At 37.6% G+C, this 72089-nt stretch overlaps 1 protein-coding gene and 4 long non-coding RNA genes across 18 annotated transcripts in view; 2 read left to right on the top strand and 3 right to left on the bottom strand.

Moving 5' to 3' along the window:
- The window catches only part of LOC110940055, a 16481-nt gene extending 14829 nt beyond the window's left edge, over nt 1-1652 (top strand). The window contains exon 8 of one of the 2 annotated variants that reach the window (XR_004894190.1): nt 1585-1652. This is a non-coding gene — a long non-coding RNA (uncharacterized LOC110940055). The remainder of the gene's footprint in view (nt 1-1584) is intronic. The other variant, XR_004894202.1, reaches the window with a different exon arrangement.
- A 16259-nt stretch (nt 1653-17911) lies between these two features.
- Nucleotides 17912-19685, bottom strand: LOC110940057. 2 transcript variants are annotated; one of them, XR_002592782.2, is made up of 3 exons: nt 19374-19684; nt 18826-18892; nt 17912-18287 (listed from the first exon to the last, which is right to left on the bottom strand). It is a non-coding gene; the product is annotated as an uncharacterized LOC110940057 (long non-coding RNA). The 2 variants fall into 2 exon arrangements; XR_004894182.1 differs by having other exon boundaries at nt 18826-19685.
- A 387-nt stretch (nt 19686-20072) lies between these two features.
- LOC110940054 lies at nt 20073-25315 on the top strand. Of its 8 annotated transcripts, XR_004894179.1 has the most exons (13): nt 20075-20445; nt 20977-21072; nt 21451-21488; nt 21619-21965; nt 22047-22168; nt 22563-22625; nt 22751-22840; nt 22938-23059; nt 23171-23313; nt 23822-23874; nt 24406-24497; nt 24684-24868; nt 24950-25315. It is a non-coding gene; the product is annotated as an uncharacterized LOC110940054 (long non-coding RNA). The 8 variants fall into 8 exon arrangements; XR_002592762.2 differs by having other exon boundaries at nt 20073-20445; nt 20977-21488; XR_002592761.2 differs by having other exon boundaries at nt 20075-21072.
- An 8019-nt stretch (nt 25316-33334) lies between these two features.
- Nucleotides 33335-34777, bottom strand: LOC110942729. Its single transcript, XM_022184495.1, has one exon. The coding sequence runs from the start codon at nt 34775-34777 to the stop codon at nt 33335-33337; it is 1443 nt and encodes a 480-aa protein (XP_022040187.1).
- Nucleotides 34778-50530: 15753 nt separating this feature from the next.
- On the bottom strand, nt 50531-54481 carry LOC110940053. Of its 5 annotated transcripts, none has more exons than XR_004894178.1 (4): nt 54033-54481; nt 53414-53490; nt 52100-53184; nt 50531-51483 (listed from the first exon to the last, which is right to left on the bottom strand). It is a non-coding gene; the product is annotated as an uncharacterized LOC110940053 (long non-coding RNA). The 5 variants fall into 5 exon arrangements; XR_002592755.2 differs by having other exon boundaries at nt 50531-52206; nt 52309-53184; nt 54033-54480; XR_002592756.2 differs by having other exon boundaries at nt 50531-52602; nt 52998-53184; nt 54033-54475.
- Between the last annotated feature and the right edge of the window lie 17608 nt (nt 54482-72089).

Below are 72089 nucleotides of genomic sequence, written 5' to 3'. Positions count from 1 at the left end.
ACTTACTAAATGTGCTAGTAAGTTACTACACAATTTTGGTAAGTATTCAAGTTCATGAAATGGGGAAAATTAGTGATTGTTGTTGATGATTATTGTTGATAATTGTTGTTGATGATTGTTGACGATTTAAAAGAAAATAAACACATGTTTTGAAAACATGGGAAACCTCCATTTTTAGGGGAAACTCTGTCAAAATTTTTATAAATCTTGACACTTAGAAAAATATAAGTTTTTGAGAAACTTATTCCCTAAAAATGTATTTAAGAGTATTACCAAGGTTTCCCTAATTTTTGGTGATAAGAAATGAGGATTTCTTCAAGCATAAAAAGGGATATAAGTACGCATTTTTGAAAGAAAAATATATATATATATTATTTATCACCAACTTTTGTGCTAAGTGTATACCATATGTGTTATACATGCTAGCGTATTAAGACGTAAAAAAAATACACTAAATACTCATGAGGAGTATAAACATGAAGATACACATACAATATACTAGACACATAATTCGGGTGCAAAGTACAAAACACAAAAGACTTATATTTATTTGTGAGAAAATAATATAAGTAAGACATTTAGTTAAAAATATAAAATATTTTTAACACAAGAAAATATACACAAAAGTGAGTGACTGAACTTGTGCGACGCAAGTCTAGTGACTAACGATAAGAAAACGCGTATAGGTTACGACGTTAATTAAGCAAATCCGGTGAAGTTTACGACGCAAGGAACGCAAAGTTGTGAGTTCATGCTCCCCCTTTTCTTTAACTGTTTTTGTTTTACACTTCGGGGGTGAAATACATGTCACAAATTGAATATTGTTTGCATATGTTATGATGGGTACAAAAACATTCAAGTGAAACATTCCAGACCATGTCTCGAATAGGGTACCATAAGCACCATTAATCAACGTATACATTCAGACCGCGGAACAAAAGGTTAGATCTAATGGGTTTCAGGCAACCCCACTCTTGGCCTACTTCTACCAATGAGTGCTTCTGTGTCTCAGTCAAGTCGACAAAAATGCCTAGGTTTGGTGGCTTCCTATGTCGTGACATATGTTAGTGGCCTTGCAAACCACTAGCAAAACTCACACATTCAAACAGTCATAGTACCCAGTTATACATACGTTTTACGAGTTACATTCAAACATTCATTCATTCTACCAGTTTTATACTATGTTTTCATTCAAGGATATTAAACATTCAAAAACAATCACTGCATGAATTCACACCAACATTATGTTGATGTTTTTCCAAAACTCACATGTATTTCAGGTAACTAAAGGTGGATGTGCGCGTGGTCCTACGCATGCTCGTGGATGTCGCTTTGTTTATCGTTAAATAAAGTTATAACTTTTAAGACAATATGCTATCATGTGTTGTAAACACTTGACTTATGTTTTCGGTAATGTAATGTTTAAAGTTTATTTTCGAGCATATAGTATGTTTACCTTTCGTATGCAATGAGAACCTTTCATGATCACACCTCGTGCTTCCGCCGCAGAAAGGGGTGTGACATTTAAGGTACTCCGTGCTATCATTTGTTTTTCTTTGCAACTGATTTTGCTGTTTATCATAGGAGAAGTGTTTCTAATCTTCTTAGAAGTGGATTTTGCGAGAGTTTGGACCAATTAATTCAACTAGGTTTACCCCTGCGCGCGTTGCGGCGCGCTAAGGCAACTCCGATGAAGGTTTGCATGTTTCCAAACTGGTGGGACTTGAATAAAAATAAATAAATTTAGTTAAGAACATTCAAAATCCCAAGGATGTTCGTGTCCACTATTTTAATACAGACCAAGCATAACCAAATAATCAATCCAAGTGCAACCAACACTTTAATAAAAAATATACAAATGTATGTTGTAAAAACATACAGTGCTCATAAAATTGGACATGTCCATACAATCTCATCATTCAGAAGAAAAGTAGTATCTCTCTCAACAACTCTTGAATATTAGAAAAACCAAATTAAGACCAACTTCGATGTTGATTATAAATGTGATTAACAATCGTCATCCAGAGGAGGCTGGTTTGCAGCCATTGCAAGCTCGGTTTCATGTTTTCAAAAAACACAATGATGCGTCATAAACCAAATAACCAACAACGCATAACTGATACAGTCCGAAAGCAAAACTTACTGCTAAGCAACCATGCCAATTTGAACTCTGGTGGAGCAATCGAAGTAAATTGGACAAAGTGTAAATTTGCATCCCTAATAATCAACAAAAACTAACATCAAAATCTCATATATTAACAAATAACTGAAAGCTTAGTCTAGAATGCGATTAGTAGTTACCCAGCAAGTTTCCTGGCAAGGTAGAGAAAAGGCTTCTTGAAGTTGTAGTTTTGGTGAAAAGTAAACAACACCATCCACTACCACCTCTGCCGCCATGCCCGCACTGCCGCAAGACCCATCTGAGTAGTTTCCCAAACCAAAACCATTTTGACAACCTAAATTTGAAACGGTTATCATGCCTTGCTATTCCACAGTAACATTCCTTGCCCTGTGTATCTGAATAACGCTCCACTTAATTAAGCCACCACAATATTAGTACCAAGTTTATCAAGTTAGTGTCAAGAGTAAAGAGTTTCTCACTTGTAATGAAAAACCAAACAATTAAACAATTATTCGGTTAAACGATTCCTGATTAAGCAAATTAGAACCTATGAAGCGAGACCAAACATTTCAGTTTAGGTTCGGTTAGGGCTCAAAACTAAAAAGAACCGCCTCTGTCCAATCATGTAACACCTCGAAATTTTGTGTCCAATAATGTGTTGACACGTGTCATGAGTTTACACGTGGTATGAAATACTAAGTAAAGGACAAAAGTTGACAAACCTTGAAAGTATGTAAATTCGAGGGTTAAAAATGTCAACGAGGGGTAAATATACTGTATAGTAACCCTAAATGATGCTCGTACCTTCAAACGAATGAATCATGGATCGTACGGAGCAAAATGCGGGAGAAAGTGAGAGATTACAAGCTACAGGGGTCAATTGTGTCAACATGTTTAATTTATACCTCTGAGTGACCCTTTGACGAACCCGAGGCTTTGTAACAGTAAAATACGCTCACTAGAATATACGATATAAATTTCGCGAAGTTCCGTATTAAAACGAGAAAGTTATGATCAAATTCATATGAGAGGGGTTAAAAGCGTCAACAATAAAAGTTAAGGCTTTTCGGATAGTAATTAAACTAACCGGGGACTTAACAATGCGGGTAAAAGTCACGAGGCCCTTAATTGTAAATAATCGAGGGCCAAATCGCAAAGTTACCCCTTCGAAACCGAAAGGTCAGGTTAATGATTACAAAAGATTTGAAAATCTTGGAAATCAGACCTCAGGCGGGCTGCGTGAGTGAAACCATCAAGCTGATGCGGGCCGCGCGCCTTATGTTGATTCGTTTACTAACATGAAGATTCAGGCGGCCCGCGTCCATGTTGCCTGAATTCTAATGCGGGCCGCGTACGACATACAGATGCAGAAAGTTTGGACAGATTCAATGTTTGAGCTTGTAAACGATCATTGATGCATTAATTGAAGCATGGGCGCCCTCTACATGTCCCCTAGCACCCAGGGACACCTGCTAATCATCCATGAGCAATCCTAGAGTGAGTTGTAATGATCTTGTGCACCATAATTCACTATAAAAGGCAAGGCATTGCACCGATGTGAAACACACCTCAAATCTGCCTTCTAGTTCATCTCTGGAGCTCTAAAGCATTCCTTTAACATCTCTAGTCGTGCACCAAGCTTCTGTAAGTTGCCTAACCCTTTGTGGTTTCGTTTTTCCATAGTTTTAGCTTAAAAGTCAATCTGTCGTAATTAATAATTGACTTTGCGATAAATCACAAATGGTCCAGTGGTTTGTCGAATCAAAGATAGTTATATGTTGGTAATCATGTGGGCTTTAAACCCCTAAAAGGGCACCTTCTGATTCCCACTCTAACTAGTCCGAATGTCGAGTCAAACGTGCATAGAAAAAGTCAACAGAAATGCTATTTTGCGATTTCATGCATAATCAGTAATGTAGATGGTGTGTAACCTATTTTAACACTCATAAAACATGATAATAAGTATATTAACTAGTCTAAGCTTGTTTGAACCGACCATTTACTGTTTTGACCCGGTTCGGAGCCGAAAGTCGCAAAACGTTAACTTTTGCTTTGACTTCAGTTCTGACCCGTTAAAGTATGATTTAGATATGCCTTAGGACTCTCTTAGGACCAGGTTACATGATGGTATAACCCTCTGTGACTGGTTCGTTGTTTGTCCGAGTCTTTTACACTTTTCCGTTAAATGCTTAAAAGTTGACCGTAACGCCCTTTTTGATATAAAACGAGAATTTCGGACACGTGAAAGGACCATAACCTTGGTTACTGATTTCTAAGCATGTCCCTAAAATTTCACGTCAATCCGAGGTCCAGAATAGGAGTTATGCTAAATAGCGCAAATTACGGAAACTTTAGTAATTAAATAGCGCAATTAGCATAACACCTATCTAAACCCAGATTTCGACACCAAACCTTTTACACACTAATGTAAAATAATATTTTGTAGTTTTTAAAGATTTTTAATTATTTTTAACTTGCTCATAACCTGCGGTTATGGCAACGGTTCGTTAAATACCGAATATACCCTTTTCGGCCATAACTTGAGTTCTACAAGGTCTTTTGACCCGATTCAGTTGCTACTGATTTTAAATAATAAATAAAGTATTTTGGACTTTATAAATTGTTCGGGAAACACAGATTTCCTGTAGAACTCAGAAACCTCTTTATAAATCTTTAAAACGACCGAAATACCCCTACGGGGCATAAAATGAACTTAAACTCGTTACGGGCATTATGGAAGGTATCCTACTGATACCACAACCTCTTTAAAGCATATTGACTTAGGAAACCAGTGTAGGACTCTTACGGTTACCCGTTGCGCCTTTTTGCGCGCACGGTTCGGCTTATGTAACTAGTTTACATAAACTAGCCGAAACGGGTCAAACCATATTGTTTTGACCCCAAAATCCAGAGTGTGGTTATTATACCCATATAAAACAAGTCTTCAAACTTTTTGGGTCCAAATCACATTCCATTCCCGGTTTTCGCCTTTCACGCGATTAAACCGTAATTATCCTTTGAAACTGACCGGTCTAAGCTACGGCTAAATTAAAGACCCGTTAGGATTCTAATAGGTTATGTTAAACCTTCGTTCCAGAATAGGAGACCAGTAAAAGCTATTTGCAATTTATTCGATTAAGGATTTATACTTGCAAAGGTAAATACTTTTAACTTATTTTCCGTTATACGGGCTTGGGTTACGGTATATAGCATACCGCTTGATCGGGCATCAAATTCTCCACCGTTGAGTGGGTAATTGAATAAATTTGATTGGCTCGTTTAAACAGTCTTGTTACTTAAAAGCCTTTGGGGGGTTAATGACAATGTCCCGGATATCCCTGGCAGCATATTACGAAATGGCCACGACCTAAGCGCGGAATGTAGGCGTACACTCGTCAGTGCATAAATAGTTGATGTGGTGTGTCTATTAATCTTTAACCCGGACAAGATCCGGGCTACTGAACGCATAAGGAACATGTAATCCGGTTCACAAGATTATAAATTTAAGTAATTCTCCCAAGTTATAAAAGAGTTTGTGCCTTGTGCATTCAAATCAATTTTAATAAACATTTTACAAAAGTGTCGGTTGAATGTATTTACCAAGTTAAACTGACGTATTTTCCCAAAAACACTAAATGCAGGTACTATGCGCAATTGGCTGGATATTTCTCCTTAGCATCATAAAGAGTCTCGCAAGCTTAAGATGCCTACGTCTGTTGAACAATACTTATATTTTTATTTGATCCCCTGTGGATACTTTTCGACTATTCGTAATACATTGATATTACAAACAATGGTTGAAATATAATTATCTTTATGCTTCTGCTGTGCATTCATATATTGTGTGGTTTGACTATATTGTTGCCAACTACGTCACGATAATCCCCCACCAGGCCCACCGGTGAGGCACGTGGAAATCAGGGTGTGACAGGTTGGTATCAGAGCCAAAATTGAGTGAATTAAACACTATCCTTATGTGTTTAATCTCAATGACACAATTGCACATACTTGAGTCTAGACAAGAACATAGGACAAATTCGAATTGTTATTCCAGTTTATCTTTTTATTGTTTATTATGATTTAAAGTTTTGAAAGCAGGAAAAAATGCCACCAGCAATTAGAAGAGGAAGAGGAGGAAGAGGCAAAGGGCCAATCACTCACAATGATCACGAGGCTGGTCCTTCGAACATGCGAGCTCCTTCCAGTACAAGAAGTGAGGAACCACAGAGGCGAAGGAGAAACCTCTTTGAACTTGCAAGACATTCTACCTCGCACAGTTCAACACCTTCATACCGTCATTCTTTTGGACCACACTCAGAAAATGACCCCAATAACCCTCAACCTTCGTTTATACCTCTCCAGCGATCTGCTTCGCACCGTTCTTATGGCGATCCTTCTCCTTTCTTCGTAGGACAGTTTAACCCAGCGGACTATGTCCAAGAGCCAATAGGGTATAACCCTTTAGGACCAGAGGATCACTTTTCTGAAGATAATGCAGTGGATATGGACGAGGATACAGATCCCGTCGAGCCTGCAAGGGGTACTCCCAACCATTCAATCGAGATCTCTGATGGGTCATCCTTTCATGGAACACCCTATCAAGGTCCCGACAGTTATCAGGCGAGGTTTGACCAATGTAATTGGTACTTCACACCATCTCATCACTTCTCGCCTCATGACCAACAGCAGCAACAGAATCCTTCTGAGGATTCGCGGTTCGTGGCAGTTACGCCACCGCCACCGCCACCAGATCCGCCAAGGCGTAGAAGATCAGGCGCGCGGATGTCCACCCGAGGAGGGGAATTCCATTTCAGCACCTCTCGCCACTCAAGTGCGAGTCACTTTCCGTCAGTGCTTGAAGAACCATAATTAGGGGAACCTTCGGGTCACCCTGCAGAGGTGAATTCTACACCAGTTGCACCACCTCCGCCACCTTTCGGATATGACAATCCGATACCAGCGTACGGCGGTTCCACCGCGTACAACCCGTTTGAGCAGCCGACTCACACGCACTACAACTATAACTATGATGCCGATCCATACGTGGTAGCGGCAAATTATAATGCCCTCCATGGAACCTCTTGGAGACCAGATTACTCAGCTCATGGGTATCCAATACCTCCCAGAGCTCCGGTTCAGCAACCGTCACAGCAGCCACGTTTTTCTCCACCGGAGCAAGAAGAAATCCTACACCGTTTAAACCGTGTGGAACGAGACTTCAAACAAGAACGTAAGAGTAATCGTGGATTCCTCAAGGGCCTAGCAAACCTACTCAAAGGAAGGAAGAAACGAGATCATTAGTCTCTTTATGTATTACAGTATTTACTATTACAAGCAAAATCCCTGCGAGGACATTTGTTTAGAGTATTTTAGTCCCTGCGTGGACATTTATCGTGTTTAGTCCCTGCGTGGACAATTACTTTCAGTTCCTGCGTGGACTTATCTTTTAGTCCCTGCGCGGACATCTATCTATGTATTTGGTCCCTACGTGGGCTTGTTGTCTGTAAACCGCTGCGTAGGTATTTACTTATTTAAAAGTCCCGTTTAGGGCAGCGTGTAATCATTACTATAAGTAATGGAATGTTATGTTATGAATTTCATTTTGTTATTATATATGAAATAAATCAAAAATCATTCCTTTTAAATTAAATCTGCCTAAATAAAGAATCTTAAGAGTGAAACCTAGCCAGGTGTCATTATAAGACCCGGCCAAGATGGTAAGACCTGATTAAAAGATTCAGATCCCCTGTTAACCTCTGTAAACATGTTAACGTTCTTGGCAGATGTGATTCGGTAAAATCGCACGCGTCATTCTTATATAAGAATCCTTCTAAGGATTACAAAGCCCAAATTAATGATCTGTAAATCATGGGTTAAATCATCAAGGAAGATGATCATTTATTAAACATCCATTAGCGATGTAGTGCCTACGGGCCAAACTTATTAAACATCCATTAGCGATGTGGTGCCTACGGGCCAGACTTATTAAACATCCATTAGAAATGTAGTGCCTACGGGCCATAATTATTGTCATATAAGACAAAAGGCAGTTGTAGTCTATGACTCCCTGTCAGAAGAGGAAAAAGGACTACGGTTCAAACCTTAATGCCTGGATTCTCTGTAATCCCGGCTTATATTATAAAAACGTCCTTGTGACTAGGCTTTTGCGCCACTAGCAATATTGTTTGCAATTAGGATAAGTTATATTCAAATCCTAAATTAAAGTGAGTAACAAATTAACCAGATATGGTCTCTGTTACCATGGTTAATGAATTGCCATAAAAGACAATTCCATAATAAACTCCTAAATAAAACTTTATCATTATCTTCTGTAGCAGATTCAAGTTACAATGGCTGATCCCAATGAGGTGAATAGTCATTCGAAAGAAGATGAATATGATAACGCCCAGGTTCATTTGACGGGCGCTGAATTAAAAGCTCTAGTCGATGGCGCTGTTAAGACAGCCTTAGATCGACAATACGAAGAGTACACCAAGTCCCGGAGCAGAACCATATCTAAACCACACTCAAAGCCGAAGACCCACTCAAAATCTCACAGCAAACCACCGTCTAAGCCTAAAAAGGACGATGATAATCACTCATCCAATGAAAACAGTGTCCGTCCAGAAAAAGTGTTTACTGATGCATCTCGCGCCAGGGGTTGCACCTACAAGTATTTCGTATCTTGCAAACCCCGAGATTTCACTGGGGAGAAGGGCGCGGTAGATTGTATGACTTAGTTAGACGAGATGGCCACCATGGTGGACATCAGTGGTTGTGCAGAGAAAGATGTGGTAAAGTTTGTTTCACAATCATTCAAGGGCGAGGCCCTGGCTTGGTGGAGATCTCTGGTTCAGGCCTCGGGGAAGGCTGTTTTGTACAGCATGACGTGGGAGGAATTCATTTCTCTCATCAAGGAAAATTACTGCCCTCAACATGAGGTTGAAAAAATAGAGTCTGATTTTCTATCGTTGGTTATGACAAACCTTGACTGTCAAGCTTACCTCACGAGCTTCAACATAATGTCCTGGTTGGTTCCGTATCTGGTAACCCCGGAGCCAAAGAGAATAGCTCGTTTTATCGGTGGTTTAGCCCCCGAAATAAAGGCAAGCATAAAGGCCTCTCGGCCAGCTACCTTTAGATCTGTAGCTGACATTTCTTTGTCCCTCACTCTGGATGCGGTCAGACAAAGATCGCTGAGGAACAAAGAAGCTGAGAAGAGAAAACGCGAAGAGGATACTTCACGAAGATCGAGCAAGAAGCACCGTGGAAACGGTGACAACAAGAAAGGGTCTGAGTCAACGAGAGATGGGCAACAATCTGGTGAGAAGCCCAAGTGGAAGAATTGCAAGAGACATCACTTTGGAAAGTGTAGACTCGAATCAAACTCGCAGACTCAGTCAAAGTCATTTGCTTGCGGGATATGCAAGTCCAAGGACCACAAGACCTTGGATTGCAAAAAGATAAAGGATGCAACTTGCTACAGTTGTAACGAGAAGGGGCACATTAGAACCAACTACCCTAAAAACGCCAAGAAGCCTGAAGAGGCCAAGAAGACTAATGCAAGAGTCTTCAGGATGGATGCGAAAGAAGCAGTGCTAGACGATAACGTGATCACAGGTACTTTCCTTGTAAATGATGTCTTTGCAAGAGTACTTTTTGATTTAGGCGCTGATAAGTCTTTCGTAGATCATAAATTTTGCAAATTGCTGAATATGTCTGTCAAAACCTTAAATGTGAGTTATGTGGTAGAGCTAGCAGATGGCACCATAGAAACCATCTCCACTGTGTTAGATGGATGTGTGATATCCATTAAGAACCACTCTTTTCCTCTATCTCTACTTCCCTTTAAATTGGCCGGTTTTGACATCGTATTGGGTATGGACTGGTTATCTCACAACCAGGCCAAATCGTCTGCAACAGAAAGCAAGTGGTGATAAAGACTCCGTCTGGTGAATCGCTTACCATTCGGGGAGATACCCAGTATGGATTGCCTGAGCAAGTGAGTATGCTCAAGGCTTCAAAATGTTTAAAGAAGGGTTGTGTCATCTACATGGCACAAGTCATTATTGAAGAGCCAAAACCAAAGATGGAAGACATTCCCGTCATTTCGGAATATCCAGAAGTTTTCCCGGAAGATCTACCTGGTTTGCCACCAAGTAGGCAAGTGGAATTCAGGATTGATATCATCCCTGGAGCAGCACCTGTTGCTAGAGCACCTTACAGGTTAGCACTAACCGAAATGAAGGAGTTGAGGACCCAACTGGATGAACTGCTAGCTAAAGGTTTCATCAAACCTAGTTCGTCTCCTTGGGGAGCACCTGTCCTGTTTGTCAAGAAGAAGGACGGATCGATGCATCTGTGCATCGATTATCGCGAGCTTAATAAAGTCACGATAAAGAATAGGTATCCTTTGCCGAGGATCGACGATTTGTTCGATCAGTTACAAGGGGCTAGTTATTTTTCGAAGATTGACTTGAGGTCAGGCTACCATCAACTGAGAGTCAGAGATGAAGACGTACATAAAACCGCATTTAGGACTCGTTATGGTCATTATGAGTTCCTAGTGATGCCTTTTGGGCTAACTAATGCGGCAGCTGCGTTCATGGATCTCATGAATCGCGTTTGCAAGCCACACTTAGACAAATTCGTCATCGTTTTCATCGACGATATTCTTATCTACTCGAAGAACCGAGCTGACCATGAGAAACACCTTCGCTGTATTCTCAAACTCCTGCATCATGAGAAACTCTATGCCAAATTCTCTAAGTGCGAATTCTGGCTTCGAGAAGTCCAATTCCTTGGACATGTTGTCAGCAAGCGTGGTATCCAAGTGGATCCCACTAAAGTAGAAGCTGTCATGAATTGGCAAGAACCAAAGACGCCTACAAAGATTCGTAGTTTCCTGGGGTTAACAGGATATTATAGGCGTTTCATTGAAAATTTTTCAAGGATTGCTGCGCCCTTAACTTCCTCGACCAACAAGAAAGTAAAGTTCATTTGGGGCACCAAGCAGCAAGAGTCCTTTGATATTCTGAAGCAAAAGTTGAGCAACGCTCCTGTACTGACATTGCCTGAAGGTACCGAAGAGTTCGTAGTTTACTGCGATGCATCACACACTGGCATGGGGTGTGTGCTTATGCAGAAAGGCAAGGTTATTGCCTATGCTCCGAGACAGTTAAAGGTGCATGAAAAGAATTACACCACCCATGACTTGGAGTTGGGTGCCGTTGTGTTCGCACTAAAACTGTGGAGGCATTATCTGTATGGTATCAAGTTTGTGATCTATTCTGATCATAAGAGCCTTCAACATCTGTTTAATCAGAAGGAGTTAAACATGAGGCAACGCCGTTGGATGGAGACTTTAAATGATTATGATTGTGAAATCAGATATCATCCCGGCAAGGCGAATGTAGTCGCTGATGCGCTGAGTCGAAAAGAAAGGGTGAAACCCATCCGAATCAATGCCAAGAGCATTAAAGTGAAGAATAAATTGATTGAAAGGTTGTTAGCTGCACAGAGGGAAGCTGTGTTGGAAGCTAACTATCCTAAAGAAAAGCTAGGAGTAACTGAGGAGCAGTTAACTCTTAGCAAGGACGGAATTTTACGATTAAATGGACGAATATGGGTTCCAATTTACGGAGGACTACGAGATGTTATCCTCAAGGAAGCCCATAGTTCCAAATATTCTATTCACCCTGGAGCTGATAAGATGTATCAGGATCTAAAGGCAAATTATTGGTGGATAGGCTTGAAAAAGTCTGTAGCCGCTTATGTAGCCAAATGCTTGACTTGTGCGCAAGTCAAAGCTGAGCATCAAAAGTCGTCAGGTTTGCTACAACAGCCTGAACTTCCCGAATGGAAGTGGGGATGTGTAACTATGGATTTTATTACCAAGTTACCCAAGATGAGGAAAGGAAATGATACAATATGGGTTATAGTTGATAGACTGAACAAGTCAGCACATTTCTTACCCATCAAGGAGACTTATAGCTCCGACATGTTAGCCCAGTTATACGTTGATAAGATTGTAGCCTTACATGGCATACCTGTGTCTATTATCTCTGACCGAGATACTAGATACACGTCTCATTTTTGGAAAAGCTTCCAGCAATCTTTGGGCACACGTTTGAATTTTAGTACGGCTTACCATCCTCAGACAGACGGTCAGAGTGAGCATACTATTCAGACGTTGGAGGACATGCTACGTGCATGTGCGATCAATTTGGGTGGTAGTTGGGATAAGAACCTACCACTAATCGAATTCTCCTACAACAATAGCTACCATACAAGCATTAAGGCTGCGCCCTTTGAGGTATTATACGGTAGAAAGTGTAGATCGCCCGTGTGTTGGGCGGAAGTTGGAGATGTCCAATTATCAGGAATAGAGATAGTCTTCGAGACGACGGACAAGATTGTCCAGATTCGAGACCGTCTCAAAGCTGCCCGAGATAGGCAGAAAAGTTACGCAGATCCAAAGCGTAAAGATTTTCACTTCGAGGTAGGTGAAAAAGTGTTGCTTAAAGTATCACCCTGGAAGGGGGTGATGCGTTTTGGTAAGAAAGGCAAACTAAGCCCGAGATACATAGGACCTTTCGAGGTTATCGAACGTGTCGGGTCAGTTGCCTATAAGTTAAACTTACCGGAGGAGCTCAATGGAATTCACAATGTGTTCCACATCTACAATCTAAAGAAGTGCTTCGCTGATGAATCACTGGTAATACCCCATACAGATGTGCACAAAGATGAGAGCTTAAAATTTGTGGAAAAACCTTTGTCGATTGAAGATCGACAGGTAAAGAAGCTTCGAAGGAAGCATGTACCTATTGTTAAGGTCAAATGGGATGCCCGTAGAGGTCCCGAATTCACGTGGGAGGTTGAAGCCACGATGAAAGAAAAATACCCTTATTTGTTTCAGTAAATCTCGGGTCGAGATTTATTTTAAGGGGGTGAGGATGTAACACCTCGAAATTTTGTGTCCAATAATGTGTTGACACGTGGTATGAGTTTACACGTGGTATGAAATACTAAATAAAGGACTAAAGTTGACAAACCTTGAAAGTATGTAAATTCGAGGGTTAAAAATGTCAACGAGGGGTAAATATATTGTATAGTAACCCTAAATGATACTCGTACCTTCAAACGAATGAATCATGGATCGTACGGAGCGAAATGCGGGAGAAAGTGAGAGATTACAAGCTACAGGGGTCAATTGTGTCAACATGTTTAATTTATACCTCTGAGTGACCCTTTGACAAACCCGAGGCTTTGTAACAGTAAAATACGCTCACTAGAATATACGATATAAATTTCGCGAAGTTCCGTATTAAAACGAGAAAGTTATGATCAAATTCGTAGGAGAGGGGTTAAAAGCGTCAACAATAAAAGTTAAGGCTTTTCGGATAGTAATTAAACTAACCGGGGACTTAACAATGCGGGTAAAAGTCACGAGGCCCTTAATTGTAAATAGTCGAGGGCCAAATCGCAAAGTTACCCCTTCGAAACCGAAAGGTCAGGTTAATGATTACAAAAGATTTGAAAATCTTGGAAATCAGACCTCAGGCGGGCCGCGTGAGTGAAACCATCAAGCTGATGCGGGCCGCGCGCCTTATGTTGATTCGTTTACTGACATGAAGATTCAGGCGGCCCGCGTCCATGTTGCCTGAATTCTAATGCGGGCCGCGTACGACATACAGATGCAGAAAGTTTGGACAGATTCAATGTTTGAGCTTGTAAACGATCATTGATGCATTAATTGAAGCATGGGCGCCCTCTACATGTCCCCTAGCACCCAGGGACACCTGTTAATCATCCATGAGCAATCATAGAGTGAGTTGTAATGATCTTGTGCACCATAATTCACTATAAAAGGCAAGGCATTGCACCAATGTGAAACACACCTCAAACCTGCCTTCTAGTTCATCTCTGGAGCTCTAAATCATTCCTCTAACATCTCTAGTCGTGCACCAAGCTTCTGTAAGTTGCCTAACCCTTTGTGGTTTCGTTTTTCCATAGTTTTAGCTTAAAAGTCAATCCGTCGTAATTAACGATTGACTTTGCGATAAATCACAAATGGTCCAGTGGTTTGTCGAATCAAAGATAGTTATATGTTGGTAATCATGTGGGCTTTAAACCCATAAAAGGGCACCCTCTGATTCCCACTCTAACTAGTCCGAATGTCGAGTCAAACGTGCATAGAAAAAGTCAACAGAAATGCTATTTTGCGATTTCATGCATAATCAGTAATGTAGATGGTTTGTAACCTGTTTTAACACTCATAAAACATGATAATAAGTATATTAACTAGTCTAAGCTTGTTTGATCCGACCATTTACTGTTTTGACCCGGTTCGGAGCGAAAGTCGCAAAACGTTGACTTTTGCTTTGACTTCAGTTCTGACCCGTTAAAGTATGATTTAGATATGCCTTAGGACTCTCTTAGGACCAGGTTACATGATGGTATAACCCTCTGTGACCGGTTCGTTGTTTGTCCGAGTCTTTTACACTTTTCCGTTAAATGCTTAAAAGTTGACCGTAACGCCCTTTTTGATTTAAAACGAGAATTTCGGACACGTGAAAGGACCATAACCTTGGTTACTGATTTCTAAGCATGTCCCTAAAATTTCACGTCAATCCGAGGTCCAGAATAGGAGTTATGCTAAATAGCGCAAATTACGGAAACTTTAGTAATTAAATAGCGCAATTAGCATAACGCCTATCTAAACCCAGATTTCGACACCAAACCTTTTACACACTAATGTAAAATAATATTTTGGAATTTTTAAAGATTTTTAATTATTTTTAACCTGCTCATAATCTGCGGTTATGGCAACGGTTCGGTAAATACCGAATATACCCTTTTCGGCCATAACTTGAGTTCTACAAGGTCTTTTGACCCGATTCCAGTTGCTACTGATTTTAAATAATAAATAAAGTATTTTGGACTTTATAAACTGTTCGGGAAACACAGATTTCCTGTAGAACTCAGAAACCTCTTTATAAATCTTTAAAACGACCGAAATACCCCTACGGGGCATAAAATGAACTTAAACTCGTTACGGGCATTATGGAAGGTATCCTACTGATACCACAACCTCTTTAAAGCATATTGACTTAGGAAACCAGTGTAGGACTCTTACGGTTACCCGTTGCGCCTTTTTGCGCGCACGGTTCGGCTTATGTAACTAGTTTACATAAACTAGCCGAAACGGGTCAAACCATATTGTTTTGACCCCAAAATCCAGAGTGTGGTTATTATACCCATATAAAACAAGTCTTCAAACTTGTTGGGTCCAAATCACATTCCATTCCCGGTTTTCGCCTTTCACGCGATTAAACCGTAATTATCCTTTGAAACTGACCGGTCTAAGCTACGGCTAAATTAAAGACCCATTAGGATTCTAATAGGTTATGTTAAACCTTCGTTCCAGAATAGGAGACCAGTAAAAGCTATTTACAATTTATTCGATTAAGGATTTATACTTGCAAAGGTAAATACTTTTAACTTATTTTCCGTTATACGGGCTTGGGTTACGGTATATAGCATACCGCTTGATCGGGCATCAAATTCTCCACCGTTGAGTGGGTAATTGAATGAATTTGATTGGCTCGTTTAAACAGTCTTGTTACTTAAAAGCCTTTGGGGGTTAATGACCATGTCCCGGATATCCCTGGCAGCATTTTACGAAATGGCCACGACCTAAGCGCGGAGTGTAGGCGTATACTCGTCAGTGCATAAATAGTTGATGTGGTGTGTCTATTAATCTTTAACCCGGACAAGATCCGGGCTACTGAACGCATAAGGAACATGTAATCCGGTTCACAAGATTATAAATTTAAGTAATTCTCCTAAGTTATAAAAGAGTTTGTGCCTTGTGCATTCAAATCAATTTTAATTAACATTTTACAAAAGTGTCGGTTGAATGTATTTACCAGTGTAAACTGACGTACTTTCCCAAAAAGACTAAATGCAGGTATTATGCGTAATTGGATGGATATTTCTCCTTAGCATCATAAAGAGTCTCGCAAGCTTAAGATGCCTACGTCTGTTGAACAATACTTATATTTTTATTTGATCCCCTGTGGATACTTTTCGACTATTCGTAATACATTGATATTACAAACAATGGTTGAAATATAATTATCTTTATGCTTCCGCTGTGCATTCATATATTGTGTGGTTTGACTATATTGTTGCCAACTACATCACGATAATCCCCCACCGGGCCCACCGGTGAGGCACGTGGAAATCGGGGTGTGACAAATCATGGCATATGTATTTCAAATTTGTTTATAACAGGAAAGGAGGGAAGAAGTATGAACAAAGCAATTGCTCGTAATAAAGTGCAGTTTGGTTTCTAAAATGAGCAATAAGGTGTTAGTTAGTTTCTAGCTTATGCATGATTTCAAGTTGGTTGTTAAAATTAGAAAAAGAATGCAAAGTTCGCATATATTTCATGTAGTTTGTCCTTTTTCTTAATAAAAAGTTATCGTAACACAGTACAACTTACACAAACATAACTATATTACCTTGAGGTAGAGGGGGCAATCTTGACCCAAAGCCTTCCAATTGGGTCAATTTGGGTTGCTTTTAAAATTATATGGGTTGGTTTGGTAAGATATTTAAACTATATGGGTCACAATGGGTCACTTGAAATTCCATCTTGTAATTTTCGGGTCAAAGCGGGTCGACAACATTAAATAAATGGGTTGATGTGGGTTAGTGTCTTAAAGAAACGGGGCAGGTTTCAGATCGGAATGGATTTCGAGCCGGCACAAGTATCCGCACGAGACGGGTTACGACACGAAACGGGTTTTGGATCGGAACGGGTTCGGTTCAAAATGAGTTTCGGACGGAGACGGGTTTCGGCATGACGCAGGTTTTGGAGCGGAACATGGTCGGTTCGGGTCGGGTTTCGGGCCGACATGGGTTTCTACACTGGATGGGTTTCGGATCGCAACGGGTTTTGGGCCGACATGAGTTTCCGCACGAGACGAGTTTCGGGACGCGAACTGTTTCGACCCGTACCCATTTTGACCCATGACCCAACCCGACCCAACCCATTTTAAAACTAAGGATACAAGTGTTTTGTGGTTTCTGATAATGTTATTCAAATATAAAGAATATGCCTTTATGTTAAAAACGTTGGGACATATGTGGTGCATTTTAAAATCATTATTTTGTTGAAACTCCTGGGAATTACATAATGAACTTGTATATGTTGTCTAAAAGATAAGTAATCAATCAGGAGTAGTATAACGGAGAAACATAGGTAGTTGCATAATTGGGTTTTTCTATCACATACAGAGCAACATGGTTAATGACTTTTTAAAGAAATTCTAACTATCGTTTTAAAAAACATTTGTGATTTCTCAGGCTTTTATGCTACAACGAATTGTGATATCAGTATATGAGTTAGAACTTTGTTTTCAATTGCAGCAGCTGGAACGTAAGAAGTACCGTTCCTGACGCGAACCGTTTCGACCAGTACCGTTTCGACCCGTACCGTTTCGAATCGAACCATTTCGTACCGTACTGTTTTGACGCGTACTGTTTCGACGCGTACCGTTTCGACCCGAACCCGTTCCGACCCGAACCCGTTTTGACCCAAACCAAATCAACCCCTTTTTTAATTGAACCGTTTTAACCCGAACCCATTTTGACCCATGACCCGACCCGACCCGACCCGTTTGCCAGGTCTACCTTGAGGATAGCCAGTCTAGATAAGTGTCGTGACTTACTGGAAGCCGACTGTAACCATAATTTAGTCACATGATTTGTACGCTGATATAAACAAAAACATACATTTTTTATGCAATATATAAAACAAACTTACATTAACTCGTCGTCAAGCACATCTACACTTGCATCAATATCTAGACCCCTTTTAGAAGCAACACAGGTAGTTGTCATTCGAACAACATTTGTGTCTTGTTTCATTGTCCATTTATCAACTCTTTCTTTCTGGGCCGATTACCTAATCATGTGGATCTGAATTTTCTCATAGGATCCATAACTCTAATATTAGTTGCAAACAATAGATTTCATATTAAAATTGGAATAACTAATCGTAAATATAACACACTTGTTTAGTTATTGAAGCATAAAAGGCATATGATAAATAGGCCTTATGACGGTGGTGATGGTAGCGGCAGTCGACCGACACCTGCATTCATATTAAAGTTGTGATTCAGTATTGGCACTTATCTTAATAACATTAAGCAACAAATATGAAGGAAAGAAAACCCAAATCAATCTCTTAAAGAGAAGCACTAACAGCAACATCATCAAAAGTAAACTTCCATTATGAAAAACTCTGATTTGGATAGATCATTGTGGCTGCAAATCATCAGATTGCAGCACCAAAATAACAAAGGTAGACAATTTTTCTTAAATCATCATTGCCTATTAAATTTTCTTGGTACAACGAAGATAGACAATTTTCTTGCCTATTAAAAACATTCAACTTGACCCATTTAGATTAAAGAAAAAAGTACATCTTTTGACTCGTTACCCAGCCTATCCCTTTTCCCAACTCTGACCAAATATTTATAGGTGTTCACATTTCTATAATTTTTTTTCAAAACGATTCATTACAATAGATGGTAACTTCTTTTCTTTTCTTTTGGATTTTCACAAGAAACCAATAAAGTAGTTAAAAACGTTGATCACGCCAGCAAAAAGATGCAAAGTTAGGAAACAACCTGAATCTCTCTGGATCATTAAAGAGCTCCCACACAAACTGACAGTAAGCGTTTGGTGAATATATGCCTACAAAACACATATACATATAACATATATTAATTTCATCCACCGTCTCACGTACCACAGTAGGATCTGGCTGAACATTTCTAACAGCTAAGTTTATTCAACATGAAGAAAACCAAATACTAAGCTCCAAACAACATTTAACAACTCATGAGGCTCAGAGAATGCAAAAGGACCAAACCACCATGGCTGCAATAGGGGTTGCAGGCGATAACCTGCCATCCTCCACAGCTGCCACGCCATGGCGACATACTGACTTGATTTCAGGACTCATCTAGCCTCGTGTGTACCAGTGACAAATTTAGGGCTTATTATTGTAAACCCTAAGTGACGACACATGCATGCCCTATAACGAATGATTTAGGGCTTAGTATCAAAAATCCTAAAAGCCCTTCCTTATGGCCAACGCCGCACAAAATCCAGCGATTTAAGGTTTAGCAACGTAAACCTCAACGACGCTACAACTTCGCCATCATTGGAGTACCTTCCATAATCCATTGACAGCAGGTTTACCATCGTACACCCAAACGGTCTTCCGTCATCACCATCATCAGACCATTTTCAGCACAAGATCAAGAGAGAAATCCATCACCAAACAACGATAAAAGTGAAATATTGACAGTGATGAGATCGCCAGATAATAAAACCTACAAAACAGGTGTCAAACTCTTCCACAACGTGGCGGGCCGGAGGACACTAAGAGCGTGAAGTAGAAAGGCAGGTAGGTGAATCACCTACCTGCCACTATTCATTCACTTGCTCTACTATCATATATTAATCATATGTTGAAAGACAAGGTAGTGGTCCCATTGATTGGGATCTATACATTAATTTGCCCACATCATCACCAGAGGGTGGACAATGCTCTATATTGCTTTGTATATGAGCTTATGGTTAGTTGAATGTCTAATGTACAACAATTCGTTCATTCCAAGATTTTATTTAGAGATTTATAAATTATACAATTGACATGGATTCATAATTTACTTTAGTTAACCCGTGTAACACACGGGTACTTAAACTAGTATATAATAAATGAGAAGTTTTGGTCTGATGTGGCATCACTTAGAGCCTCCAAAATTCATTTTTGGAGGGAAAATAAGTTGGGTTTTATATCATTCGTGGATCCCGGTTTTAATGCATTCCGACCCGTTTTATGACCCGGGTATATAAGTCACCTAAAAAACCTAAATTCTTATCGCCTCATTCTTTTCCTTCACTGCTTCACATAGAAACCCTAGCCTCCGTGTTCCTTGCTTGAAGCTTCTACATCTCATTTTCTCCGAAAACATTCGCTTGTGCTTGAATCGACTGTTCCATCGTATGAGGAAGATGGTGATGGTGGTGGACTGTTTCATCTTCTACTTCACGCTTCCTACTCGTCTTCCTAAACCCTAGCATTCCTCCCATTCGTCTCTCAACTAGATCACCATTTTTTTCTTCGATGGATTCACGATTGTTTGGTTTTAGGATTTCATTTATCATTACAAACTCGATCCAAGATCTGACTCTACTCCAATCATCCTCAGTACCATCGACAACCTAACTAGAAAAAGGTTAACATGTGAAAGTTCGAGTCTTTCCTACTTCAAGTTCACCTTGCTGTTACACACTGGCACGTAGATATCACCTGTTTGAGATTATTTATTAATTTTTGTCGTGTTTTTGTTTAGTAATTTTGTGAAATTCGTCGACATTGTTATTGTGTTGTTTTTTTACTTGATTGTTTTTGTTATATGGATTTTGTGCGATTGTTGATTTTAGTTTGTGAAGTTTGTTGAAAATGGGAATCTAGGGCTTTTTTAGTAAGATTTTAAGGCCTTTTTTGTACAGAGTGGTAAATTTGAATCTGAATTGACATTTCGATAGGTGGAGTTTGTTTTAGTTTTTCAGATCTTGCAATTAGTAGGGAGAAAGATGACCACATAAGGTTATTAAATTTAATTACTTTTGGTCTTATTTTTCAAGTTTTTTAACATCAGAAGACGACTCTGACTCTGCTTCAAGGTCATGGAGTACTAGAATGTGTTTTGTCACGATTTTAGGGTTTGTGGGAGACATGGGAGTTGATTTTGCTATTTTTGCAGAGAAAGTAAACCGTTTTTTGTAGAGGAAGTCAACTTTCTCTCCTCTTCACATCTTCAAGCACTGATGCAATTCTACTGAGTTCTATATCCAAGATGGTGATATAAGAATACAATCTCATTATGTAAAAAAGGAAGGAATTATGGATTTTAATAATCCTAACTATTAGTTGTTGGCCGACAACGGTCCCAACTAAAAAATAACCAGTGGTGGTCCCACCTTTTCATATATTGTAAGCCAATGGACTTTTACTAAACCGAAAAGGATAAGGGGGCAAAAAGAAATTAAGGTTTTGTTAGTAAAAAGTCCATTAGTTTACAACACGTGAAAAGGTAGGACTACCACTGGTTAATTTTTAAGTTGGGCCATTGCTGGCCAATGGCTAATACTTTGAATTATTAAAATCCGTTATTCCAAAAAAGAATGTAAATGTGGCGTGTTTTTTAGTTTTTACTAATAGCCTTGACACGTGGCAGGTTTTTGTATGAAAGATGCAACAGACCGACTAATTAAGGTATAAGAAATGTAGACGAATCAAGTTATAAGAAATGTGGTTGATATGGGATAATTCCCATTCCTTGATATCTGTTTGGTTGGAAATGCCTTTGCTAAAAAAGTTTTTCTTTATCTACATCGATACTTAGATGATAGTGGAGGAGGTGGAGGAAAACGGGGATGGTGGTTTTATGACACCGTAGGAAGGAAGGTTGAGAGATTCCAGATTCGCTACGTATCAACACCGTTATCACTAAACTACTGCACCAACGCATAAACCAGTTTTTAAAACATTGCATAAATCCGGTTTTCAAATGGAAGATATTGTAGTGGTGGGGATCTCGGAACTGTTGCCCCATCTAAAAAAGTTGCAGGTACATTTTCACAACTTTTTCACCTTCAGAAAATGTAAAAAATTAGCCCCTAGATATCGATCCAGATTCACGCTCAACTGTTTTGGTGATCATTGGCATCCTATGGTGAACTCAAGGTGAAGGTAAGTCCACAACACATCTGCTGTTATGTGTATAGAGATTACAATTTTGGGGGAGGTTAATAATCTTTGTTTTGTGGTCAGGTTGGGAACAACAATCACATGTTTTGCTAGGCATGTGTCGGACGCTATTATTATTTGAGTAGAAAGATTTTTAAGCGCTACTCACCACATTTCGGTCCAAAGGATTGCAAAAAAAATATACGGTTGGATAGTTTTATTTCATTTAATGAGTTGCATTTCATTTGTAGATTTCTTTTAATTTAAGCTCATGATTTTTGTAAAGTTTTAAGCTTTTAGTAAAATTTGAATGATTTCTCACATTTTTCATGTGAGTATTTCAAGATTCAAGATTTTTGTAAAGTTTTAATCTTTATGTGTAATTTGATGGGTTTCTTGAAATTCTTCATGTGGGTATTTCAAGTTTTTTTGTAAATTACTAACCTTTTTTGTGAAATTTGATGGACTTCTTGACATTTTTCATGTGGGTATTTCAAGATTCAAGTATTCTTGAATTCAATATTCAAGATTTTTGTAAAGTGTTAAGCTTTTTGTGTTATCTGATGGATTTCCTTACATTTTACATGTGGGTTTTGTCAGATTGTTTCTATGCTATTGGAAGACCGATCTGTGAATCCGGATTCTTTGAATCGTCATAAATAGGTGTGATTGTGTCTTGATTGAAGTTAATGTCTTGCTTCTGTTCATCGTCTTGTGCAAGTTGTTGCCTTTTAAAATCTGTACTTTCCCCCTTTTGATGGTTTGACTAATTGGGCTTACTTTGACAGTTGGGTCAAATTTGGTAGACTCCATTGATGCCGGCTGCAATGCATGGGAAGATTGATTGTGTTAAAAAGCTCATTGAAGCTAATGCTAATGTATGTTAAGTTCATTCATTTTTCACTTTTACCCTTGCATAGTTTCTTGATTATGTGGAATTACTATTAAATGTTAATATTATGTGCAATTTATTAGATTTTGATGTTTGATTCACCAAATGGAAGAACATGCTTGCACTATGCTGCTTATTATGGTCATTCTGATTGTCTCGAAACCTTTCTTTTCGCGGCCCGGACCTCTCATGTTGCCGCTTCTTGGTGTGTTTCTTTGATCTGTGAACTTTATTTTAATTTCAAGGACTTATGAATTATGATACTTTTTGTTTATGATCAATACTTAAATATTGTTAATTGAATTGTTGGTTTCAGGGGATTCTCGATATTTGTGAATATTAGAGATGGTTAAGGGGCAACACCTTTGCATTTGACTGCCCGTCAAAAAGACGACCGCAATGTGTTCATATACTTCTAGATAGTGGAGCTCTTGTATGTGCCTCTACCGGTGGCTATGGGTATGAATTCTTGGAAAATAAACTTATTTTATAGATCATATTTAGTAGAACTTTCAATTTTGACCCTCTTTGCATAAGTGCCAAGGTATATTTGTTCATTTGTCATGTTTTAGGTATTGTACCTTTCGCTTGTAGATTTAAATTATTAAAAGACGAGTTGGTTCCTTTTGGGTCATTTTGTATGCAACAAATTAGATGTCAAAAATTATATTTATTTATTTATAATTTTTGTAAAAACTAAAAATGTTACATTTTTTTGTTCCATTGTGACGATTGTGGCATCTGCAGGTTTGTATATGAAGATTATGTTTGTAGGTAGTAAGTTACCTTTTTACAAAACATTTTATACAACAAAACAAGTCATCCAACAAATCCGTGCTGACCCAATCATAACCATTATTAGATGAACAAAATATTTTATTTAATATTTGATTGCATTGTACATTTTTTACTTAACTAGACCACATACAAATAATACTAAGGAATCTACTTTGTTTTCAAATCGCAGAAGAGAGATCGACAGCAACCCCAAAGAAAACATCCACAGACCCTATACCAAAGGTAAACTTATTCTTTGTTAGATTGATGACATAAACGAGGTTAAGTTATAACTAAAGCGTAAGGTGTGCTATTTTGTAGTACACGGTAGTCAAGATCGTCTTTGGAGTTATACGTAGAACATTAATTTACAACCATTATATTGTTTGAGCAATAATTTACTTTTCAAAGAAATGATTTTGGATTTTATTGCTTTGAAATGGGTATTTTGTTCAGGCTGACTTTAGACACTTTTTGACCAAATTTTATTTTTGTGTAGAACTGAAGTGTCTAATACGAGTACAAATGCTATATTATTTCAATTATAGTCTAATGATACAATGATTTATGAGGTTTTTTGTTTAATTACACTTGAGTCAACTTTCAACCTATTTGATATGTCTTGGTTTAATTTTAATTTCTTTGTCTCGTAAGAGAAAAAAATGATCCACATTGACCCATTTATATGTAAACTGGTCAAAGTTACTTCATCCGGTAAAGATAGCATCAGATAACATAATGACTAATATTAATCTATTTTTGTTCTTTTAATAGATAAATAGTTGCAATGGGTTTTATTGTGACTATTTCCATCCAAATAACAAAGAAACCAAACCCACAGTGTGGACAAAGACTTGGAGTGGATGGTAAGTCAAACTTCAAAATCTTCACCTTTTTTAAATCGATAAGAAAAAGTCAAAATCATGTTTGTAGAATCTTTTCACTGACTTGAAAGTCATCATGTAAGGTTACGCTATTTTACTAGAGTAACTGTTGTCTAATGCTATGGTTAGGTTATTTTGAACTTTTATCATCTCTTGTGTCCTTAATAGGTTGAAGAAAATTTTGGGAATGCTCAACATATTGAACTTGATTAGTACACAAACACAACATTTTCCAACTTTGGTCAGGACCCATTTGTTGATAGTTCGATTAGTATTCCAGAGATTGTCATTGCACAACCATCACGACTGTGATCGCCATATTATTCCGATCATATGCTACCGGCTACGCCATAGTAAGGCAGACTATTCATTTTTCTATCCAATTATCTTATATTTCTTCCCATTTATCATTTATGATACACATTACTTAACAGGTTCAATGGGTTGAAGTTGTCAACTTACCCATACATTTGTAGTGAAAATTTTTGGAAGTTGCATACTAGAGAAAATTTCAACGAAAGTAATGAATTTTGATGGATGAAGGAAAGTAATCTATATACATGTTAATACATCATTTTTTGTGTGATTTTAATTATATATTAAAAGACTATCCTCATACCTTTTGGTTGGTTCTTTTTGTAGAAGGGACTCGATTTACTCAGAAAGGTTTTGGCCACTTAAAGGATATGCATATTCAAAGGAACTCGACTATCTTTAAATTGTAATTCCATTTTGTCACTAATGTATGTAATATTACACTTTCTTTGTATTTTATTTTATCTATACACTTAATGTTTATCTAAATAACTTTCTCCAACCCAGGAAGCAATCCCGGGTGATAACCTAGTAAATAAATATATAAAAAGCCATGGGTAATGTTCATCGTAACAAATTTGTTATATATATATATATGGGAGAGTTAAAATAAGAACACTAAATTTCCATTTACACTTATCACTATTATTCGAATACAGTATTAGATATTATATTTAGACGTTTAAATTTACATATATTCATAAATAAAGAAAATTTAAAAATGTGTAAGTTTGTCATTTACACATGTGCATGTGTAAATTTGTTGTATTTACACATGTGTAAAATACTTATTAAGTGTGATTTTGTAAGGAGAGATGAATTATCTAAAAAGTAAATTCTTTCTTTTTTGGAAAATTGGAAAATAATAATCTCGTCTATCTGAATTTGGCCAATAATAATCCCAAGTCACGAATTAGCCGCTAATAATCCGACCTCGTCCAAATTTTTTGTAAAATATTCCGTAGTTAAATGGTGACGTGGCTGCCACATGTTAAATGACTCAAATGAGATTATTTATTTCCAATGATATGGATTATTTTAATCCTTTACTGTTGACCGACTATAAAAAGGGGCATTGACCCAACATAACACGCCAACGATCAAAACACCATCTCTTGAAAACCCTAAAATCCATCTCAAGAAGAAAGATGCAAACGATCAGGTATGCTAAAATTGTTGCTACATTCTTATTGTTTATGCGATTGAATCTTGATTTAGTCCTTCTCCCACTCTTCTTCTATCAACGTCTTCTCTAACACAGGTCTTACATTGTCCATCTCAAAGAAACGACAGTTGCATTCACTTGATAACACAACATCGACTTCTTGTTTCCACATAAAGAATTTGCAATCAGATCGCTATAGACATGCATTACAAACAATTGGTTAAAATTCGAAATTCAATATCGATTTTTTTTTTTTTTTTGTAAATTAACTACAGGCCATAGAAGGCATATGTAAAACTCTCCTTGCCTTGAACTTCGATTTCCAGCCACCCTACAGCTTGCAACTAATTCATGGTTACAATAAACTTTTCCATCCGTGCCAAATTTGAAAATTTTGGGGTTTTATGAACGAATTGAAGCAGACGATGATGATGAACTCATATTTTCGTTATTGGGATCGATTGAAGAAGCTTAATTTGTAGATTGAGGGTTCGCTTATGAATGTGTAGAATTAGGGTTCATGTTGGTATGTTTTGATCGTCTGGTGTTTTAAGTAGGGGTTAATGCCCCTTTTATACTCAGTCAACAAAACCAATAAAAGATTTAAAATAATCCATGTCATTTAAAAAAATCCATGTCATTTGAGTCATTTAACATGTGGCACCCATATCACCATTTTTATAACACTGTTAGCTAGATTCCACTATGGAGTATTTTACAAAAAATTTGGACGAGGTCGGATTATTAGCGGCTAATTCCTGACTTGGGATTATTATTGGCCAAATTCAGATAGGTGAAATTATTATTTTCCAATTTGCCTTCTTTTTTAATTTTGTATTTTAAGTATATTGAGGTCTGTATAAAAATTGATTTTGATTTGTTTTCTCATTCATTCTCACGGTTCTCTTAATATTTGGCGTTTTCAAGATAATAATCCCCTATATATGTGTGTGTGTATATACACATAAGATATGATCACAAGAGAACCATAGAGCTATCTGAGAATCAAAAACATAATTTCTAATAGTTTATTTATTTCTATTTTTAAAAAGGGTATTTCAGTAAAATTTCACCTCACTATTTTAGGTAGTTATATTTTTCATTATTGAATTACCTAAATTTCTCTAATATCTAATTTGTAATAATTTATTATCTTTCGGTTGAATCATTCAAACAAACAATCTTTGTCTTCAATACAAAAATAACTAGTTTAAGTACATGTGTGTTACACGAGTTAGTCAAAGTAAATTATATTATCTAACAGTCTTGAACAATGTAAATCATATAGGTCATAAATCTTTAAATCATTCTTATAACTGAAATTAAGTATTAGTGTTGAACAATGTAAATCATATAAGTCATAAATCTATAAATCATTCTTATAACTGAAATTAAGTATTATATATAAGAGTAAATTACAAGTTTTGTCCTTTATGTATATACCAAATTTCAGACAGTACCAGTTGCCTTTAAAATTGACGGATTTTGTTTTTAATGTTTCAAAATATTACACGGTTTGTCCTGTGGCCCTAACCAAATTAAATTTGCTTGTTAAATCAAGTCACATGGACACATATGAGGGCAAATTTGTCTTTTTCCTGCCCTCTCCATTTCACCTCAAATTATTATAACCAAACCCTAATTTAGATGATATCCTGCTTGCCACCACCACCACACACCCACCATCACCTTCTAATTTCATGTAAATATAATATCAAAATTACACCCGTTGAAGTAACCTTACAGCGTTGTTGGCGAGTTCAGGAAGCAGTGTTATTTGTTGAGAGGGCATTTTGTTTACGATTTCTCTTCAAATTGGATATGTGGATCTGGACATAATTGAAACATACATATAGTTACTGAAGAACGAATTTATAGAAATAGAGGAGAAGAAGAGTGAACTTGTTACCTGATCAGAGGTGACTACGACGGAGACGGTGGGATTATGTGGAGTCCGGTGATGACTTGACAACGCAATCTCTATACCTAGATGAATGTTCAGGTCGGTTCGGTTCGGTTCGGGTCGGGTTGGGTTGGGCTGGACTGACTGTGGATGTTTATGGTTTTATAGCATATGAATTAGTATATTAAGCTCTATTTATTTCACAATTTGCTATGACTGTAAGAGGCAACAATTAGGGGGCGTTTGGTTCGTGGAATGGAATGGAATGGAATTAGGAAGTTTTTCTTTGTAAAATTGATCTTGGTTGAGGGAGGGAGGAATTTGAAATCCTTCACTCTAATGAAATTTGTGACTATTTCAACATTCCTTAGAAATCCTTCACTCTAATGAAGGAATGGAATGGAATGTTGAAATAGTCACAAATTTCATTAGAGTGAAGGATTTCAAATTCCTCCCTCCCCCAACCGAGATCAATTTTACAAAGAAAAACTTCCTAATTCCAATTCCTACACATTCCATGAACCAAACGCCCCCTTAGGGTTTGAAATTTTAATATTTTGTCTTCTTTCACAGGATCATGTGTATTATAATATTGTTGAAGGTGTTTGATTTAATGGTTTCTTGAGATCCAACGGAAATTGTCAAACAGGTGAGAAAACGTAATCGTATAAAGTTGTGGACGATTTTACCTTTTATGAAATTGTTCTGTGCTTTTAGGACACTATGTGAGGGTGAATTAGGCCACTTGATCTGCATATGTGATAAGTTTGGGGTTGTGGTGGTGATAGGTTATGGTGGCAGGTGGGTGGTAAAAAGCGATGGTAGAAGGTGGTGCTTGTTAATGTTAGTGGCAGGTGGTTGGTAGAAGGTGGTGCTTGTTAGTGGTAATGACCGGTGGGTGGTAGAAGGTGGTGCTTGTTAGTGGCAATGACAGGTGGGTGGTAGAAGGTGGTGCTTGTTGGTAGCGTTGGTGGTACACGTCATCTTTAGAGAGGGAAAGATATATATATATATATATATATATATATATATATATATATATATATATATATATATATATATATATATAGGGGAAGGTTTAAATGAGAACGCTAAATATTGTGAGAACCGTGAGAACAAATTAAAAACCGCAAGAACTTGGTCAAAAACAATTCAAATTCAAAAATTTTTTCTACACTTATCATTATTATTCGAATACAATGTTAGAAATTTAATTTACACGTTTAAATTTACGTGAATTCGTAAATAAAAAAAATTTACACATGTGTAAATTTGCCATTTACACATGTGTAAATCTGTTATATTTACACATGTGTAAATCTGTTATATTTACACATGTGTAAATCTGTTATATTTACACATGTGTAAAAAAATCTAAAAAGAGTGATTCTGAAAGGAGAAATGAATTATTTGATGTTGTAAATTGTTTTTTTGATGTTGTATCTTAATTACAATGAGGTTTGTATTAAAAAATATTGGTTTTGATTGGTTTTTTCATTCGTTCTCACGGTTCTCGCAGTATTTAGCGTTCTCAAGATAATCCTCCCCTATATATATATATATGTGTGTGTGTGTGTGTGTGTGTGCGCATATAGAGAGAGAGTGAGTGAGAGAGAGGTGAGAAATGGAGTTATATATTTTTTTTTTGTTTTTTAATTTATGTATTAAAAGGGTAAAAGGACAAATTTGCCCTCATATGGGGTCCAAGTGACTTGATTTCACAGGAAAATTTAACTGGGTTAGTGCCAAAGGACAAACTTTGTAAGATTTTGAAACATTAAGGACAAAATCCGTCAATTTTAAAGGCAAATGATACCGCCTGAAATTTGGTATAAACATAAAGGACAAAACTTGTAATTTACTCTATATATAATAATGAAAAGTGTAACACTGAATGCCAAATAAAAGGCATAGCTATATACGCTTTTAAGTTTTATAAGACCGTACAATTATGACTCGTGGTTGCTCAAAAAGAAATCAAGATTTGACTTTTCAAATGCAAAACTTTGACGAACACTTTTCGAGTTTTCGCGATAAAAGTGGTTTTCATTTGAACCATCCCCTACACACACACACACACACACACACATATATAATTGCGCTAAAATAAGAACCACCTTGAGTTATAAGAACGGTGAGAACTTTTTGATCCGGGGCGAGGTGGACCAAATTTTTTTTTTCATAAACGTAGATGCGTGTATTATAAACACATTTGTAAAAAAATTCCAAAAAAAATGTCGTGTGTGTAGTTTTGAGCACCACAAGTTTGTGTTTATGGGTACCGTAAATTTTCCGGTTAGATTTACGGTACCCGTAAACACAAACTTGTGGTGTTCAAAACTACACACACGACTTTTTTTTTTGAATTTTTTTTTACAAATGTGTTTATAATACACGCAACTATGTTTATGAAAAAAAAAATTTGGTCCACCTCGCCCCGTACGGTGTAGTTCTCACGGTTCTTACAACTCGAGGTGATTCTCATTTTAGCGGTCCCCTATATATATATATATATGTATATATATATAGAGGCCGGTTAACGTACAATTCCTCTTATCCTACATTATGTACGCGATGCCCTCAGCTGTACGATCTTCAATCGATCAAACGCGAGCGAAACTATTTTAAATGATTAAATTAATCATTTTAATATATCTAAATCATACCAGGAAGGTTAAACGTCATTGCGAGGTCATAAATCTCTGTAATTGACCGATGATAGTTCAAAATCAAACCCTAAATCAAATTCAAAAACTTGAAAATCTTCTTCCCCAACCTCCCTTCGTTCCTTTTAGTGCGATATCGATAATAAGAACTACTAATTTGGGAGTTGTAAGGGTCAAACGGAAGAAGACTGACAATGATCGACCAACAATCGAAGAAGATGAACAGTAACACACACACAGATTTTTCACATGCGATATTCAATTTTACCCGTAAGTGGTTCATGACGGCATCCTTGTAATGTTGTTCAACATTATCCCATCCAATTTTATCAAACGGGATAGTCCGCCACATATACATGCCGGCCTCCCTTGAAAACATGTCTCTTGATTTACCAACAGGGGTAAACGTGACCTGTCGATCAAACGTAAGCGACACAGGCCCCCCGCTTTTACTAGACGCCGTAGTTTCTCGTTTTTAGCTTTCCCCCTAACCTTCTTTGGGGGAACCGCTGCAATTAAAACAAAAATAATTAGTAACAACATTTATAATATATAAAATATAAGGACTACAAAATAATTTAGTAAAAGACTTACCGTCTGTCTCGTGTGTGCCACGAATCCCACCAGGAGGAAGCGGTGGATCACCAGCGCCGTCACCCCCATGTCCCCAGGGGGCCACATCCGCCATCAAATAAGCGAATATCAGCAATACCGAAAACATAATCCCTATAAAGTTACAAATGTTACAGCATGTGTATCTAATAGAAATTAAGGGAAAATACAACAAGTGTAACTCAAATTCAAATAAATATTTCAAACAAGTGTTTATCAATTACAAATCAATATAAATTACAATAACTTTTCTTTTAGTCAGAGTCCACATAATCGGGATCATCCTCATCACAATCAGCCTCGACCTCATCACAATCAGTCTCGACCTCAAACACTTCATCGACGGTAGCCGTTGGGGGATCGAATTCAATTGAAGGCTCACCCGCAGTAACATGAGAAGATCCAATTTGAAAGTATTGGGTCAAGTCAATGACAAGTGGACAGTCAGATGAAGAGTTGTTGTCGACCACGTCATTATCTTCTAAGCCTTTGTCAACATTTTGAACCTTATTGACGCGGTCATCATCACTTAACGGCCGATCCCAAATTCTTCGATGATTAACATTTTCGACTACCCACCTATGTTTGTTTTTTTTGGTTTCGAGACGTTTCTTGGATGAAGAACACTTGTTTGGCTTGCGAAGCAAATATGAGTTGATCGTCTTTGTCCCATTCATGTTCAGTGCTTATACTGGTGATATTATTGTCATGGTTTACACCCCTTCGAGTATCAAACCACTTGCACTGAAATAGGACAGTGGAATAATTATTTGTATAACGCAACTCAATAATTTCTTCTAATTGGCCATAAAATTTCACACCGTTCTCTCCAACCACTTCCACCCCAGAGTTTTGTGTTGCGCATTTTGCATCACGTTCAAGTGTCTTAAACCTAACACCGTTGACTATGCAAGCAGTGTAAGTGTAAGCAGTCATTTTTGCACAAATTGAAAGAGCATACAACTCCGGGTGGAATTCTGGAGAATTTTGTGTTTTCATTGAATGGACCTAACAAATATAGAGTAATAATGTTTGTTATATGTGTATTACCTAGCAAGTGTAGAGTAGTGAGTGTTATATATGTATTATACCTTATGGAGAAACCATCCCGGAAATTTGGTTTTAAGATCATCTTGGGGATGTGTATGTTTGAATTCACTACATTGATGAAAAATATAAGAAAGGAATGAAAAATACCAATTAACAGATTATGAAAAGTTAAAGATAGAAGCACTCACTTCATGTACTCCCTAACTTCTGCACAGTTTTCGAGGACAAACCATTCCATCTTGCTTTTTTCGATGAATGATAGATATTTGTCCTTTGTTGCGCCAACAGGACGACATTTGGACTCAAACACCCATAACTTTCATTTTTCAATAACGACATCATCGTTTCTATCTAGGCGATTGAACTTAGTCTGAACATCTTTAAGGTACATTGAACAAAATGTTAGAGCTTCTTCAAACACATAACCTTCAGCTATACAACCTTCAGGCCTTGCCGGGTTTTTGACATAGTTCTTTAGTTTTTTCATGTACCTTTCAAATGGATACATCCATCTAAAAGCTACTGGACCTCCCGCAATCGCTTCATCAGGTAAATGCACAAGTAAATGAACCATAATGTCAAAAAACGCAGGTGGATAGATCATCTCTAACTTGCATAAGATGGTAACAATGTCATCCTTTCCTTTCTTCATATCATCCACCGATAGTGTTCTAGAGCAAAGTTGCTTAAAGAACATACAAAGGTCTACTATTGGTGTAGATGTATCTTTAGTCAAAAGCCCTCTAACCCCAATCGGTATCAAACGTTGCATGAGGATATGACAGTCATGAGATTTCAACCCGGTAATGTTAGCATTGTTTTCTGTCACCCTCTTACTAATATTAGATCCAAACCCATCTGGTAATTTAACATTTTTTATAAACTGACAAAAAAGTTTTCGATCATCGGACTTGAATGAGTACTTTGGATGGGGACTTAAGAACTTGCCACCCGATTGTTTCAGCCATTGTGTCGGCCGAATGTTTAGTTTTTGCAAGTCGGACCGTGCATTTGGCGTGTCTTTGCTCTTATCGTTCATTAGAAGAGTACCGAGCAAGTTGTCGCACACATTTTTCTCTATATGCATTACATCTAAGTTATGTTTCAGCTACAGAGAAGACCAATACTCAAGGTCAAAAAATATGCTTCTTTTGGACCAGTTCAACTCGAAATCAGACCGGGTTATCCTCCCACCTCCAAAATCTGGATGCTTGCCTGGTAGACGATTAATTAAACGACCGAGTTGAGCTTCTATGTCAGCTGGGCTAAACTGTCTTGGAGGGTCTCGTGTCTCGGGTCTCTCGTTAAAGTCGAGACTTGTTCTCCAAGGATGGTTGGCATCTAAGAACCGACGATGACCAACATAAGCACATTTACCAGTTACACGTATTGAAGGAGTGTCTTGGTTACAAGTTGGGCATGCCATGTAGCCTTGTCCGCTCCAACCTGATAGACTACTACGGGCTGGAAAGTCATTTATGGTCCATAACAACGCCGCCTTCATTGTGAAGTATGTGTTTGTTGCTGCGTCTTTAGTACGTACACCTGTCTGCCACAATTGCTTAAGCTCATCCACTAACGGTCTAAAGAAAACGTCCATGTCTTTCCCTGGTGATTTAGGGCCAGGAATCAACAAGGTCAACATGAATGTGGACTCTCGCATGCATAGCCAGGGAGGCAGATTATATGTGGTGAGTATAACCGGCCACGTGCTATGAGTCGAGGATCCACTACCGTTGTTAAAGGGATTAAAACAGTCAGCTACAAGCCCTAAGCGAACATTTCGTGGCTCCATCGCGAAGTTTGGGTACTTTTTATCAAAGTCTTGCCATGCAGATCCATCAACTGGATGACGCATAGTCCCATCTTCCGATCGTCCGGTACTATGCCATATCATATCTTTCGCTGTGTGCCTTGAACAATACAAACGCCGTAGTCTAGGTGTCAAAGGAAAGTATCGTAACACCTTACGAGCCACCTTCGTGCCTTTTGTCTCTTTATCGACCCATCGACTCTCATTACAAACGGGACAATTTTGCAAGGACTCGTTTTCTTTCCAAAAGAGAGCACAATCATTTGTGCACACATCTATCATCTCATATGCCAAACCAATCTTCTTAAATGTCTTCTTAGCTACATAATACGAAGGTGGAATCTTGTTGCCTTCTAGCATTGACTCTCGCAACAACGAGAGGAGTCGATCTACTGCTTCATTTTGCAAATGGTACGTATCCTTTATATTCAAAAGCTTTGCTAAAAAGTCGATAGAAGAAAACTTGGTACAACCAGGATATAATTTTGTTTCAACTTCCTTTACCAGGTCTTCAAAATCATCAACAACACCGCTACTATCTCCATTCGAGTTCTCTTGGTTAAGGTATGTATCTTCTTCCATACGCTCCCCCATAATGTCTTCAATAACGTTTACCATACCGTCTTGTGACGCAACATCGTTTACTTCTGTAATTGGAGTCGTGTCCCCGTGATAGGTCCACTTCGTGTATTCCTTCCAAAAACTGTTAATTACCAAATGGTATTTCATTTCTGCCATAGTTTTTAAGCCGGAATTTTTACATTTGGTACACGGACATCTAAATTCATCATGGTTTTTTATCACTTTTTCACACATCTCGATAAATGACTTGAGTCCTTTCTTGTAGTGAGGTGAATGGCGTGGGGAATCAATCCAACTTTTATCGATAGGCATTATGCAACTAAAAGAAAATCTAATTTAGGATTAACAAGACAAGGGTAGGCTGCTAAACCCACTTTTTGAACACTTTATCTCATATGTGAATGTGTATTACATGATTGTTTGTTTAAGAAAAATTCGGCAGCATTTCCTCTTAGCTCCCAAGTATATATGTAACGATATATATACCCGAGGAGCAAAGAGAAAATGATAACCGAATCCTTCTTAAACAAACATTCATGTAATACACATTCACATCCTAAATGAGATAAAGTATTCAAAAAGCAGTCCCAAGATAAACGGGGACAACCCAAAATTAATTTCTAAATCAATTCCGGGCGGGTATTTCTAAGCTCGTTATGTTTAAATGATTAATTCAAACACGGGCACAGTTTTTTAAGCTTGTTATGTTCTTAATGATTGTTTTAAATTTTGGGCGGAACGTTATGTTTTAGATGATGAATTCAATATCAGGCATAATTTTTAAGCTCGTAATGTTCTTCATAATGGTTTATATTTCGGGCGGGTATTTTCTTAGCTCCTTTTGTTTTAAATGATGATTTCAATTTTGGCGGGTATTTTCTATGTTCGTTATGTTTTAAATGATGATTTTAATATAAAGAGGGTATTTCCTAACTAATATATATTTGTCAAATTTAAATATAAATGTTTTAAAACCTAAACACAAATTATCAAACTTTAACATTTTTTTCAAACCTACACATAAACAAACACACATTTTGATCAAAACCATAAAATTTATACACTTACACCTACATATATAGATTCATTCATTCATACACTTACATACCCACATACATGCTTACATACACCTACATACATAAATACATAGACTTTCATATACTCATTTTCTCCAAATACACCTACATTATACATTTGAGATACAAACATTAATCCTTACATACACATTTGCATACTTTATACAAACATACATACTAACATACACAATTTTCACCAACATACTAACATACACCTACATACATACATTCATTCATACACTTACATACCCACATACATGCTTACATACACCTACATACACAAATACATAGACTTTCATATACTCATTTTTTTCAAATACACCTACATTATACATTTGACATACAAACATTCATCCTTACATACACATTTGCATACTTTATACAAACATACATACTAACATACACATTTTTCACCAACATACTAACATACACCTACATACATACATTCATTCATACACGTACATACCCACATACATGTTTACGTACACCTACATACATAAATACATACACTTTCATATACTCATTTTCCCCAAATACACCTACATTATACATTTGACATACTAACACATACCTACATTATACATTTACATACCAAAACAAAAAATTATTCAACATCTAAACTTTGAAAAAAAATACATATAAAACTAACCGTATTTTCAAGTTTCCAAGAGATGTAGACCGCGTAGACGAGGTAGTGACCGGAGAAGTGACGGTGGTGATCGGAGAAGTGATGGTGATGATCCGATTTCACTACCAAACACACAAAAACACACAAAAATATACAAAAATTAAAGCCTATCATATGTATATAACAAAATAAAGAAGAAATGTAACAAAAACAAAGCTTTACTAACCGATTTGGGCAAAATCCGCTTGTTTCCGGCTGTAGATGGAAGTTGTTTGGGCGGAAAAGTGAAGAAAGAGGGAGAAATTCGCGCTGTATAGGGACTGATGTTTTTTGACCATTAGCGGCGACGTCGTGTCGCCGGTATTGATGTTTGTCGCCGGTAAAGGTTTGACCAGAGATAAGGATTGTGTGGCTAGGGATTAAAGTTCTGACAAACACTTTTAGCGGAGACAGTCTGTCGCCGGTATTGATTTGTCTTTGTCGCCGCTAATAACTTTTAATTCCCCAACTGTTAGATCAGGATTTTGATCAACGGCTGGGGTTTGGTTTCAGCATTTGGCACACAGATCGACCAATAGTGGCGACGTTTGGCCTGTCGCCGCTAATGGTGTCGCCGCTAAAAGTATATTATTCTTGTAGTGTGTATTATGTGGAGTAATTAATTATAATCGAAGTAATCGAAGTATATTTCTCAATACGAATCGCTTTACGACTGTGAATGATAGGAAGTAACAATGCGATAAAGTCAATTAAACGCTAATCGAACGAATCTAATCAACATCGCGCTCGCAAACTCGAAATACGCATTTATGGTTACTACTATACGTGTGTGTACCTTATGTGTTACTTGTGCATGTTTACTTTATGTTATGTGTGGTAATCAATCGAATCGCAATCGAATCGCAATCGCAAACCGAATACGAAATAAGGATACTTGTATGTTGATATAGTAGTTGTGATTAAAAGTAATTTGAAAAGAGAACTCTATCGCATTCGCATCACCCGCAATCGAAATCGAAATATCAAAAATCGTCACACCGAATACTCGAATCAGGCCACTGATCGATCAGGCTACCAGCCGATCGAACAGCCAGCCGATCGAACAGCCAGCCGATCGGACTGCTGTCCGATCGGACAAGCTGTCCGATCGTGCTGCCTGACCGATCGACCAGCCTTTACCTCTTTTGGCATCCTATAAATACCCCTGTCATTGTCAAACTTTCTACTTTTGGAAACCGCTGTCCGACCAGCACGCTCACCTCACTTTTTCTCTGATTTCTCACGATTCCGGTAAGATCTCGTCCTAAACGTTAAACCCAAATCCGGCTGTTCAATCGAACTACCGTCCGATTGGATTACTCTTCGGATCATGAGATACTTGACTTCAACACTTAATCGATTTTCAACAAGTTCAATGCGTTAGGAGTGCCACCAGATCGAACTGCTGTCCGATCGAGTGCCTTCTTCTGAGAACTTACTGAGGTGCCTAACCGATTGGGTTACCGGCCGATCGAACGACCGTCCGACCGACTGACCTGAAAGGTAAAGATACTTCAATATTTTCAAATGCTACAACAAAAACTTCAAAAGTCAAACCATCACACATAAACACATCTTACCCAAAGGAAGAAACAATCCACTCGAACAGCCATCCGATCGGACTACCGTTCGACCGGACAACTGTCAGAACGGACTGTCAACCGAACGGTCAGCCATCCGATCGGACTACCGTCCGATCGACCAGCTGTCCGACCATCCAACCCTTGTTTCCGTTTTACGCGCCGCTTATCTTTATATTATCGAACTGTTCAGGCTAACCTTACTCTCAAGCGCTCCCTTCAATCCATCGACCGCTGTGAGTATACTCGATCCCTTTTTTGCTTTATGCACTTTTGGGTGTTACATACGTTACATATACGAAATCACATCGAACACACTACGCAATACTTTTAAACGCTAACCGTTACCGCATGTATACGTGGCTTAATGAATGAATACTTGTTTGTTATGTTTACAAATGGAATGTTGTCTACCTGCCTTAACGACAATAGTACTATAGTTTGGACTCAGCACCCGCTCATGCGGGGGTTGTTAAGGACAATTATTTGCATGGATTACAGGAGTGATCATGTATTACGAACTGCCTTGGGCAGTCAACCCGCAGTCACTGGTATCGATAGATCCGTGTCGATAATTAACATGCTTCGTTTTCCTCTGTGTACGTGCTGGTTATGCGTAAACTATTTCGAACTCTATATGCTACTACTAAACTTGTATGCTCACCTTTACACTATGTGTATTGACTTTTATTTTAACGTACGTGACAGGTGATTAGGACGCTTATCTGCTAGGAAAGCGAGGCTAGAATAAGCTTCTAGAGCCCAACAAATAGTTGTCTGTAGATCTTAAATCAAGAGTCTCTAGAAGCAGATAAACAATTGTTGTATTTAAAATCTGAGTTGTCGGAACAGGAACGTTTGCCTGGATTTTGTCTGTAATAATTTTTTTACTGTTTGAGATACGGTATGGGACGTATTATTTAAATTGAATAGTAATGATAATTGTTATGGAAACTTCTGGACAATCTGTTTCGCTCAGTGCCGCGCCCCGATGATTCCGCCATCGGTCGGGGCGTGACACATGTAACTGGACTCTCAGGAGACATGTGGGGGGTGGAGGGGGGTACCCCTAAACCTTTCGCGTGCGCGTGGGAGTACCAATACGTGTTTATCTCGAGCGCAACGAGTGGCAGGGCTATTCATGCAACGAAGCCTGTCTAGGCAAAATTGGTGTGTTAGGTGACACGTGGAAGGGACCTCAGTCCCGTGTGTGACACGCAGGAAGAGCCAGTTTTACCTATAAATGTAGTGGCTTGGGACAGAAGCTGTTGTACCATTTCAATCAATTTTTGACGAAACTACTCTCTCGTATCTCCGCTTTCTTACAGCATCCCTCCCCTAAACCAGCGAAGCTTTGCCCCGTTGTAAGTGTTTTAACCCCTAATCACTGATTCGATACCCTGTCTGATCAATCCAAAACCCAGTAACGGATGTCAAGGTGCTGCCTGAATAAGGCTATACTTTGCTAACAACGTTGGGGTTTTGATCTCGTGATGTATCAATAAAGTTTGAGTTGGGTTATTACACTAACACGTGTGCATTGTATATTTTATTAGAAACTCGGGAATTATACCAGGATTTATATTACCAGGAGGCTTTAAGTTAAAACCCTAAGTCTACAAAGTGAGTAATTCTTTCTTTTTACCAAATGCTTTGCAAAACCCTAAATGTTTATCATTTATACTTACAGTGATTAAGTTTTTGTATTCTGCAAATTACTACTGGTATGTGGGGTTTTGTATACATTACTTGATAATCTTCACCATTGGACAACGGGTTAGCCAATGTGTGATATGACCATAGTCACAGATCCGGTCGAGTGACAAATACTGAATGGAGTATTTGTTAGATATAAGCAATTTAATTACCCTTGGTACTGTAAAATATAACAATGTGTCTTTTTATAAAATTGAATTAACTCGCTAGTATTTTCGCTGATAAAATATTTTCAAACGCATTTCAGGTAACTTATTGTGAAGGTAATAAGAAACCCGCCACTGAAGGCTTAAATAAAGTGGCTGTGATTACCTAAATAAAAGAGGAAATTCAAGTTTTTAGAAATTAGGGTTTATCCCTATAAAAACATTTGAATGAAACATGGGTTTTATCCCATTTTTTTAATATTAAAAGTTTAGTGTTTTACAAACTCTGAAATTATTTCCTAACTATGATTCTGATGATGTTTTCTGCTGCAAATTTAATAAACACCGATACCACCTGTCATCTGACTCACGGCTCTCGCCCAAGGTGTGGTCGGGGGCTGTGACAACCACACATACGGAAAGATAAAGCCAATCAAGGAAGTATTAGTTTCTTTTCATCTCTCATGTTTATTCCTTGTTTGAACGGTTACAAATGTCTAGTGTGGGGTAAAAATGCTAAAATTACATTAAAGGTAATGTACAATTTTAAGTGTCGGGTAGAGGTACATCATGACCATAATACTTACCTTTGCACCACATAGATCACTAAGTTGGTAAATTAACAAAAAAAATTTCAACGTCTTTGAGTTTACTAAAAATAATTAATAGGTGAAAATTAGGAAAAAAAGGCAAGTAGAAAAACCTACTGTTATGCATAAATTTAAACATTAATACCCTACCTATTTACATGAGAGTAACATTGAGTCTAATCGAGCATGCTACATTTTATAATTAATCACATGCTCATCTATCTTCTATACTTTTATAAAAAGGAGAAGTGACGTACACAAACGTAATTTTACATCGTGTCTAACTTTTATTTTCCTCTACAGATTCTTACTTATTTTGATATCCGTCGATTAAAGGTACTTATTGTCACCCACTTGCCGGAAAATCCCCCCGCTGATTCGCTCTGCTTCTTGCTCCTCTCTGTCAAACAAGGTATGCACAGATTAGGGCAAAATTGTTTTAGTTCTTTATTTTTAGGTTTTGTTGATATCAATCTTTGACCCCCTTTCAGATTCACGCCTTTATTTGGAAAATTGAATTTAGGTTTTTGCTGATTTTTGTTTAATTCTGCATCGGAAATCATGATCACACACTCGAATTGAAGAGCGTGCACGTGAGAATCTATACGAGAAGGTATGTGTTTGTGTTCAATAATCAGTATCATGTGTCATATGATTGATTTCTTGAATACCCATTTGGATATGAGCTTGTTTGTGTATTGAATGCAAGGTGTTTGATGAACTGCGCCAATGGGTTTAACAGGTTTTTGTAACCTTTGAGTTTATTTTTACATTTATTTGTTGTGATTTAGTGGGTTTTTGTAACCTTTGAGTTTATTTTTACACAGAAGCTAGCACGCGCTATGCGCCCCAAAAAGCGGAAGCGGATACCTCCTTGTTAGGCCAAAACTGGTTACTTTTAGATTTTTTTTTTTTTTGCAACTTTTTTTAGAAATAGACCAATATGGTAATCTATGTTAAGGGTATTGTAGATGGTAAGTGTTGATGGCAAGTTGGTGGTATGTTCACGCCCCATATTGTCGACTCTGCGGCAACGCGCGGGTTTCCCACTAAAGATTTTAGTTACTATGATAATATAGAAAACATTTTGTATGTCTTTTAACCTGACTGACCCGTTTCCTTATTGTTGCAGCATATATCCTTGAGCCCGGATCGAAAACTCATAGCTGTAGTTGGGGATCATCTTAATGGATTGCTTGTACACTCTTCAAGTGGAAAGCCAGGAACTTGTGAATACAATATATTATTTTAACTCTTCATTTTGGTTTTCTTAATTTCCTTTTTAGATAAAGTCATCATTCTTGGCTACTCATATATTTTTTTGGCAGAGGGCTGCCACAGTGGACTACTCGTTTGCATCCACATGGCATCCAGATGGCTGAATCTTTGCTACAGGCAATCAAGACAAGACTTGTAGGCTATGGGATATAAGAAATCTTGCAACCCCGGTCTCGGTTCTTAAAGGAAAACATCATGTTTTGAGTGGTGCATTTGTTTAATTGACAAATCTATTCTTTTTTATAACTTTTATTTTCTTAAAATATGGTATTGTAGATGGTAAGTTTTGGTGGTAAGTAAAAGTTTATGAAAACTGAATGAATATTATTGATTTACAAACCCCCTTACATAGGGATGATACTAATTACTAAAACAAAAACCCACTAAATCACAACAAATAAATGTAAAAATAAACTCAAAGGTTACAAAAACCTGTTAAACCCATTGGCGCAGTTCATCAAACACCTTGCATTCAATACACAAACAAGCTCATATCCAAATGGGTATTCAAGAAATCAATCATATGACACATGATACTGATTATTGAACACAAACACATACCTTCTCGTATAGATTCTCACGTGCACGCTCTTCAATTCGAGTGTGTGATCATGATTTCCGATGCAGAATTAAACAAAAATCAGCAAAAACCTAAATTCAATTTTCCAAATAAAGGCGTGAATCTGAAAGGGGGTCAAAGATTGATATCAACAAAACCTAAAAATAAAGAATTGAAACAATTTTGCCCTAATCTGTGCATACCTTGTTTGACAGAGAGGAGCAAGAAGCAGAGCGAATCAGCGGGGGGATTTTCCGGCCGGGGCAACAGGTCTGCGATGGAATGTCCAGTTTACTCTAGATAAAGATGTAAAGTGGGTGACAATAAGTACCTTTAATCGACGGATATCAAAATAAGTAAGAATCTGTAGAGGAAAATAAAGAGGAAGATGTTTGGAATTCCTAATTGAATGTCTGAGATGGATGGGGGTTTGATCAGAGGGTGTCGATTAGGTTTCTTTGAGGGCAGAGAAGGAAAGAATCGTGAGTGGGTGAGTATGGAGTGTAGGTGTAATTTACTATTAAACCCTCCTAATGTCTTAAAAACTTGACTTCTTTATAATTTTACCCTCTCAAAACAAGCTTGTTTTAATTGTACATATAGCTTTAAAAGTTAGACACGATGTAAAATTACGTTTGTGTACGTCACTTCTCTTTTTATAATAGTATAGAAGATAGATGAGCATGTGATTAATTATAAAATGTAGTATGCTCGATTAGAATCAATGTTACTCTCATGTAAATAGGTAGGGTATTAATGTTTAAATTTATGCATAACAGTAGGTTTTTCTACTTGCCTTTTTTCCTAATTTTCACCTATTAATTATTTTTAGTAAACTCAAAGACGTTGAAATTTTTTTTGTTAATTTACCAACTTGGTGATCTATGTGGTGCAAAGGTAAGTATTATGGTCATGATGTACCTCTACCCGACACTTAAAATTGTACATTACCTTTAATGTAATTTTAGCATTTTTACCCCACACTAGACATTTGTAACCGTTCAAACAAGGAATAAACATGAGAGATGAAAAGAAACTAATACTTCCTTGATTGGCTTTATCTTTCCATATGTGTGGTTGTCACAGCCCCTGACCACACCCTGGGCGAGAGCCGTGAGTCAGATGACAGGTGATATCGGTGTTTATTAAATTTGCAGCAAAAAACATCATCAGGATCATAGTTAGGAAATAATTTCAGAGTTTATAAAACACTAAACTTTTAATATTAAAAAAATGGGATAAAACCCATGTTACATTCAAATGTTTTTATAGGGATAAACCCTAATTTCTAAAAACTTGAATTTCCTCTTTTATTTAGGTAATCACAGCCACTTTATTTAAGCCTTCAGTGCTCCATGGCGGGTTTCTTATTACCTTCACAATAAGTTACCTGAAATGCGTTTGAAAACATTTTATCAGCGAAAATACTAGCGAGTTAATTCAATTTTATAAAAAGACACACTGTTATATTTTACAGTACCAAGGGTGATTAAATTGCTTATATCTAACAAATACTTCATTCAGTATTTGTCACTCGACCGGATCTATGACTATGGTCATATCACACATTGGCTAACCCGTTGTCCATTGGTGAAGATTATCAAGTAATGTATACAAAACCCCACATACCAGTAGTAATTTGTAGAATACAAAAACTTAATCACTATAAGTATAAATGATAAACATTTAGGGTTTTGCAAAGCATTTGGTAAAAAGAAAGAATTACTCACTTTGTAGACTTAGGGTTTTAACTTAAAGCCTCCTGGTAATATAAATCCTGGTATAATTCCCGAGTTTCTAATAAAATATACAATGCACACGTGTTAGTGTAATAACCCAACTCAAACTTTATTGATACATCACGAGATCAAAACCCCAACGTTGTTAGCGAAGTATAGCCTTATTCAGGCAGCACCTTGACATCCGTTACTGGGTTTTGGATTGATCAGACAGGGTATCGAATCAGTGATTAGGGGTTAAAACACTTACAACGGGGCAAAGCTTCGCAGGTTTAGGGGAGGGATGCTGTAAGAAAACGGAGATACGAGAGAGTAGTTTCGTCAAAAATTGATCGAAATGGTACAACAGCTTCTGTCCCAAGCCACTGCATTTATAGGTAAAACTGGCTCTTCCTGCGTGTCACGCACTGGACTGAGGTCCCTTCCATGTGTCACCTGACACACCTATTTTGCCTAGACAGGCTTCGTTGCATGAATAGCCCTGCCACTCGTTGCGCTCGAGATAAACACGTCTTGGTACTCCCACGCACACGCGAAAGGTTTAGGGGTACCCCCCCACCCCCCACATGCCTCCTGAGAGTCCAGTTACATGTGTCACACCCCAACCGATGGTGGAATCATCGGGGCGCGACACTGAGCGAAACAGATTGTCCAGAAGTTTCCATAACAATTATCATTACTATTCAATTTAAATAATACGTCCCATACCGTATATCAAACAGTAAACAAATTATTACAGACAAAATCCAGACAAACGTTCGTGTTCCGACAACTCAGATTTTAAATATAACAATTGTTTATCTGCTTCTAGAGACTCTTGATATAAGATCTACAGACAACTATTTGTTGGGCTCTAGAAGCTTATTCTAGCCTCGCTTTCCTAGCAGATAAGCGTCCAGCGTCCTAATCACCTGTCACATACGTTAAAATAAAAGTCAATACACATAGTGTAAAGGTGAGCATACAAGTTTAGTAGTAGCATATAGAGTTCGAAATAGTTTACGCATAACCAGCACGTACACAGAGGAAAACGAAGCATGTTAATTATCGACACGGATCTATCGATACCAGTGACTGCGGGTTGACTGCCCAAGCAGTTCGTAATACATGATCACTCCTGTAATCCATGCAAATAATTGTCCTTAACAACCCCCGCATGAGCGGGTGCTGAGTCCAAACTATAGTACTATCGTCGTTAAGGCAGGTAGACAGCATTCCATGTGTAAACATAACAAACAAGCATTCATTAAGTCACGTATACATGTGATAACGGTTAGCGTTTAAAAGTATTGCGTAGTGTGTTCGATGTGATTTCGTATATGTAACGTATCTAACACCCAAAAGTGCATAAAGAAAAAAGGAATCGAGTATACTCACAGCGGTTGATGGATTGAAGGGAGCGCTTGAGAGTAAGGTTAGCCTGAACAGTTCGATAGTATAAAGATAAGCGGCGCGTAAAACGGAAACAAGGGTTGGATGGTCGGACAGCTGGTCGATCGGACGGTAGTCCGATCGGACGGCTGACCATTCGGTTGACAGTCCGTTCGGACAGCTGTCCGGTCGGACGGTAGTCCGATCGGATGGATGTTCGAGTGGATTGTTTCTTCCTTTGGGTAAGATGTGTTTGTGTGTGATGGTTTGACTTTTGAAGTTTTTGTTGTAGCATTTGAAAATATTGAAGTATCTTTACCTTTCAGGTCGGTCGGTCGGACGGTCGTTCGATCGGCCGGCAACCCGATCGGTTAGGCACCTCAGTAAGTTCTCAACAGAAGGCACTCGATCGGATAGCAGTTCGATCGGGTGGCACTCCTAGCGCATTGAACTTGTTGAAAATCGATTAAGTGTTGAAGTCAAGTATCTCATGATCCGAAGAGTAATCCAATCGGACGGTAGTCCGATCGAACAGTTGTTCGTTCAATACTCAAGTTTCAATGAATTGATTAAGTGTGGGACCCATGTGCTAGCCGATCGGCTGGCTGTCCGTTCGGACAGCAGTCCGATCGGTCAGTACTCTGACCTGGTCGGCCTGTTCGTCTAACACTTGGTTGTTCTGATTGTTTGTCGTTTTATCGAGGTATTTTGACAAAGAGTCAGACAACGGAAACCTCGTCTTTACTTAGTTCACCTGTTCGGACAGGAATCACCCAAATCCGGCTGGTGAATGGTTCGAGACGGTGTTTAACGTTTAACCCGAAATCGGTGAACCTCGTGGATAGAATTTGGATCTTTAGGCCACGCAACCACCGGAGTGATTAGCAAGTTGGCACAAGCTCCGTTTCTATCGTTTTGGAAGACATTGAGTGTAAAAGAGTTGAAAGAAAGTTGGAAAAACCATATTTCAATCCCTTTCACCGTGAATATGTTTAGATCTATGAAAGATCTTTGTTTGTTTATGTGGAAATCGGTTAGATCCAAGTTATTCTTGGTGGATTGAGGCTAAAACATGAAGTTCTTCAAGAACCCATGATGACATCATCTTAGAACACTTGAATCTTGATGATTTCATGGTTAAAATTAAGATTTAAAAGATAGAAAGGTGTAGGAGTGCGTGTGGATCAAGAAAGTACAAGATTTAGGACGAGATCTTACCGGAATCGTGAGAAATCTGAGAAAAAGTGAGCTGAGCGTGCTGGTCGGACAGAGGTTTCCAAAAGTAGAAAGTTTGACAATGACAGGGGTATTTATAGGATGCCAAAAGAGGTAAAGGCTGGCCGATCGGTCAGGCAGCACGATCGGATCAGCTGGCTGTTCGATCGGCTGGTAGCCTGATCGATCAGTGGTCTAATTCGAGTGTTCGGTGCGACGATTTTTGATATTTCGATTTCGATTGCGGGTGATGCGAATGCGATAGAGTTCTCTTTTCAAATTACTTTTAATCCCAACTACTATATCAACATACAAGTATCCTTATTTCGTATTCGGTTTGCGATTGCGATTCGATTGCGATTCGATTGATTACCGCACATAACATAAAGTAAATATGCACAAGTAACACATAAGGCACACACACACGTATAACAGTAACCATAAATGCGTATTTCGAGTTTGCGAGGGCGATGTTGATTAGATTCGTTCGATTAGCGTTTAATTGACTTCATCGCATTGTTACTTCCTATCATTCACAGTCGTAAAGCGATTCGTATTGAGAAACATACTTCGATTACTTCGATTATAATTAATTACTCCACATAATACAACTAACGTAAAAACATAAAATAGACTAACTACAGTCAAAGAAGTCAAAACAGTAATTGAGCAGGGAATGACAGATCACAATTAGCTATCTTTTCTTCCTTTGCCTTCAATCTTGACTTTGACTTTGACTTTCGAAAACACGGGGTGTTACAACATGATTCTTTTTTTTTCGTACTGGTTTGCGCCGAACAAGTCCGTGGTTGCGATCAAAGGTTCTTATAAGGTGTTTTGGGTGTTGTTACAGTGGTCGATACCCACAAGTGCTTAGCAAGCCCTCATTTGTGTGAAGATTCTCCATGAAAACCTGGGTAATCAATGTAAACATACTACTAATTCTAATATTAAACTACTAACATAAAACATAGTACATAAATATCTGGGCACATTTAAGTGCCAAAAATTGAGACGTATGTCCGGGTCCCTGTAGTTTTTGGGTGTACCAAGTACATCCAAAAATAGAGTGTCTAGAAAGTAAGTGTCAAAGCAAGTAGAAAGTGTACCAATAACACAACCAACAAGGAAATATAAAAAACCACAATTATCTTGAAAGAACCATAGAAATGCTACCTAGAGTGGCGCTGACGGGGAGGTGACGGTGGCCACTGCATGAGGAAATGTGGTGCCTGAGGTCACGTTTTAGGTTACGCAGTTCTTCAAGCTTTGTGTCTAGCTTGTTAATGCCAGCCCTGAAATGTGGTGCATCAGATCCTCGTTGGCGCCCTTGATATTTTATCCTAGGTGGAGGATGCTCTACTTCCTCTTCCTCTTCCTCATGGTGTGGCTGCTCATAGCCTGGCTGCTGCAGCTGCATAACGGGTTCTACCCATGATGTGGCTACTCCTTACCTTCTTTGATATTTTCTGGTCAAATCTGAAGGATCCCAAGAATACCATGGTGAGCTCCAAATATGTGACTAGAACTATGTTAAACAACCTATCCCATTGTGGAGTTATCAATCTCCTACATCAATCAGCTAGCCCATATCTTTCCATGACATTATAGTTTGGGTCCTTTGTTGTCCAAAGGTCCTTCTAAGAAGAGTGGGTAGCTTTACATATAATGAATTTCTTGATGGTGGTTCCCCTATTTCCATGATCAGCAAAACAATAAACGGTTCATAACAATTTAAAGACACGGGCGTGAATGAGAGGGCATGACCAATTACTTTAGACACGCGATGGGTCGAACAGGTGCCGGACAGAACCAATTACGTTCTACTTTTGCTAGCAAGTGGGCACGGGCGTACATGAGGGGGCATGACCGTGCACCACAAGGTCTCAACTGATGTTTTCATTGTTTCAGTTAGTTAGTCCGTTGAATCTATTTTGATGTTTTTGTTTTAGTTTAAAACTTACGTTAACATTTTGTTTTAGTTTTTTAGAAAGAACTTGTATGGTTCAGCCACAGAAAGCATAATCATACATCTAGTTTATTAAAACTAATTGTATTTTAGAAAGTTAATCAATTTTGTTGGTGTTTGCATGCTATGGTTATGGACAGCAGGTAGGCACGGGCGTGCCTTGACATTGACATGCACGATCATGCCTCTAGTGTTCATAGAAGACACTTTGATAAGTTAGACAATTTCTCAAGACAGTTGTGGTTTGTGATTTTATTGACATATGCATGGTCGTACATTAGTGTGGGTATGACCGTTTGTAATTACTATACAAGGTCAACAGTACCGGTCAAAAACTGTCAGTTTTCCTGTGAAATAAGTTGCAAAGTTTTTCAATTTTTCTTCACCCATTTTGTTTCTACTAGTAACCTAATCATTTCCATACAAGTTTTATCTTAAAATCATGGTGATTTATTGTTCAAAATAGTGGTTTTAGCAAGAAGTGGGTTGTGACCCGAAACATGGTAGATCTAACAAATCTAGCCTTTAATCATAAGCATAAAGTGTAAAAGAAAAGTCGTACATACCTTGAGATGAATATTCTCAAAGAAATTTAGAGGCAAATGGTGGACTTGAAGTGGTGGTGGTTGGGTTCCGGCCGTAGACGTACGGGAAGGAGTAGGTGGTTTGTGATTTTGACCTAGGTTAGAAAGCCTTTTGTACCCACTTTTCTGCAGCACCGAAGGGAACGGGCGTGCCTATCCTTTAAAAATCATAATATTTAATGATTTTCCATAAAACTGGTTAATATTGGTTAGTTAATTATTAATGTTCACGGTCGTGCCTTGTGAGTGGTAAAATGGTACTTATCTGACAGTATGTTGAAAAATTAATTTGACGAATTTTCGAAAAATTAGGCCACCATTTCGTTAATCCACAAGTCTAGTGGGCTTACCTTCCTTAATTCTCACATGATACGAACTACTTCAATGTGATAGATTTTTGTATCCATAAGGGGACTGGGGTGGTTTCTGATGGCACCCCCATCACTCGTTCCATATAGCACACCGCCATCACCATGTTCGACAACGCGTGAAAGAATCAATGCGTGTAAAACTTCATGCGTTGTAAAAATTTGAGTGTATGTGTATGACTTGTACGTTGTGTATTAATACTTGTACGTTGTGATGTTTTTCGCCGGAAATTTGTTGGTTTCGCCGGAAAACTCGGTGCAAGTCGAAGAAGATGGCTTCGCAGGAAGTTTGATTCCTTTTTAAATCTTATTGTTATTTACACATTCAGTCCCTGTGGTTTATAGTTATTTACAAAACTTATTTAAATCTTATTCCTTTTAATTTCAACTTTTAAAACTGGCAGGTTTGGTCCTTGTCATAAAAAACAATTGTTTCTTTTATATACTTGTAAGAATTTTTTATAAACTTCATAAAAACAAAAAAAAAATGGTTGTGAGTGATGGAATTTCATCACTAGTGATGACCACTGCCACTAAAAATGGTTGTGAGTGATGGAATAATGATTGATGACATGGCGGAACTTGATTGGATATTTGTGAATGATGGAATTATTGCAAGTGATACCACCCCCACTCCCTAATAATGTAGCATTTGATTTCTCCTTTGTCATTTTTATGATACTTTCGCGGTGGCTATGCTTGAAAGAAATCTACAAAATAACTAAGAAATGAGCACGAGTACTGAACATAAAAGTGATGGTAAATTTAAAAGGAAAATAAAGGAAAAATGAAAAGATAGAAAATATGATTGGTCAAGATAATAATTTGGGTCTTTCAATGGAATCAACCGTATCCCTTGGCAATGACTTCAAAAAGTTGATGTGCATGTATTAGGTGTATTGGTTATAGTAATATTGAGGACGCTTAAGTGTGTTAACTTTATAACTTTGAAACACGATTATCTAGTTTTAAATTTATAAAAATGATTTTTATTTAGAATAAATACATACAACGGGCAAATAACCCATTATTTATATTATAGCTTAGAAAAGAAACCAAGTGCTCAACCGTTTCTTATTATATTAAAGGAAACTGGTTTAAGATCCCGCGAGTTTCGCAGGTGGCTTAATACAAACATATAATATCTACTGGCATTGAAGCCCATGTAGATCATCATTTTTGTTCTAGGTCTTTCCAAACTTAGGCTTCACGTCTAAGGGTTGGCAGATAGATATCTTCTGGACCAAATATTAAAGCACCAAGCAAAACCTTAGAATGAAAAGGTAACATAAAAAACCCTGAAGACTAAAAAAATACAATTCACTTCAAAATGAATATACATGAGCTGTCACAGGTAGAGACTTCCAAGCTTGTAGCAATTCTTTTAGCCTTTTGGTTGTCATTGAAGCTTCTTTTGTCTTCCTTTGAACAACCTAAGTCTTTAGACTTTAGCTGCAAATAAAACATGTTAAAAAGTTGTCACACTATATATGAACTTTGAAGTTTGAATAATATACAGATTAAAGTTTGAATAATATATAGAATAAAAAGTTAAAAACATGAAGTTGAAATATTAAAGCTACATGATGTAAGTGACCCTGCTTACAGATCAAAATTAATTGGTTTTTAAGCAACTGATCCAACAGAGTGGCTCTAACACTTTGTTTCAAAACCCAAGGTCCCTAAAATCATTAAATCTTATGATGGAAAATTTACTGATTTTCTTAAAAAATAATCATGTCAAATAGCTCAAAATTCACCCAAAATATCAATAATCTGCGCGACCCATTTCAACCAGAATTTATATTGATCCTTTACATAAATTGTGTGACCCGATCACCTTGGTTACATGAGGTAAAAGCTTAAATATTGAGTTTCTTAACGCATCATCTCTTTTTTACAAAGATATTCAGCCACACGCCTATACCCGATTTCTGGAAATTTTTAGTAAAAGCTTACCTTTTTTTCTTCATCTTCTGTTCTAATTTAACCTCAACAAAAACTCTATAATTACAACAACAAATAATCAATTATGAGGATTCAATCTCCTAACATATACAAAACACTCTTATAATATTATTATTACTTGATCAATATTCCAAACAAATTCAAAATGTTTGAAACAAAGGATTAGAAGTTGCAAAACGGGCAGGTCAAAATAGGTTGTTGTGGAGGATTGATCCAGTCGGGTCAGGTTAGAGTGACTCGAAAAAAGTTCATGTGCAAAGTTATTAAACCATTTCATAAATACTTCAGTGTTAAACATAATTCTATTTTCCAAGAATTATATAATCAAGTTTCCAAAGTAGGATACTTCCGAATCAGGAGATGATGCCCGCCAAGTAGAGGCCGCATAAAGCAAGCCACCATTACGACCCATTTATAATATGAACACATACAATAAAGAAAGAACCTGCTTCACCATTTTTAAGCAAACAAATTAACTTTTTAAAAGCATATGTATTAGTGGTTCACAAACCGTGACAACTTGAGATTGTTTATTAAAATTGATTATGAACTACAAATTTGATAAAATAGGTGGATGACCATTATTGATAACCACAAGTAAGTAGATAAGCATATATGGATGTGATGATACCAATTGGAAACAGAGAGTTACCTCGCAGGCCAAGAAAAAAAGAGCTTGAAAGGATTTGATCGATTAAAATGGATTTGATCGATTCAAAGGATTGATATTTACCTTTTTTCCGATTCAGCTGGTTTGATCTATAGAACGGTTTTATTTGGGTTAGTTGTCAACATCAAACAAAAACGTGATAATTAGATCAAACATGATATGAAGAAGAAGAACAACAACAAACCATTTACCTTTATAACGTAAAATATGAAAGCAATACAAATTAACTACAGAATCAGGCATGCTCCATACGAATTGAGATGTAGAGTTTTGAAATCAGAGGTGGCAGAATTTAGGAGGGTAAGGAGGAATGTGTTATGTCCATTAAGCTTAACAAAAAATGCCACGCGTGTATAATTGCCATATGGCAGAGAATGAGACATCTAATAGAGCTTAACATAATAGGAGTGAGCTGAAATCCAGCCAAGTGTACTCACATGTTGATTTATAATTATAGAGATTAAAGTGAGCATCCAGAAATGATACTGAAAAACAAAGTGACCAAACATAAATGATATTGAAACACAAAGTGACCAAGCACTAATGCTTGCCACCACATGTTGCCACTGACAGATATCAAAGTAGTTATCTAAATAATATTAATCAAAGTGAACATCTTGTCGTTTAGGTGTGTTCATCTTGCCACCAACATATAAGAATTTGAAGTGCTTCAGATAACAATATTATTTAACTAATTAAGAAAACATAATCACTGTGTTAGGTTACCATCATAACCTGAGACCCAAAACTAAAAATATGTGTCTCATCAGTGAAAATTGATTCAATCTATAAGGGATCCCTATCGCAAACATTCATCAATTAAACACCTAAAATTCTTGACAAAAAAAAGCATACAAGACTATAGGCAAGATGAACTCACCTGTACAACGGCAAGGAGATACGTTACCATCCTTGGAAACCGAAAGTCAATTAGGAGAGAAAAGGGGTTCAATCAAATAGTTTAAAATCATCCCCAGATCATCATCTTCACATATCTACAATCCGAATCTTAAAAATTAGGGTTTAATCCGAATCTTCGATTTATCATCTTCATGAAAATGAATGGCCTATTACAAAGAGCATGGTTATTGTGATTGCAATTAAGGTTGGAGGGAAACTGATTTCAACAATATGGAAAGTCCATCAATCTCTTATCAATTACGCGAATGAAGCCCACTTTTTTAGCATAATTATAATGAACAAAACAATTCAATTCATACTTCATTGCACTTATAGTTCTAACCTGAGTAATTTATAGTCCATTTACCAAAAAAGATGTTCATATTAAGAACTTACCATCAATCACAAACAATATTATTGACCGATAAGCAAGAGGCGGTGACAGGAGTTACTTGTCAATGACACCAAATAACCTGTTAAGATAACGAATAATTTCAAGGTTAATTATAAATTAATAACACACGAAACAAAAGCCGAAGAATAAAACTGATTACCACCATGATCTACAAAAAATGTTTTGCATATATGGGTATGGAACAGAAAAAAATACACAAACAAAAACAAAAGTAAGATCTCTCTTCACTTAATTAATAAACCCTATCAATGGAAAAAAAAAACCCCCCAATTCTCAAAATCAAAAATCTCTTCAACGTTAACCTTTAACATAGTTCAATCTTTTAACAACCATAAACAAAGATCTTTAAAACCAAAAGAAAAATATAACTCTTTCTTTACAATCATGACAAAAAAAAAAAAAACATTACTTGCAAAATAAAAAAATCGCCACATGATTTGGGTGCATAACATTTGTTTGGTTTATTGGAAGCTTTAACAATGAAGAAAGACTTTAATCGATGAAGAAAGGATTGGTAAATCAAGATTATAAAAATCTGAAACATGAATCATTGATGAGATTAGATGTAGAAGAAGAACTTGGTGGCAACCATAAACTTACAAAGTGTTCGGAGTGTTTGAAGCAGAGCTTGTCTTGAAACACCTTCCATTTATTCTTCGATACAGGTAGATTTAGAAACACAAATCAAAATTACCTTATGGTTGAATCAAAGGATTGTAGAGGATTCAATGAGAAAGATGGGGCGAAATCAAGAAAGCGTGAAGGAGATTAGGGTTTATGAGAAATCTCTGTTGTAATGTATTGAAGAAGAAAGGTAGAAGTCTAGGGTTTTTTATCGATGTAAAAAAGAAAACCCTGTATCCAGATCACCTGCCAATAAATAGAAATTTTTTGACGCCATGAATGCAGTATAGAGAATTAGGGTTTGTGAATAAGAAGCTGAGGACGTGACTTGGTTTTAAGGAAATAGGATTTTGATTGAAGAGAGAAGGGCGGATGATTGATAATGAAGGGAAAGAGGGGGAATTCAATTTGTCGCTCAAAGGAAAAAGTGGGGAAACAATCAATTGCCACGTGTCAGCCACATGGGTAAGAAGATGACAAATGGCATAAGTTTGTTTTGTTTTATTATAAGGTATAGATTGGCCTGTAATAATCCCACCTAGACCTTATTGGCCATTAATAATCCCATCTCAGAATATTCCCCCCACCAGTCCCACATTTCACCTATTTTTCCTACAATGGTCCTCCGTTAAAAAAACTTAACGGAGTTAAGCTTTTTTCCAAATTACAAACAAATTTTTTAGGGCTTTTGATTAGAACGACGATATGAGACATCGATGTAAAATTTGCCTCGAAACAGTGCTCCAAACGATGAAAACGGCGCTTCAATTCGGGTGTTTAAATTTCCAATTAACAAAAATGAAGTCACTTGGAGCACCATTTCGAAGTAAGTTTTACATTAAGTTTTACATCAATGGACTCGTATCATGGTTCTGATCAAAAGCCCTAAAAAATATGTTTGCAATTTGGAAAATAGCTTAACTCCGTTAAGTTTTTTTAACGGGGGACCATTGTAGGAAAAATAGGTGAAAGGTGTGACTAGTGGGGGGAATATTCTGAGATGGGATTATTAATGGCCAATAAGGTCTAGGTGGGATTATTACAGGCCAATTCCCCTTATATTAATGATCCATATTTATATTTAGTTTAGTAGACTAAACTAGTAATATATGGACTCTTAGATAAGTCTTTCTTAGTTAACATATGTTATTTACAAAATGCGGAAAATGGTTAAATCTTCTATTTTATCTTTTATGAAAATTGGAAGGGGCTCCTTGTAAGGGGTTACCGACACTCCATCAATCTTGCCACAACATATCGATAGACTGGTTGAAAATACTTCCATAACAAACCATCCTTAGCCTCTCGCCTAGTAAACAATATGCCACAACAAGATCGGTTTAAGACCATCTTGGTTTGATTATCTTTTTATAACTTAACTAGCTTGTACTTGTTATTTCAAGCTCATAAATGGGATCACTGTTAGGATCTTATTAATTACCGGAGCGATTGGTCATCAAATTCATGAAGTTACTGAATAAACAAAGTAGGTTCCATTTTACCAGTCTCTTCTACTTTGTCGAATTACCCTATTCCCCTCTAATTTACCTTCTTAACTTTACCCCCCCAATCTGATCTGGTGCATTACTAGAAGCATTCCCAAAGGTTCCCGATGTAATATCAGAAGCCTTTTATTACCCCCCAAGAATTGGTTCAGTACTAGAAGCTTGTCACCCGAATCTAGTTCAATACTAAAAAACTCTACCAAGATCTTGGTCAAATGCTAGAAGCTTCCCGCGTAACTGATTAAGTGTACTAGAAGTCGTACGCACACCCAGTCAAGTTAACTTCACTTGGTGTGCGTATGGGGCTTGATTGGGTGTGCGTACGGGTTCTAGTACCTTTATTGGGTGTGCGTACAGCTTACGGTACCTTTAATTAGATTCGATGTACGTTACTTGTATTGAACCAAATATTACTAGGGCTTTTCTAATTAAACCAGATTCGGGTGACAAGCTTATAGTATCGAAACAAGCCTTGGGGTAATAAAAGGCTTCTGATATTACATCAAAATCCTTAGCTAGGCTTCTAGTAATGCACCAGATCCAATTAGGGGATAAAAGTTAAAAAAAGTTGGTTAATGGTGGTTTAGGTAATTCGAAAAAGTAATGAAACCAATGAAATTGTTACTGAGCACCATAACACATCCTTAATAGAATGGACCCAAAAGACAGATCAAAACTATAAGGATCGCAAAGTAACAGGATTGAAGGAGGATTTACCTTGTTTATTCGGTAACTTTACAAATTTAGATGGTTAATAGCCCTGGTAATTAATAAGATCATAACCTCGATTGGATTCGTGGGCTTAACATAACACAAACTAATTAAGTTACAAAAAAGATAATAAAACCAATAGCCTTAAAACCAATCTTGTTAGAGCATATTGTTTACTAGCCAAAAGGCTAGGGATGACCTATTAAAAACAATTCCAACCTATTCTGTTGATATGTTGTGACAAGATTGAGGGAAAGACGATATCCTTAACAGGAGCCTCTTACAATTTTTATAAGATATAACATAGAAAATTTAACCGTTTTCCTCGTATTTAAATAAACTATATTAACTAGGAGAGGCTTATCCTAGAGTTCATATATTACTATTTAGTTTACTAAACAATAATATTGGCCAAGATAATATTGGATGGTTGAGTAGGGGTAGGGTATTCTTGGACGATACTTGGTTTCTTATCTAAGTTATACTATACGCGATGGGTTCTCTGCCCTTTATGTGTATTTAGTCTACATAAATTTTTTTAATATAAATTTAAAACTAGATAATCGCATTTCAAATTTATTAAATTAACTCACTTAATAGTGTTAAAGTTACTAAAACTAATACACGCACATCAGATGACAAACCTTGTGATAATGTGTTAGATGTGAGATTTTACATGTAGAATCATGAGTCTTGAGTTGTGAGTCGCTAGGCAACGGGTTTGGTATCAAATGAAGCAGTTTGGGTGTTAACAGATCTGACGATGTTGTTGGTATTTTATAAATACAACATTTTCACAATAAACTAATGTGTTTTGATGTGTCTTTTCTATTTAAACTAAATTGTTAGAATTCACTCAGCTGACTTTTTCATATGTGTTAATTTGTTTGTTTGTAGGTATGTAGAACGGGTCAATAAGACTCTTGGCAAACAGATGGGATTGCTTGTGACTTGGAAGGCTAGTATTCATGATATTTTCATTCAATAATTGTTAGAACGTTTTGAGACTGTTGGTACTTGAGTTGTATGGTTTAGATCTTATTTGTAATAGTTAGATGGATAGAGGGGCCAAAACTAAACATATTCTATACTTTGTAATTAGTGACGGTGTATTTAAGTTCCTAGCGTAATTGTTAATTACGATGGGTAGTCAATATCTATATATAATAGTGCACCACTCCTTAGGTTTCCAAATTTTTTGGACTAAGGTGGTTTTGTGTTTATCATTTGTGTAATCTTCTGATTCATGTCCTTTAATTCGATATCCAGGCTCCTTGATTGTTATTATCATCATGGGATTATGTCATTGGTCAAGATTCTTTATCTTATTCTTAGTTTTCTTGGTTTTCTTACTTTTATCACTCAAACACCTAATCAATAGGTGTTTGTCAATCACTGTCACTATGATCCAAAGCTGATTTGGGACTCACAATAATAGTTTTGATTTTTAAAGTGACTGGCACTATTCTGATTAAATTCTAGTTGCGTGGTTATAAAAGAATTATGTTGGTGCATTCATCTGTTGTCTACGTCTTATATCGAGTCTCGGTTTACAAACTCGAAGCTGAAAGTTTGAAGCTGAAAGTTTGAAGCTGAAAGTTTGAAACAGCTGAAAGTTTGAAATGTCCTGTCCGTTTGAAAGTTCCTGTCCGTTTGAAAGTTCCTGTCCGTTTGAAAGTGTTTCAAACGGAAGGGTCAAGTAGTATAAATAGGTTTCAAACTTACACATTTGTAACTTTCCGGTCAGAGCAACGAAGTGCTGCCGAGGTGTTGTCAGGTTGTAAAACGTTCTAAAATCAATAGTACAACAGTATATTGTGTAAATCTAGCTGAATTGAGCTCTACACGTCTGTTTCCGCCGTTCGTTTAGAGATAAACTCTTCTGATTGACTCGTTCGGGTCAGAAACCGATCCTACAAGTGGTATCCGAGCTCAGGAGGAAGAGTTCTATACAATTCAGCTGCATTTTCTTCTTCTACACCTTTCTTTCTCAAATTTTTCAAGTTTTCACGGTTGAAATTGGCTGAAACTTACACAATGTGTGCGTAATGATAGTTTAACAAATCCTTGAAAGTTTCAGCTTAAAACTCTAAGTATAACTGGTAAAAATGGACTGAAAAAGGGTGTCCGTTTGAACGAATCTTGCCCTGTCGTTTGAAAATTAGGCTTCCCATCGTTTGAAACACTTCCCATCGTTTGAAAATTGGATCTGTCGTTTGAAGAAAGACTTCCCATCGTTTGAATTCAACATCCCATCGTTTGAAAGGTGTTCCATCGTTTGAACACATGTTCTATCGTTTGAGGGTTGTTACCGTTTGAGTGGTCGTTTGAAAGTGATACTATCCCGTTTGAAAAATATTGCATAATCGTTTGAAACACGTTTAACCATTTGAAAAGACATCATGCCGTTTGAAATGATTTCCACCGTTTGAAACATCACGGTCAAATCACAAAAGGAATCAACAAACGATTGTAAGACTTGTGCATGTGATATAAATAAACTTGTCGGCCACAAAAGGATTAAATATATTGATAGACTTTTTGCATGTGTTGTTGATTGCACAAGTTGTTGGTCCAATCATTGATAATTGACGGCTGCACAAGTTATGGATTTCAAATGTGACGGCTGGATGTGATACATATGTTAGTTGGTTTTTTTGTTAAAGAGTTAGTGGACTTTGTGGTCCAATGGGTTTCTTTTGAGTATTACTATTGATCAACCACTTTAACTGAATATATATATCCATTGTCGGTTAGTGGATTGGCTACAAAATGAGATGTGTTTAAAAAAAATATTATGTTCAGCTCACTTAGAAAACCGGCCCATGTGATCACTGTTTGTCAAAATATTTCATCAATTTGTCTTGTGTTGTCAGTTCAACAAGAAGTGGTTAAATCCGTTTGAAGGGTCTAGTCCATCTTGTGTGAATCTTAGTTCGTTTGAGGCTTGGTTCTAGTTTGTTTAAAAGAACTTGTTCGTTTGAAAAGTCATTGAAAAAGTTGTCCGAGTTTGATCCGAGTCATAGCAGTTCGCATAGTTTGTCAAACTTCAGTCCACACGGAACATTCATCAGTTCGAGTTATTCAGTTCACACAGAGTATCAGTTTGTTTCAGTTAATTGATAAGTCTTTAAAACTGATCGTGTTGTTTGTTTGTTTATTGTCAGGTATTATTGTCAGGTATTCTTACAAGGTGATACAGCTCATTTAAAATTCGGAAAAATGGACGAAGATTTCTACAACGCATTCGCTACTCCAGTTACACCGATGAGTATTACACAAAACACGATGTTGGAAAACGAAACAGGGACGATGCAAAAGCCTCCCAAACTAATGAACATCGAAGAATTTAAAGGTTGGGAAGGTCGGTTTGAGAATTGGGTGCAAGCTAACTATCTTGATGCTTGGGAATCCGTGGAAACGAAGTATGTTCGACCCTTGAATGATGATGAAGAACCCGTTCCGATAAAGGATCTATCTGCTGATGCTAGGAAGAAGTACAAAGATGAGAAGATGATGCTTAGTCTTCTTCAACAAGCAGTGAAAGAAGATATCATGGTTCTTTTACAACACAATGGAACGTCATATTCGATTTGGAAAGCATTACGTTCAAAGTTTCGAGGAAGCGAAGAGATGGTTAAGAGCAAGAAGTCGCTTTTAAAGAAAGAATTTGATCTTTTCCGAGGGTTAAAGAATGAGAGTACACGAGAGATTATTGAACGATACTGTAACTTGCTTGCCAACATGAAGAGATTGAGTATTGAAAAAACAAATGATGAGTTGATCGAAAAACTTGCTGATGCTTTGCCATACGAGACGTGGGGCACATACCTTATGATGCTCAGAAACAAGAAGGGTTTTAGCAATCTGACGCTCAGTAAGTTCATTGAAAAGATCGAAGCTCAGGAGATGGAACAACGGAAAGTTATCAGAATGAAAGATTTCGATGGTGAACAGGACATCGGGTTGTATTATAAGGCTGGGGTAAATGAGAAGAAACCTTCAAATCTATCTCCGAAGGTTGAAACTGCATATAGTGCAAAGAATTCATCTGGAAGTCCATCATCTGGGTCAAACAGCAAAACCAGTTTCACTCCATTTTCATCTTTTGATCCAAACATCTCTGCAACTAAGAATGGGAGAAAATTACAATGCAACATTGTGTTGAATCTTGAAAATGATCAAGATTATTCTGAGGAAATTGCCAAAAACCAAATGTCTTTATTAGGAATGGTTTTGGAATCGTATACTTGTTTTGTTGCAGGTCGTATTGGAAATCTGATGTTAACCAAAGAAGACTACGACCAGATAGATGTAGAAGAGATGGAGCTGATGGACATAAAATGGTGTCTGGCTAGTGTTTTACGGAGAGCTGAGAAATTCAAACAAATCACGGGGAGAGATGATCTTCGTGATGCGAATGTTTCTACTTTAGGTTTTGACAAATCTAAAGTCACTTGTTTTCGGTGCAGGGAAAAAGGACACTTCAAGAGGGAGTGCACTAATCGAGAAGCAAGTGGGGCTCAAAATCCGTTCAACAACAACAATGATTATTATCGAAAAGCCATCTACCATCAAGTTGGTCAATCATCTCAACAACAAAAACATCAAGCTCAAACTACACATGGAAGAGATGTAATTGAAGATTTTGGAAAGAGAGCATGTGTGGTGAATCAAGATCAAAAGCAGTCATTTAACTGGGATAAATATATTCCAGATAATAGGAAAGCTTGTCTGATTGATCAAGAAGATGAAAAGCTACCAGAGGGTTTTAGCTGGGCAAATTTCAGTTGGGACGATTATATTCCTGATCAAACTACAGCTTACACTGCTTTTACAGCAAAGATTATAGATGATAGTGATGATGATACGGAATATTAGGCAAGAAAATATAGAGAAGATATGAAGTTGCTTGCTGAAAGTGATGGTGAAGATGAAAAAGCCAAGAAGAAAAAGAAGAAGATCAAGACAACGGTGAGCAGTGCTGATGAAGAGGTGCCGGTGGTAAGAAGACAAAAGGTGAAAGAAGTGCCTAAATTCAAGGTAGAAGAAGAAGTTGATGCGAAAAAGATTCCGGTAAAGTGTGAAAATTGTGAAGTTGTGAAGAAGCAGAATAGCACATTGATTTACAACTTGAACAGTCTGAAGGAGTCTTATGATGTACTGAATAAGACGATGAATCAGTACAATCAAACGAGTGAAGAACAAGCTGTAGCAATGAAGACTCTTCAAGGAGCGTTTATGACAAAACAGAAAGTTGTAAACAACTATATTGAGAAGTGTGCTGCTTTGGAACAAAAGCTTGAGCTGCAAAGAATTGAAACGGAGAGAGTTAATCGTTTATTAAAAAGTTACTCATGTACTTCCTATGTTATTGACAGGATTTATCCGACGGTTGAAAGCATGAAGGTATGGGAAGACGATGAAGTAACTGAGGAGAAAGCAGCTGGAGCAGGCGTTGATGAAAAGATTGCTGATAAGAAGAAGAAAAACAAGGAAAAAGACACTGAAAAGACAACATCTGGTAAGAAGCAAGGTGTCAGTTATAATCAGTGTCCACCCCCGCTGGAAAATGGATATTTGCCTAGATATCCAAATGATGAAAGAGTCAAAAAGGCCACAAATTTACAGTGGGAGTCAGAGCCGTCGGTCAATCTTCCAGAAAGCATTGATATTGTGTTTACATCATCTGACACAGATCAACAGTCTCAATTAATGAAGAAAGTCGTGGATCATGTGTTAGAGAGTGATGATTGTGAACAGTCAAAGTCGGAGTCCGCGTCAGAGTCAAAGTCTGAGTCAAGCACTCCGGGTCAAACAGAAAAACAGGCAAAAATAGTCTATGACAAAGAATTCCTTTTATCAAAATCTAATTTGGATGATGGGTTGTTTAAAGTTGTCTACACTTTGAATGATTTTGACAAATTATATTCTGATGAGGAATTTCCAATAAGAGGTGTCAAAACTGAATTGATAAACAAGGTTTTCAAACTCACAGAAATTAATATTTCTGAAATAAAAGGCTTGTGTCTTAATGAAAAACCTAAACCTTACACCTCAAGAGTTCAACAAAGATTAAACAAGAAAAAGGGTTACGGTTCTGGTTCTGGTTTCCAAAAGAAATCAAACCATAACGGTAATTTCAAAAAGAAAGGTCTTGGTTTTACTCCAACAGAAAAACAGAAAAATGAAAAATATGTTCGTGATTTTAAATCCAAAATGTCATTTGTTTAAGGAACGTCATCTGAAGAAGAAGAAAAGAAAGCATTCTGGAGACAGTCAAACAATGAATTCCTTGCAAAGAAGCAAGATGAATTGAAGAAAAAGGCTGAGCAGAAGAAAGACATGAAAACCTGTTTCCGATGCAACACTGTTGGACATATTGCCCGAGATTGTTCTGAGGCAATACAATCAAAACAGGGAGTATTTCGTAAAATCAAAGAGAAAGTGCTTGCGTTCGAATCACCAATTGATAGAACAAAATTGTTTCAAGATTCTATATTTGAAATTGGTGAGAGTTCGAACAAGTTTTACCAGAAGAGAGCTAAATCTGACAACCAGAAATGGGTTGTTAAGAAGGTTGGTGAAAGCTCTAGCGATGATTCTGATGGATCAAAATCAGAGGAGCTATCTTCGGGCGATGAAACTGATTCCACAAAGTCAGTTGAGCCACAAGTTGTTTCTAAATGTGAAGCTGTTTTAAAAGATGAAAAATCAGTTCCGATTTTGAATGATGAGGAATTTCCATCACTTCGGGCTGAAAATTATAAAAAGAAAATTGGTAAAACTGAAATTTCTAACCAATTTTATAATGATAAACAGGAATTTGATGCTGAGAAGGCCTTTAACCCCAAGGTAAAACATATCTTTGGAAAGATGATTGATCGAAAAGTCAAAGGGGTTAAAGAATTTTATGAGAAGAAAACAATGAAAGAAAAGGTTGAACCATCCCTGGTTTGTGACTGGGATGGTACATATTATGAACAGTAAGTCTCAGGACTTGCCGGAGCTCCCATGTTGGTAAGCGTGGAGCATGAATCGACATCCTTCTTGAATTATATTCGGTAACGTCAATCATTTAAACGGTAAAGAGGTTTGTTTATGTTTGATTGGTTATAATTACAAGTGGTTAGATGATTTGATTGCATAGGTAAATCAAGGACATTAAGTTGTACTTGTATTTTCCTACAACTGGTTGGAAGACAATATGATGAACCACAACCCCGAACATTTGTTTGATAAATCTACAAGTGATAAAATCAATCAAACTTATTTTCCGGAAAAACCATTTTGATTAAAACAAACTTAAGTGTTTTGAAATCTAAATGGGAAAATAGTTTGTTGATAGGGGGAGTTCTGATTGTTTATGCCAAGTGAATGGCGAATTGAGGCGATTTGATATCGGTTGTCATGTTTCCGTATAGTTTGTTTTCATATTTTCGTTAACGTGTTTGCATTTTAGGGGGAGTAGTAAATTTCAGAAAATCCAAAAACATCAGAAAATTTGAAAAAGCCAAAAACATGATAAAACTAAAAAATGAGTTTCGTTGCATAAAAGAGGAAATGATAGTACATCAGTGGACTATCACAACACGCTAAAGATACGAAATGTTTAAATGTGATACACAATCTTACTGCGGATGTGTCAGTAGGTTTTTGCACATTTAGTAAATTGAAACGAGATATAAACCTAATTCAAACTTGCTTGATTCGTGGGTAACTATTCTTGAATATATGGGTAACCCCCGAAATCTTGTTTGAAAGGTCCCGTATTCTGAGATACTAGGTCTTTATACTCAGTGATATCTGGGGTATTATCCCGGGACTTTTGCTGTATGGAAGTACTGACCTAGTCCCTGGATAATGCTTTTTGCAAAATGCTTGAAACATAGCATCGCCCTCAGCAAGCTGATGAAACAATAAAATTGATAGTCGCTGCTGTTGTAATCAAAAGATCCTCTAAAGGGGACCCACCTAAAGTCGAAGCCATCATCTCTCTGCGTATACGGAAGTATCGACCTGAGCTCTCACGACCCTCGCACATAACCCCTTTACAGATATTATCTGTGGTATACTCACCTGTAAGACTGAATATTGGGATCTGGATACAGGAGTATATTCGAGTGGAGTGATACACAATTAAGTTTAAGTTTCTAAAACACTAATATCGTATCTCGAATCGATTGAAATCTGTGTGAAAATTTAAGAGGACAAACATACTGACAATCTAGGTAAATTGTTTAGAACTTAAAATGTAATCAAGCTTAACGGTGTTTGTGATATGTCTCAAAAACTGATATGATCCTCTTGCACGAACTCACAAAAAATATTGTCTGTAAATATTTCGTTTCTGCATTTACTTTTATTCAAAAATTCAAAAAGATTTTTGGTGTGTTTTAGCATAAATTTTGAAAAATCCAAAAAGATTTTCGACAACTGGTATTGAAAAGCTGATTTTCAAAATTCCGAGTGCTAAACATGATGAACAACAGGTTTGGGAGAAATAATCTTTGAAATGAAGAATATTATTTTTACAAAGTAAGTCATCAGAGTTTAAAAATGGTGTTGTTAAAAGAAATCTACCAGTAATTTCTAAATTTGTCAGGATAAAAATTTTGGAAATTTACTGTTAGGTAGAGTTTATGCAGGTTGGCCAGATTTCGATCCAGAGCAGGATGCGAGTCAGGACATGATCATGATTTTAAGAATTCCAGACTACGATCTCTAGCGAAAGGGGGAGTCTGAAGACATCGAGAGGGAGTCTGAAGATAGTAGAGCCAGATTCAGATTCTGAAGATTTCGAGAAAGAGTAAGAGATTGATTTGAGGATTCTAACAACGTCATATGCTTCAAAGAGCTCGAGAGGACTGATAAAGATTGAAGATGCAGAGACTCGACACTGAAGACTCCGTCAACATCTGAGGGGGAGTCTGTTGGTGCATTCATCTGTTGTCTACGTCTTATATCGAGTCTCGGTTTACAAACTTGAAGCTGAAAGTTTGAAGCTGAAAGTTTGAAGCTGAAAGTTTGAAGCAGAAAGTTTGAAACTGCTGAAAGTTTGAAACAGCTGAAAGTTTGAAATGTCCTGTCCGTTTGAAAGTTCCTGTCCGTTTGAAAGTTCCTGTCCGTTTGAAAGTGTTTCAAACGGAAGGGTCAAGTAGTATAAATAGGTTTCAAACTTTCACATTTGTAACTTTCCGGTCAGAGCAACGAAGTGCTGCCGAGAGGTTGTAAAACGTTCTAAAATCAATAGTACAACAGTATATTGTGTAAATCTAGCTGAATTGAGCTCTACACGTCTATTTCCGCCGTTCGTTTAGAGATAAACTCTTCTGATTGACTCGTTCGGGTCAGAAACCGATCCTACAAATTATTTATTTTCAAACAATATACTGTGATGTGCCCCGATTGTAGGGTGTCTGATTTAGGGGCCTTACACTAAAGTTGTAAATTAAGATAAATAAGTATTATTTTTAAAAAGAGGTACACCACACAGACTAACCGTGTACTGTTCTTTGTTTCAGTTTTTTTTTCTTTGTTATTTTTAACACTAAGTGTTTTGGTCATTTAAAAAAACACAAAAAAGAACCCCCCTTGTTTATACTCTCTCTCTGCGTCCCTTCCCCTTCTGACCGCCGGTAGGCTCGACGACGAGGGTCCATCGGTTTTAGCGTGTGGGGTCGCCATCCCTGGCTTGACCTCTATCTCTAACGCCCTGTTTCTCCTCTCCCATTCGCTGTCTGGGGTCAGTTCCTGTTCTCGTCTGGTTCTTCGCACTTCTACGTTCAATTCTCTCCTAGCCGGAACTTCTCCATGATTGCTTAGTAGGTCTGATACTGATCGCGGCTATCTAGTATAGTTCAGCTAGATCGGTTCGAATCCTATTAACCTTTCATTGGGTTGTCTCTGTGGTGGGGTGAGTTCGTTTTCAATGGATGTCGATACGGGTTGGGGTGGTGATGATATAGGTGGTGGCGGCCCTTGGAATGAGGTGAATTACCAGAAACAAAGGAAGAGTTGGGGTAACGGGGTGGAGATGACGTTTATCGTTCAAAACTTGCCTGACCGGGTGTCGAAGATGGAATTGTGGAGGGCTTTCCAGCCATATGGGTTTGTTTCCGATGCATACGTGGCCCGTAAAAAAGACAAAAGAGGCAACTGTTTTGGCTTTATTCGATACGTGGGAGTCGAAAACGTGGAGCTAACATTGGTGGAGATGAATAAAGTCAACATCTTTGAAGCCAAGGTTTCAGTTTCTTTGGCCAAGTTTGATAAGAATCACAAGACATTTATCTATACGTCTAAGATAGTTGGGGAGAAAGTTTGGAGACCGAAGGAACCAACCGGTTTGGCTCCTCCGGTTAATAAGGGTGGTTGCTCCTAGGGTGCCTCAGTTCAGGAAGGAAGGTCTTATGCAAGCTTATTCAGGAGAGATGAAAACAATGCTGGCTCCAAAATAATTTCCATCAGTGGCAAGGGATCAAACTACCCTTTGCATTGTAGAAATCCCTCGATTCATGGTGTCGTTAAGGATATCTACACCATGAATAACCTGTTCTCAGTTCTTTCAGAAGGAGGGCTTAGTGGTTTCGGACTATCCTATGTGGGGGGTCTCAGCGTCCTACTTACTTTAGGTGATGCTGGGAGAGTTAAGGAAGTTATGACAAATAATTTGGATTGTCTGTCTAAAGTGTTTAGCAGGTTTCACATTTGGAAAAGGGAAGACCTGCCATCCGAGAGAGTTGTTTCATTACGGATTTCAGGGGTCCCGGTTCATCTGAGGGATGGACCTGTGTATGACCAGATAGGCGGTCTCTTTGGCATGGTTGTACAGGAATCTTCTTTTTCATGGGTTGATACAGTTAATTCAGAAGGTTCAGTTTTGGTGATGGTTCCCCTTGGCAGGAGAATAGAGGAATCAGTGGTGGTGAGTTGGGAAAATAGAAGTTTTGTGGTTTGGGTCGCTGAAGAAGTTGTTGCGTGGAAGCCTGAAATGGATGGGGAGAATTCGTCGGCTGACTCTGATCATACTTCCCCGGAGAAGGTCAGTAATCGTTACTTTGAAGGTGGGGATGATAATGATGAATATGAGGAAGATGAGGTCGAGGAAGGTGAAGTCAGATCGCCGGAGATCGTCAGGCCGGCACCGGTGACTTCTAACCGGGCATCGTCAGAGCCATCGATTGATCCGGAAGGTGAAAAGTCCCCGGAAGTGGAAGAGGTGGAGACTGTTGAGATGCTGCATGAAGTGCATGGGGAATCTTCCATTCCTAGGGAAACTCTAAATAAGCCATTAGCATAAATCAATTTTCTAAATGGAATAAGAATTGTTATTAGCAAATTTGATTTTAACGTTTGAGATTTGGTTGAATTACCTAAGGGTGTTCATCACTAAAGAAAATCTGAATGCAAACGTTAAGACGCTTAAAGTATGATTGATTGTTAAAGGTTATGCTTAGAAGAGAATTGTTTATCAAAGAATCATCTTACCTTTCTTACAAAATGTTTCTTTGAGGATCATTGTTGTTCTAGTGGCTTATAATCATTTAGAGCTACATTATATGAACATTAAAACAACTTTCCTTAAACAAAGACTTACATGTTCATAAAACAACCTGAAAGTTCTAAACTGAAGATCAAGAAACTTCCTTTGTACGTCAATTAGTTCCATGTATGGGTTTTAAGGCAAACATCAAAATGTGATGAAATCTTAATGCATTTTTTCATCAAGAATTAAGTGGATTTATGTACCTATCTCAAGATGAGTGGGAGCAACTAATGTAAACTTGTCCTTATATAGATAGCACTTTTTGGATAAGTATATGTTACACAAGTCAAATAATTTCTCACACATATTTTGATATAATGAATCTCGGAGATATCACTTACGCGAGAGATATCAAAATATACCGAGATAGACTCAACAGGACATTAGTTTCGTCCTATAAGCTTTACTCTAAAGCGGGCTTGTAACACCTCGGAATTTTTGCGTCCAATAATGTATTGACACGTGTCATAAGTTTACACGTGGTGTTAAATATTAAATAAGGACTAATGTTGACAAACATTGAAAGTATGTGAATCCGAGGGTTCAAAATATCAACGAGGGATAAATATACTGTATAGTAACCCTAAATGATGCTCGTACCTTCAAACGAATAAATCATGGATCGTACGGAACGAAATGCGGAAGAAAGTGAGAGATTACAAACTACAGGGGTTAAATGTGTCAACATGTTTAAGTTATACCTCTGAGTGACCCTTTAACGAACCCGAGACTTTGTAACAGTAAATTACGCTCACTAGAATGTACGATATAAATTTCGCAAGGTTCCGTTTTAAAACGAGAAAGTTATGACCGAATTCGTATGCGAGGGGTTTAAGGCGTTAAACATAGAAAGTTATGACTTTTCGGGTAATAATAAATTAACCAAGGGTTAATAAGTTGGATAAAAGCCACGGGGCCCTTATTCGTAAATAAACGAGGCCCAAAACGCAAAGTTACCCCTTCGAAACCCAAAGGCCAAGTGCAATAATTAAAAAGATTTGAAAATCTTGAAAAACAAGTCTCAGGCGGGCCGCGTTAAAGAATCAAAGGATCTTACGCGGGCCGCCTTGTCAGTAAAGATATAGGCTCTGACGTATGGATTCAGGCGACCCACGTAAAGGTTGCATGATCCTTAACGCGGGCCGCGTCAATGCCCCATATGCAGAAAACGTGGACAGAAGCATTGTTGAGTGTTTTAACCGACCTTAGAGCATGAGAGCATGGGCGCCCCCTAAACGTCCCCTAGCACTCAGGGACACTTGGTGATCATCCAAGAACACTTGTAGCCTTAGTTGTCAATGATCTAAGGTGTGAAGTTTACTATAAAAGGCCATTTAGTGCACCATTGTTCTTCACACCTTCAAACAACACTTCTGATCATTCTTGGAGCTCAAGTGCCTTCAATACTCATCCCTGGTCGTGCATAGGACTCTTGTAAGTGTGCTCCACCCTTTCTTGGTTAAGTTTCACTTAGTTATACCCTAAAAGTCAATCCGTCGTAATTAACAATTGACTTAACGGTTAATCACAAATGGTCCAGTGATTAGCCGAATCAAAGGTAGTTATATGTTGGTAATCATGTGGGCTTGAAACCCCTAAAAGGGCACCCTCTGATTCCCACTCTAACTAGTTCAAATGTCGAGTCAAACTTGCTTAGAAAAAGTCAACAGAATGCTAACTTTCGATTTTATGCATAATCAGTAATGTAGATGGGGTATAACCTGTTTTGACACTCATAAAACATGATAATAAGTATAATAAATGGTCTAAGCTTGTTTGATCCGACCATTTACTGTTTTGACCAGGTTCGGAACCGAAAGTCGCAAAACTTTGACTTTTGCTTTGACTTCAGTTCTGACCCGTTATGGTATGATTTAGATATGCCTTAGGACTCTCTTATGACCAGGTTACATGATGGTATGACCCTCTGTGACCGGTTCGTTGTTGGTCCGAGTCTTTCACACATTTCCGTTAAAAGCTCAAAAGTTGACCATAACGCCCTTTTACTTTTTAACGAGAATTTTGGACATGTGAAAGGACAACAACCTTAGTTACTGATTTCTAAGCATGTCCCTAAAATTTCACGTGAATCCGAGGTCTAGAATAGGAGTTATGCTGAATAGCTCAAGTACGGAAACTTTAGTAATTAAACTGCGCAATTAGCATAAAACCTATCTAAACCCAAATTTCGACACCAAACCTTTTACACACTGATGTAAAATAATATTTTGGGATTTTTAAAGATTTTTAATTATTTTTAACCTGCTCATAACCTGCGGTTATGGCATCGATTCGGTAATTACCGAATATACCCTTTTCGGACATAACTTGAGTTCTATATGGTATTTTGACCCGATTCCAGTTGCTACTGATTTTAAATAATAAATAGAGTATTTTGGACTTTATAAACCGTTCAGAAAACTCAGATTCCCTGTAGAACTCGGAAATCTCTTTTATAATCTTTAAAAAGACCGAAATACCTCTACGGGGCGTATATTGGATTTAAACTCGTTATGGGCGTAATGGAAGGTATCCTACTGATACCACAACCTCTTTAGAGCATAATAACTTAAGAAACCTGTGTAGAACTCTTACGGTTACCCGTTACGCCATTTGCGCGCACGGTTCGGTTTATGTAACTAGTTTACATAAACTAGCCGAAACGGGTCAAACCTTATCGTTCTTACTTCAAACTCCAGAGTGTGGTTATTATACCCATATAAAACAAGTCTTCAAACTTGTTGGGCCCAAACCACATTCCATTCCCGGTTTTCGCCTTTCACGCGATTAAACCGTACTTACCCTTTGAAACTGACCGGTCTAAGCTAAGGCTAAATTAAAGACCCGTTAGGATTCTAATAGGTTGTTATAAACCTTCGTTCCAGAATAGGAAACTAGTAAAAGATACTTGCATTTGTTTGATTGAGGTTATTACTTGCTCAGGTAAATACTTTTAACTTTTTTTCTGTTATACGGGCTTGGGTTACGGTATATAAAAATACCGCTTGGTCGGGCTATTGACCACAACTCATTAGTAGTTGGGTGTTTTCAACGTGACCCGTTTAAAAATTTGTTTTTTTGGCTTTACGCCTTTAGGAGCTTAATGACCATGTCCCGGATATCCTTGACATCATTTTACGAAATGGCCACGACCTCGACACGCGGGTGTAGGCGTACACCCGACAATGTGTCTATAATTATAAAGGCATAACCGTTGGTTTTCTCGCCACGGCTTTATGCTTTGTGGCGTGTCTATTAACCTTAAGCCCGGCTCGATCCGGGCGACCGAACGCATAGTGAACATGTAATTCTTTTACAAGATTAATTAATTAATTATCTCAAGTTATAAAGAGTTTGTGCCTTGTGCATTCAAATCAATTTTATTAAACCTTTTTACAAAAGTGTCGGTTGAATGTATTTACCAGTGTAAACTGACGTATTTTCCTAACAAAGATTAAATGCAGGTTCTGTACGAAATAGGCTGGCCACTCCTAAGCATCGTTAAAGTCTCGTAAGCTTGGGATGCCACTATCTGTTGAACAATATTTCTATTTTTATTTTGATCCCCTGTGGATTATATTCGACTGTTTGTGATACTTGGATATTACATTTAATGGTCGGAATATATCTATCTTTATGCTTCCGCTGTGCATTTAAATATTGTATGATTTGACTATATTGTTGCCAACTACGTCACGGTAATCCTCCATCGGTGAAACACGTGGAAATCGGGGTGTGACAGGTTGGTATCAGAGCCAACGTTGAGTGAGTTAAACACTATCCTTATGTGTTTAATCTCAATGACACAATTGCACATACTCGAGTCTAGACAAGAACATAGGACAAATTCGAATTGTTATTCTAGTTTGTCTTTTATTGTTTATTGTGATTTAAAAAAAATTGTTAAGCAGGAAATATGCCACCAGCAATTAGAAGAGGAGGAAGAGGCAAAGGGCCGATCACTACTCACAATGATCACGAGGCCGGACCTTCACATATGCGAGCTCCTTCCAGCACAAGTAGTGAAGAACCTCAGAGGCGTAGAAGGAACCTCTTTGAGCCCGCAAGACGGTCTACCTCACACAGTTCGACACCTTCATACCGTCACTCTTTTGGACCAAATTCGAAGAACGAGCCCAGTAACCCTCAACCTTCTTTCATACCTTTCCAGCGTTCTGTTTCGCACCGTTCCTATGGCGATCCCACTCCTTTCTTCCAAGGTCAGTTCAACCCGGCTGATTATGTCCAAGAACCAATAGGTTATAACCC

The sequence above is a fragment of the Helianthus annuus genome, chromosome 5, assembly GCF_002127325.2.
Source record: "Helianthus annuus cultivar XRQ/B chromosome 5, HanXRQr2.0-SUNRISE, whole genome shotgun sequence".
In the NCBI taxonomy this organism is placed as follows: domain Eukaryota; kingdom Viridiplantae; phylum Streptophyta; class Magnoliopsida; order Asterales; family Asteraceae; genus Helianthus; species Helianthus annuus.
Note: the sequence above shows the minus strand (reverse complement) of the source record. Positions and strands in the feature narration are given on the sequence as shown.

Bases quoted from the DNA above. Each gene is read 5' to 3' on its own strand.
- LOC110942729 (XM_022184495.1), bottom strand. From the start codon at position 34,777: ATGGCAGAAATGAAATACCATTTGGTAATTAACAGTTTTTGGAAGGAA.